This window comes from Capsicum annuum, chromosome 12, assembly GCF_002878395.1.
Source record: "Capsicum annuum cultivar UCD-10X-F1 chromosome 12, UCD10Xv1.1, whole genome shotgun sequence".
Lineage (NCBI taxonomy): Eukaryota > Viridiplantae > Streptophyta > Magnoliopsida > Solanales > Solanaceae > Capsicum > Capsicum annuum.
Window position 1 is genome coordinate 10,413,686 of NC_061122.1, and position 64,924 is coordinate 10,478,609.

The 64,924-nt window shown below is 35.4% G+C and overlaps 4 protein-coding genes across 19 annotated transcripts; 3 read left to right on the forward strand and 1 right to left on the reverse strand.

Annotated features, from left to right (window-relative positions):
- Positions 1 to 11,091: 11,091 nt before the first annotated feature.
- On the forward strand, positions 11,092 to 19,173 carry LOC107850825 (serine carboxypeptidase-like). Its single transcript, XM_016695597.2, has 9 exons — positions 11,092 to 11,588; positions 14,378 to 14,546; positions 15,772 to 15,891; positions 17,131 to 17,274; positions 17,351 to 17,501; positions 17,675 to 17,766; positions 18,163 to 18,421; positions 18,506 to 18,639; positions 18,745 to 19,173. The coding sequence occupies exons 1-9, from the start codon at positions 11,275 to 11,277 to the stop codon at positions 18,871 to 18,873; spliced, it is 1,512 nt and encodes a 503-aa protein (XP_016551083.2). The 5' UTR covers positions 11,092 to 11,274; the 3' UTR covers positions 18,874 to 19,173.
- A 4,091-nt stretch (positions 19,174 to 23,264) lies between these two features.
- Positions 23,265 to 32,474, forward strand: LOC107850360 (U11/U12 small nuclear ribonucleoprotein 31 kDa protein). Of its 8 annotated transcripts, none has more exons than XM_016694832.2 (3): positions 23,265 to 24,920; positions 30,785 to 30,901; positions 31,903 to 32,474. In XM_016694832.2, the coding sequence occupies exon 1, from the start codon at positions 23,363 to 23,365 to the stop codon at positions 24,167 to 24,169; it is 807 nt and encodes a 268-aa protein (XP_016550318.2). In that variant the 5' UTR covers positions 23,265 to 23,362; the 3' UTR covers positions 24,170 to 24,920; positions 30,785 to 30,901; positions 31,903 to 32,474. The 8 variants fall into 8 exon arrangements, with proteins under 8 accessions (XP_016550318.2, XP_047256686.1, XP_016550317.2 ...); XM_047400730.1 differs by having other exon boundaries at positions 31,986 to 32,474; XM_016694831.2 differs by having other exon boundaries at positions 30,802 to 30,901.
- A 1,387-nt stretch (positions 32,475 to 33,861) lies between these two features.
- On the forward strand, positions 33,862 to 40,299 carry LOC107850359. Of its 7 annotated transcripts, none has more exons than XM_047400724.1 (4): positions 34,121 to 34,339; positions 35,803 to 35,933; positions 36,479 to 36,543; positions 39,047 to 40,299. In XM_047400724.1, exons 3-4 carry the CDS (start codon positions 36,536 to 36,538, stop codon positions 39,870 to 39,872), a joined length of 834 nt encoding a protein of 277 aa, XP_047256680.1. In that variant the 5' UTR covers positions 34,121 to 34,339; positions 35,803 to 35,933; positions 36,479 to 36,535; the 3' UTR covers positions 39,873 to 40,299. The 7 variants fall into 7 exon arrangements, with proteins under 7 accessions (XP_016550314.2, XP_047256680.1, XP_047256684.1 ...); XM_047400727.1 differs by lacking the exon at positions 34,121 to 34,339 and adding an exon at positions 34,348 to 34,947; XM_016694828.2 differs by lacking the exon at positions 35,803 to 35,933 and having other exon boundaries at positions 33,862 to 34,339.
- Positions 40,300 to 49,290: 8,991 nt separating this feature from the next.
- LOC107850613 (protein FLOWERING LOCUS D) lies at positions 49,291 to 60,521 on the reverse strand. Of its 3 annotated transcripts, none has more exons than XM_016695260.2 (7): positions 59,985 to 60,123; positions 54,911 to 55,120; positions 52,317 to 53,796; positions 50,521 to 51,282; positions 50,388 to 50,433; positions 49,863 to 50,275; positions 49,291 to 49,640 (listed from the first exon to the last, which is right to left on the reverse strand). In XM_016695260.2, exons 2-7 carry the CDS (start codon positions 55,025 to 55,027, stop codon positions 49,591 to 49,593), a joined length of 2,868 nt encoding a protein of 955 aa, XP_016550746.2. In that variant the 5' UTR covers positions 55,028 to 55,120; positions 59,985 to 60,123; the 3' UTR covers positions 49,291 to 49,590. The 3 variants fall into 3 exon arrangements, with proteins under 3 accessions (XP_016550746.2, XP_047256688.1, XP_016550745.2); XM_047400732.1 differs by lacking the exon at positions 59,985 to 60,123 and adding an exon at positions 55,238 to 59,890; XM_016695259.2 differs by lacking the exon at positions 54,911 to 55,120 and having other exon boundaries at positions 59,985 to 60,521.
- Positions 60,522 to 64,924: the final 4,403 nt, after the last annotated feature.

Genomic DNA, 64,924 nt, shown 5'->3' on the forward strand with positions numbered 1-64,924 from the left:
ACTTTTAAAAAAAAAAAAAATTAAAAAATCTTTACTTACCAAACACAAAAAATAAAAGTAAGAAATCATTCGCTATTTTTTTGAAAAATATTTTCCTCCCTATCGAACACACCCTCTATCTCTCCTTAAATATTGTTCTCATTTGTTCTTTCATTTTGTTATTGATTTTCATAATTGGCATTGCTTTTACTATGTTACTATATAGTGGAGGAGAGATAGAATATGAAGCATTTTAGATATAATGAGAGTATGAAGCTCAAAAAACAAAAGAAGAGAGGAAAAAAAAGAAATTAGTAGTTTATAGACTTGAAAGTCTACTAAAACATAATATTGTCATTTTTATTAATCATAAGTATATTGAATTATAATATCAATCAATTAATGTCTTAAGTCAATTATCATAAACTGAATTTGTACAAATATGACACTGTTTGTTTGGTCTATATTAACGATACTCTCTATGAATTTTATTTTTTCTATAGAGATGAAAATTGTGAAAGCGGCCACTAATGATTGTCAACAGTATAGTCAAACATTTCATGGAAGTTATTTAGGCCAAGAGGACGAATGTGAAAATAAGTGCACCCAGTTGGAGCATGCTCTTCGTGGAGACTGTGATTGAAATTTTTGGGGTTCCGCTTGCTTTTGCTACTTTTGTTGATCATGAAATAAATAAATAAATAAATAAATAAATAAATAAATAAATATATAAATAAATAAATAAATAAATAGCTACTTGTTTAAGACAAGTCGTCTATTATTATCGCTTTACGGGAGATGAAAGCTTGGATGAATAATTTTAGAAGAAAAAAATAAGTGCTACTTTTGGGGAAAAAATAAAGGTTATTGCTTTGTTGAGTTTCAAATTTCAAACTTCTTGATGTAAAATAAAGTGAATATATTGAATATTCAAGTTGTGAAATGACAATGAACAATAATTCTATGTGCTACTGCATTTTATTGTTCAGTTCTTCTTTATTTTATTTTTATATTTATACAGCCAAACCAAAAGCAAAAACAGGAGGGGAATTGGAGAATAACTTATTCAGTTTGTCTAAAATTATCTCCTATGTATTTTAAAAATAGTTATGATCATTTGTCATTCCTAAAATTTGAGATAAAACATCTTTAATGGTAATTGTTTTAAACACCGCAAATACCTTAATTATAAAAATTGACACAAAATATAAAAAATATTTTTTTTGGGTCAGATTTATCTTTGATGTTATATTTTAGGGTTAAATCTAAGGGATCTTTCAGATATAGCGGTACTTTGCTATAAAATTTCCCTTCCATAGCCACATTTTACATAATTATCATTTATAGTCGTTGTATTCACTTTTACTCAATGATCTGTATTCATAAAAACATAAATACATTATATATTTAGTCTCACCAAAAACACTATCATTATTTTTTTTGTTATGAAATATAAAGCAAATAAAGAAGAAGAGTAGAGAAAGAAGGGAGGAGACTTCTTTATTTCTCATGAGGATTCTTGAGGAGTTAATTACAATGAAGGAAACCCCATTATTTAGGAGAAAACTAACCTTGGGGTTTCTAACTTTTCCATAAATAGATATACACTATATATGGTAATATATTTATAACACTCCCCCTAGAATGTCTAATTGATAGATAATGTGCTTCATTAAAACCTTACTAGAAAAAAATCAATGGGAAAAAATCTAGTGAAGGAAAAAGAGTACACATCTCTAACAATATGCGTATAGGCTGCCCCATTAAAAACCTTACAAGGAAAACCCAATGGGACAAAACATCATAAGGGAAAAAGAGTACAACTCGTATTAACTCCCCTTAATGAGAACATACTTGAACCTTTGTATCCCGATCTTGTGAACCATCTTCTTGAAAGTTGAAATTGGAGGAGACTTGGTGAATAAATCAGTCATATTGTGACATGAACAAATTTGTTGCACGTTAATAACTTAATATCACCATTCTTTTGTAGCTCATGTATGTTGAAAAGTTTTGATAAAGTGTGCTTCATTCTATATCCTTTTATGAATCCTCCATTAAGATGTGCAATGCATGCTGCATTTTATCCATATAAAATTGTTATTATATTATCATATTTCAAACCACATTATTCTCGAGTGATATGTATCATAGACCTCAACCATACGCATTCTCCACTTATTTCATGAATAATTATTATCTCAGCATGATTCGATGAAATGGCTACGATAGACTGCTTTGTATATCTTCAAGATATGGCAGTATCACCACATATGAACACATAGCCTTTTTGAGACCAAACTTTATGTAAGTCAGATAAGTACCCAACATCAACATGACCAATAAGATCGGGACTGCAAACTTGCTAACAAATTAACTGAAAAAGGCTTTATCAGGCCTTGTAGTATTTGCAAGATACATTAGTGCATCAATTGCACTAAAATATGGTACTTCAAAATCAAGGAGTTCCTCATTCTTTTCTTGTGGTTAGAATGGAACCTTATTCAATTTTGCATGTTTCTCATTTAAGAAAATATTCTATTGCTTTTGAAAACACTCCAAGAGTTTCAATGATAGTTAAATCATTAAATTATCTCTTATGAGGATAGTAAAAAAAATTTCAGAAACTTTATATGCTTCATGCATTTTGAATCCTTTAGAAATTTTCATATGGATTTTTGTCAAGTGACAATATCCAACATGTCAAGTGCGACATCTTCAAGTGTCTGGACTGCAAATCAAATAAGTATTACGCTTACCAAAATACATCCTTTCAGGTCACTTGATAAATGTTTCTACGTCAGCATGCTTAAATAAACATAGAATTCGGATCCTCGTAATCTTTTACAATATTGCATCAATATTGTAACAAAGATATCATTGATGATATATCATTTCGTATCGGTTTACAGTATGATACAGTATTTTGAGATCTCATCACTTCATTATTTTCAGGTACCTAAACCTCTCATAAGGTTTCATGAAGTGTTATGCCGTAGGCTCTTCAAGAGCACATTGCCTTCTTATTATGATTATTTGTTCACTATCCTTTTTAAGGATTATTTAATTTGAAACCGATTGGTCTACCACGCTTCACGCATGCGTAGATTTTGTCCTTTATGAACACGAAATAGGAGCACTTGCAGCTTAGATATGAGATTAAATTTGAGTCAGTAAATGCTTTTGGCATATGACTTGAATTATCTTTTGAATGAGGATCTGATGATAATTCCTCATATATTTCTTAACTACTTATAATCTCCCTCTCATGTTAGGAAAACTAACATACATCCTCCTTCTTGTTTGAGGAATCCATCTTTGTGCATCATGGTATATTTATTTATTGTATACCGCACAACAAAACTATTAGATAGAACAGTTAGTTCCTGACCTTAAACCAATTGAGAGAGAAGAAATAATCATAATTTATTGGTCTAACGCATAAAAGTGCTATTGTATGCAACATATCATATTTAAGACTAACACATGAAGTTTTGTTCTCATTAGTAATGGTTTAATTATTTATTGAAGGCATTCAATACTAAACCAGCATTATTAAGATGAATTGTCTTGGTTCCACAATCTGAAAATTATGTTCTTAACTCAATTTTATCGAGCAAGCAATTTTATGAATGTCAAACTGTAGGTTGATAAGATACCCACATGTAATCATATTATATCGATGCATCTTAATAGGTCACATAACTGGTGAATGAGCTCATACTCACCGTTTATACTTTTCAGATTTTTAGGGATCAAATCTCAACATTAGTAAGTCCAACCAACTTGTCATGAGAACAAACAACATAAATAATTCTTAAAGAATCTTCTAGTTCTTCAATACATGTCTAATACTCAATATGCACATCTTCGAGATGTTACAATCGTTCATATCAACTTATGAACTCATTTATAGTAGTAAACACAAGCTTACCATGACATGTATTCTTTTTTTCTTTAGTAAATTTCAGATTTACTATTACATGAATAAATTTTAGATTTACTACTTTAGAAGTAGATTTCAAAATAACTCTTCTCAGTTATTCTGCCTCTTTAGAAGGTAAGTTGTGATACCATCTCAATCAAGTGCACGCTTGCATTAATAAGTTTTTCATTCCCCAGGAATGGAATATAATCATGCCTTAAGCCTATCAGATTTTGATAGCTTATAACCTCATTCATGATATTGCTACATCAGGAGCACATCGAGGCATATATATCTTTCAAAGTATATCATATATTGCTACCATATTCACTTCAAGAATAGAGCAAATTGTCATCTTTCAGACTTATCATATATTGCTACCATATTCACTTCATAGAATGGAGCATATTCAATGGACAAGTTTCATGATTTTTTATCAAATACATATTATTTTTGTCTTAGCCATCATAATATCATTAATATTCTGCATTGAGATTCAAATTCAACGTCTTATCCATATAAAAACGTCTTAGGCATAACTCAGTGGGAATTGAACCCAACATCTTATCATCTTGTTGCATTAAAACTATTAACTCAATGTTTTACCCTCTTAATGAGATGATATTTAAATTCATCATCATATCTTTTAACAGCATTGTTCTTCATGAACAAATTGAAAGCATAAGTGGTTCCAAACCAAATATTTTTCCTCAAATCTAACAATAATTATATCATTAGTAGCAAAAGACAAATAAAATAAGGAATCACTAACCTTGAAATTACCTTTAGACTTATAATCTCACCTTATTTGGCAGAGACTCGTGTTGATAACGTGTTATGAAATATAAAGCAAATAAAGAAGAATAGTAGAGAAAGAAGGGAGGAGACTTTTTTATTTCTCATGAGGATTCTTGAGGAGTTAATTACAATGAAGAAAACCCCTTTATTTATAGGAGAAAACTAACCTTGGGATTTCTAACTTTTTCATAAATAGATATACACTATATATGGTAAAGTACACATTCATTATATATGGTAAAGTAGACATTCACTATATATGGTAATATATTTATAACATTTTTTATTTTTTTTATTTTTTTCTTTTTTTCTTTTTCGTGTTTTCCCCCTTTTTTTCTTCTTTTTTCTATTTTTATTTTTTTCATTTTTTTTTCATTTTTTCTTTCTTTAATCTCTAACTTCTATTTCTCTTTCTTCTATGATTTTTTTTCTTTTTTGTACTTATTTTCTTTATCTATTTTTTTGTTCTATTTTATATTTTTTGTATTTTCAAAAAATATGGCTAGTCGAGCACAAGTCACGGATGATAATGTAAATACCATAATTATTTATCGTATTTGTAGTCACACCGTCATTTATATTTTTGTATTCATTGATATAACTGTATTTGTATTTGTATTTTAAAGTTCACACTTGTATTTATATTTTATAGTTCGCATTTGTATTTGTATTTTATAGTTCGCACTTGTATTTGTTTTTGTTAGTTTGCACCATCATTTATATTTTATATAATTCAAACTTGTATTTTAAAGAATTGTTTTGTATTTGTATTTTATTATTAATTGCATATTATATTGTTATGTTATACATCCTGTTTCATGTCTCATTACGACCTTGGTATATTATTCTCTATCTTGAGCCGAGGGTCTATCGGAAACAGCCTCTCTACTTCCTCGAAGGTAGTGGTATGGACTGCATACATTTTACCCTCCCCAGACCTCACTTTGTGGGAATATACTGGGTTTGTTGTTGTTGTTGTTGTTGCATATTATATTGAATTATGTGTTATATTATGATTTTATTGTGTTTATATAATTGGATTGTGTTATATTATGATTTTTGGATGTGTTATATTATGTGTTATATTATGTGTTGTATTATATAATTGGATTATATTTGGATTACACTTGTATTTGTATTCTATTTCATCGATATCTTTTTTTAAAAAAAAATTGTATTTATATTTGTAAGTTAATTGCATATTGTATTTAGCTATGACTATGTACAATTTATCATTTGTATTTGTATAAAAATAAGTAAATGCATTATTTGTATTTTCTTGATTCTAAAATATATAAATATGCAATGTATCATTTGATACAAATGTACCGTCTTGTATTTGTATATCAAAATTATCATTCATATTTTTAAATAAACAAATATCACTTGATGCAAATATAATTACAATTAATAAAACAAATGATTTTACAAACGCAAATATAATATGTATTTGTATATATTGTATTTGTATAAAAAATTAAATTGTATTTATTTGTATCAATAAATACAATTCGTATTAACAAATACAAACAAGTAATCGTAGAAAGAAAATAAATCGTTCCTTTTCAATAATTAAAAAATACAAATGATAGTTCGCACTTGTATTTGTATGTTATAGTTCGCATTTATATTTGTATTTTATAGTTCGCACTTATATTTGTATGTCATAGTTCGCATTTATATTTATATTTTATAGTTCGCATTTGTATTTGTATGTTATAGTTCGTATTTGTATTCATAGTTCACACTTTTATTTGTGTTTGCTAGTTTGCACAAATGAAAAGAAGAAGAAGAAAAAATGATAAGGAAAAAAAAAATTAAAAAAGAAGGAGAGCAATAGAAAATAGAGAAAAAATTTATAAAAAAGAATTAAAAAAAAGGAGAAAAAATAAAAAAGAAAAAAGAAAAATATAAATGAAAACTACGAAAAAAAAAGAAAGAAAGAGAAAACAACAAAAAAAGGAAAAGGAAAAAAGGAAAAAGAAAAAAAAAAGGAGAATAATAGAAAATAAAAAAAGCGTAAAAAATGAGAGAAAGTCTATGAATTGTAATTAGAATAATTAATAGCGAAGAGGTGGCTATGAATTGTAATAATTGAAACTTAATTAATAGCCAAGAGGGGGCTATGAATTGTAATTAATTGAAACTTAGGCTAAATAGCGTAATTAGTAGCCTAAGTTTGTTAAGAAATGTAGTTATTCCTTAAATTTATCGCTATATTTTGAAAAACTGACTAACTATATGCTCTGTCATACTTTTAGGTCAAATTTACCTTGATGTCATACGTTAGAGTCAAATTTACCCCTTTGTTAATTATTTTTTTTTACATGTATCATTCCTTTAGTAGAAAAGCCCCTAAGAGGTGTTTTTGCTCAGAAATTTTATCTACTATTCTAGAATTTAAATGCAAATAGAATATCAATTTTTAAAATTTGAACATAACTGAAACAGATGTACAGAGTTGTAATAGATATTTTCTCTAGTTTTTGTGTTATTTTATTTCATTGTACTTTTTGTTCATTATAAACAATCTAAGAGCGCTGGCCGTTGAAAGAAAAGTATATTTGATCATTGAAAAAATTCGATCAACGAAATTAAGAAAGGAATATATTTATTTGTGTATTTTTATGGGTCAGATCGAGTGGATTATGAGTGTGTTTTATTTTTAAAAATGAGTCATTTAACATTTGACTTTCTATTTAAGGAAAAATACATGTGAAAAGTTTCTTAACAACGCGGTAGGGCTGCATATCGATCAGATCGAACAAATAAATATGCTTAATGGTTTGGCTTATCAGATATCGACTTTTAAATATATTAATCCACTAGTCAACCAATAAGGTATCGATTGGTTCAATTCGGATTAGTAATTATCAAACGGTTAACGAATGGTGTATTGGCTCAACCATTTCATGTTCTCTTCTTTCACTTTCACAATTTCACTCACCAGTATATTGATCTACCACAAACCATTTTTCCTACTCTACTTAAGCTTATAATTCTGTAATTTAAATCATAGTGAAAAATGCATAGAAACTTAAATTTTGAATGTGCATACACATAAATATTTATTTAACAAATATTAACCAAAATATACTTCAAGTATACATATTTATATATTAGAGGTGAAGACTAGTCTAGTATGGTTCAAACTCCAGACTAATGAGCTAGTAGATCAATAAGAAATTCAACTCACAAATCGTATCAAGTCATATAACTATGATGCCTGTGAACTAGCTAATAAAACATGTAGCTCTCTTGTCATAATCAAAAGTTCAAAACAGAGAGTAAAACAACTTGTTTTGGTTTGATTTTTAAAGAGCGACGTTTTGGTTTGATCAATTTTAAGGAGCGGTAGAATATTACTTTAAAGTATATAACTAATGGTAAAAATTAATTATAATAGTTCTTAATGGATTAACGATTTACCCAATAAGAAAATTAAGTAATCACCTCGCGCCGATAAACTGTTAACTATAAAATTTTAATTTATTTTTCAACCATTAATTCGATAACCCAATACCAGTAAATCAATAAGTCAATTTTGCGGTTGACTTATTAGTTATGGTTCGTGTAATGACCTGATTTGCTGAACCAGAACGCTATACGGTGCTCATAACCCCAAAGGACCACAAGCTAACCCATGACTGATATTTGTACCTGTATACTGCATAAGATAACATAATAATGCAGAAACATACACTGAAAGGCCATAAGGTTCGATCATGAACATAACTGAATAACGTAACATCTGTGTAAGGTAATAGAATACCCAAAACAAAACTGAAGTCTAAAATATGATAGTCTGTATCTAGTCTGCATCTAGTCTGCATCTAGTCTGCATCTAGTCTGAAAGACTCTACTGTTTGAAGAATCTGAATAAGAAGTTAATGGTACATGTCCACAACTAACTCCAACTAATAAGCTAATCAATGAGATACTAGAAAATCATTATGATGAGGACTCACTTCTACTCTGACTGCTGAAATTGGAATTTACTGTTGATCTGGAATTCGTGTTCTGAACCTATGGTGTAACATAAAAATAAAGCACCATAGCATGAATGCGTTAGTACATATGTATCGAGTATACATGTGAGGTAGGCTATATGCAAGGGTTTGTATGCATGAATAATGCTAACTGACTGTCTAACATAAACGTGAGAATGCATACATAATTACGTAACTGTAACTGACAGCGTGATATCGTGATTACTGAATCTGAATACTGATAACATGAATGACTATATCTGAGTATAACTGATAATGTGGGTAACTGTAGCTGACAATCCTAAATCTGATGGAACTATCTGAGTTTCGTACTGTATCTAAGTTGACTGTATCTGACAGTCCTGAAATATGAAGAACTACCTGAGTTCTATTACTGAGACTGACTGATTGTATCTGACAGTCCTGATTCTGTAACATGAAACTGTGGAAAGTAGTATCTAACCGACATGCCCCAAATGTGCTATAATAGCTGAGCTGGGGTCCAATCTATTCCCTGATTAGAAGGGTGTCAATATCGCGTCACTAGTAAGGACAACATGTGAGTAACCCTCATATAACAGGTAACTCTAGCAAGAATGGTGGGAACCCTCACATAACAGGTTAAACCACCTTATCTACCCTCATATAGCAGGCTACGATGCCTCAACCTATGCTGGCTACATAGTTCTGGAATGCAAGGATTGCTTCTAGGAATCACACCCTCATATAACAAGTGAGTCCTCATCCTTGGGTTTACTCGGTGCTAATTCCTACTCCCATCTGAATGGACACTGAATATGATTTACTGAACTGAACTGAGCATGGACTGAGTTACTAAATTTTTATGGCTGACGGAATGCTACTGATATCTGACAACTGACTGAGTCATGAGATCATGGAGATTTTTTCTGAGTCATAAGACTATCTGAAGTCTAAGAGTTCATAGCCTGACTGAGAGTATCGTGAAAAACATGACATAACTCTAGGCGCATAGCTAATATTTTGGGTACAAGTACCCCAGGACTCGATAGAAGGAAACTGACATAGCATGATTTACTTGAACACTTGACTAACATCATAATACATACTACATTCATAAGAGCGTTTCATCAAACATGTAATAGGCATAAACTTGTACATACATGGGGATTTCATATATCATGCTAGTTAGACAATTTTCCTTCATCTAGGCATTTAATCAAACATCTTGTAGGCATAGTACATGTAAAGCATATTATACAACAATTAAACATCTTGCTTCAATTTCAATTCCATCATACAGGGTTTTAGTGATGAGATTTCGTAAATCTTTATCTATACTGATCGACCCACATGAAATTTATCATCAAATCATGGAATAGAAATCAATTCCTCATTTATCAACATGAAAGAGAACATACAAAGCATGAAAACATGAAGAAAATTCATAACTTGTAGTTCAAAAGGATTCTTGGACTTCATGGACGAAAGGAGTCCATGAATGAATACTATGCATACCTTAGTTCGTGATTTCGTGAAGATTGATAATGAAACTTTCTTGAAATTGGACCTTTTATGAAAACCCTAGCTTGAGTTCTTGAGAGTATTTGAGAAAAACATCAATATTTTGGATGAATAAGGGCTAAATCCCGTGTTTGGAAGCTTATATGGGGGCAAATTGACCCTTTTAACCCTGGAAACGTCATTAAATTTTCAGTAAAATTTCCCGAGTTGGGCCCTTGGCGCACGCGGCGTTATCGTGCCGCGTCATTGGAAATTGACAAATGGAAAACTGTACGGTGGTGCGACGTGGAGCTATCGCGTTGCCACCTTGTCTACGACCTAAAAGTTTGGCCCGACGGGCCAGTATCACGGAGCAACACTAGAATTTGACAATTTCATTTGAGCTATCTCCGCGACGCGCTGAAGGCTCAGGTCAAACACTGTCTCACTAAAAAGGCTCTAACTCTTCGCCCGGGTGTCAGATTTGAGCGAATTATATATCGATGGAAAACTTATTCAATTTCCCCAGTGATAGGAAGTGAAAATTATAGAAATACCACGTGTATAATAATGAATTCTTATTTCAAAGCAAGTTCTAACATCCTTGAGATAATTTTCAAGCTGAGAAAAAGCACGGGTATTACAGTTCGGTTTTGAAGGACCCTATAATGTGGGTAAATTTGATTTCAAAGTATCACATTGAAGATATATTTAATCTCAAAATATGACGAATAATGTATTTATTCAACTTTTTAAAGTGAAAAGATAAATTTAATCCCAAAATATGATAATAAAAGTAAATTTAACCTTAAATTATGATAAAAAGATATAATTTTTTACAATACAAAAATAAATTTGAATCTTTTTCCTTAATTTTTTTTTTTTAAGTAAAATTGGGGTGAAAATGATTTTCATCCTATTTACAATTATGCGGTTTTTTTTAAGCAATTTCTCGGAAAGTGCAACCCCTGCAACTATTACGTGGACCGTTAGCTCACTCCACGTCTCTTCTCTCGCACGCAAAACATTGTAAGTATATACATATTTCTTCTTCACAAAGCAATAAAAAGCTTTTGTTCTCCTTCCTAACACCCAAACAACATGGCGCAAATAAACCTTTCCCTTTTTTTTCTTCTCCTTCTCCTTCTCGTTCTTCTTTCTCCTTCATGTTCCTTTGCGAAGATTCAAGTACCTTCGGACAGATATAACCAAGCGGAGACGTTAATTCGTGAGCTCAATTTGTTTCCTAAGGAATCTGAGAATATTGTTGATAAGGATCCATTTTTAGCTACCGAAGCTTCTGGAATCTTCGAGAAGCGATTTGTGTTTCCTAATTTGGATAATTCGAGTGTTACTATTGAAGATTTGGGGCACCATGCTGGGTATTATAAGATTAAACATTCTCATGCTGCTAGGTAAGTTTTTGTAACCCTAGGTTAGATGTATTATGTTGTTATTTGATTTAGTGCTAATGTCAAAAACGCAGCTAAAATATTTGATTTTTCAAGTTTCATAGCTGAACTATCATGTGTGCGAGTTTTCTATCTAAACAATCACTAACTATTCACGCAAATTCCTATCTAAACTATAAGTTTTATACATTGTACGGTACAAAATATTATGCACTGTCAGGTACCTGCTATTGCACGTTGCCCAATTTTTTTCTTTTTAAATTTCTATGTAAAATATATAAAGTATTTTGTACACAGATGGTGCACAAAAATTAATCTCTTTATGAAATCACTACTCAACTATTAACTGTTCACTTTTGGTACATGCAAGATTGTGATAGGTGATATTTTAGGTAGGAAAAGTGAATAATTGATAATTAAAGTGTGTTTTTGATAAATAATTGGCGATTGTTCATGGACAGACTATTTATCAGAACATATCATTGTTGAGATATGTTGTTATTTGATTTAGAGCTAATGTAAAAAATGCAGCTAAAATATCTTGATTTTTTGAGTTTCATAGCTGAACTATCATGTGTGCGAGTTTCCTATCTAAATTATCACTAACTATTCACGCAAGTTTCCTATCTAAACTATCTCTAGCTATTTGTAGAAACGCGCCACAACTATTAACTGTTCACTTTTTGTACATGAATGATTGTGATAGGTGATATTTTAGGTGGGAAGAGTGAATAATTGATAGTTAAGGTGTGTTTTGATAAATAATTGGTGATAGTTCATGTACCGACTATTTATCAAAACATATGTCAACTATTAATTGTTGACTTTTCCTACTTGAATGATGGTGATATGTGATATTTCAAGTAGAAAAGGCCAATAATTGATAGTTGAGGTGTGTTTCGATTAATAATTGGTGACTCCACTTCCCCTGCCTAAATGGTGGTGATATTTTAGGTAGAAAAAAGTGAACAATTGATTGGTTGAGGTGTGTTTTGATAAATAATTGGTTGATAGTTTTTGTTGGAAAATTAGAAATTCTCACACCTGATAGTTTAGGTACAAAACTCGAAAAATTAGGTGAGATGTGTTTTTCACCCACACTATTTGATTTAATATGGAGTTTAAGAAGGTAATTTCAGTTTTTTTGTTATATATTATATTAGGAATAAGATAATGGTATAAAAACTAATTTGATACTCCCTCCGTCCCAAATTATGTGTCGCCATTTCCTTTTTGGTCCGTTCCAAAAAGAATGTTGTCTTTCCTTATTTGGTAAGTTTTTAAAAACACAATTACAATTTTACTCTTAGTGGTCCCACTTAACTTTAAATACTATTACTCCTTTTTTTATTTGTTTATTCAATTAAAAGTGGTCCCACTTGATTTTAAATACTATTACTCCTTTTTTTAATAAGGGTAATTTTGTAACTTTGACAAAGTCAATACTTATTTCTTGAATATCGTGTCCGGTCAAATGGCAACACATAATTTGGGACGGAGGGAGTATATAAAAACATCACATCAGCACCCAAGGGTTTGGCCTAGTGGTTCAATGAAGTTGGGTTGAGCACCATGAGGTCTCAGGTTCAATTCTCAACAGAGACTAACATTAGGTGATTTCTTCCCATCTGTTCTAGCTTTGTTGGACAGAGTTATCTGGTATCTGTTGATGGTGGGAGGTGACAGGGGATACCTTGGAATTAGTCGAGGTGCGAGCAAGTTGGCCCGGACACCACGGTTATTAAAAAAACATCATATCAAGACCTAATGATGAATAGATAAATGAATTTGAAAATATTGTTAATTGTGATAGTCACTAGTGAGATGATATCATTCATTTACAAACATACCAGTCGAAAATTGTTATGTAGGTTGGAACTGAGGGAGAACAGTTCCGGTAATTTCTAATATGTTGGTCAAATTTTTCTTGGATTCCAAATGGACTTGGCAAACAAAGGTCTAATTTCAGGGTTTGTTGGGTTTGGGGGTGGGGGGGCTCTCCCTAGTCCCGTATCCAGGGCTGGAGCTTGGGGGTACAAGGGTGTTCATCTTATCCCCTTCGCTGGAAATTGTCAAAATTAAGTTTTATGTATATAATAAATATTGAATCTCCTTAGCTTCTTCGTATATTTACATTCTTTATATTTAGAAAATGCTGGCTCTGCCATTGCTTGCATTGACTTATAGTGGATGCGTACATCTTACCCTCCCCAGACCTCACTATGTGGGAATACACTGGGTTTGTTGTTGTTGTTGTTGGTTTTTGAGCTGTAGGAAGTTATCTGTAGTCATATATCCCACACCATTGCCCGAGCTTCTTTATCTACCTACTCATTCACTTTCCATTTTGGAAACTCGACTGCAATAGTTGAAAATGGATCCAAGTAAATCAGAATGGTATAGCTGATTCATACAGCCAAATTTTATTAGTTTGGGATGGAGATGTAGTAGATTGATTGATTAGTGTAGAAATATTTATGTTCATTTATTTATGTTCAAGTATCAATATTAGTAACTTTTGTGGAGAACTGTGTTTATTGTTAGATTGTTAAATACCTACCACTTATTTTATTGAGTCAATTATCTTTTAAGACATAGTGTGCTTACTGCTAGAGATGTACAGCAGCTTGTTTTGTTGAAATATTTCTCCCTTGTGAGTAATTATTAAAAAAATACATCTCTTGGGAAATCCTGCTTTATATCTTCATGTGCTGATCTAACTTATCAATCAGCTACTTCTTCTTCTTGTGTAGTCTCTTATCTATTGTACCGTGTCACCTTCCATTTTGTAGGTTGTTCTATTTCTTCTTTGAATCACGCAGTAGTAAGGACGACCCTGTTGTCATCTGGTTGAGTGGAGGGCCTGGTTGCAGTAGCGAGTTGGCTCTTTTCTACGAAAATGGGCCTTTCTCTGTTTCAAAAAATTTGTCACTTGTGCCGAATCAATATGGGTGGGACAAGGTATTTTGACTATTTTTGAAATTGCCATTCCAGTCTTAGTAGTTGACAACCATATCTTGTGGTGCATGAAGAAAAAAGCTTGTGCTTAAGCAATAGTAGCAGTTTACGTTCTTGCTCTTTACTAGATGGTTTGACAGACTTGATTGGAGTAATACTTACTCTTGTTTCTACTCTGTGATGTATGAAAGTTGAGAGTATTACATAAATGGCCTATGGACGGATGGCTTTTGCACTCCAATATTTATGCACGTGCTTTATCCAGTTTGTCGTTTCCACAGTTAGTACTTTTGTGGAAGCATGCTACTTTTAGTGGCAGAATACAAGTGAGCTTAATAGCTTATTCATTGTGGAAGTTCCTGTATGATATTATGATTTTAGAAATAAGGAATAATTGAAAAAGGCAATTAAGAAACTGTTTTGGGACAACATATTCTTAATTTCCTTTTTCTCTTTTTTTTTTCTTCCTTGTCAAAACAAGAAATTGGCAATTAAAAATATGTAGTTAAACCAAACAGTTAGTAACATGTCTAAATCTGGTTCAATATTGTCTAAACAGACGAATCATCAATACAAAGACATCAGTTCCTGATTCCTCATACCGAAGCTTCGATATTCCAAGCTTTTGCATATCCTTACCCGAGAGTATACAAATATCCACTTAAAATGAATATAATGTCAATTCACAGACTTAAATTGATACTTACCATCACTATGAAGAAAAAGCTATTACTTTGCTTGCACATAGTACATCTGTTATGAGCAATGGCCTTCTCAGAATTTGAGATGGTTTCAGAGTTTCAGTATTTATGGAGTTATCATCAACCAGACTTTGAAAAACCTTTACTTATTGTCCAAAAGGGTCTGCTTTCCATATGACAAGTTTTGGACATTCTTTCTACACTTCCCTGATAACATACTTCTGTCTGCTTTCTGCCTTCTTCTCATTGAAATTCAATTACCTACATAGCACTTAGCAGTTCAAAGACCATACAGGAAAGTATTTCAGGTTCCTCAGGAACTTCAGTTTTACTGCTGGTGGTTTGATTTTATTGAAACGTGGAATTTGATTGCTGTGTCTTGCAGGATGAAGTCCACATTTGTTTCTGAGATTAAAGTAGTTGGTTCATTTTCAATATTCAAATTTCCTTTGTATCCTTCAAGGACACTATTTACCTTCACTGATTTTCAAATCTGAAGAAATGATGTCTGTCTGTTGATTCTGCAGGTATCAAACCTTATCTATGTGGACCAGCCTACAGGTACTGGATTCAGTTACAGTTCTGACAGACGTGACCTTTGTCACTCTGAAACATGCGTTAGCGACGACTTGTATGACTTTATTCAGGTTTGAAAATAAACCCCTAAAGCAACATGGAACCTTTTTTTAATACACTTACACACACACACACACACACTCCTGCAGAATTGATCCATTCAAATGATAGTCTTATGATGACACTATAGCTTCCGAATGTTTTCTTACCTATCAATTCCTGGTTTCGGTTCTCTTCTGTGTGTTGATCACCATTCTATGTGTGAGCTGCAAAAAGGGGTTACACTGGTATACAAGGGGTCTTCAAAAAAGCTCAAATGGCTTAGTTTCTGAACACTAGTACTCGAGCCTTAAGGAACACATGATCTTTTACATGTGTAGATGATAGGAGGGATGTTATGCACTAGAACTCGAGCCTTATATTGTGCTGATGAGTGAGCCTTATAGGTGTTTGATATATGTGATCTGGTCCCAGCCAAAAAGGAGGCATTATCATAATTTGGGGTTCTTTTATCTTCCAAATGCATTAATGGCAAAAATCTGGTCACATTGCCAGCACATCCTGTTCCTCAACATTTTTGCAGTATTCAGTAACCTTCTGTGGAATGGTTACCTTGTTTTTAACTGGAATTTGCAGCTGATTGCTGAATCTTCTAGATGGCTTATTAGTTACTTCCTCCATCCCATATTATTTGATCACCTTACCATTAATAGTTGTCCCAAATTACTTGTCCATTTACTAAATCAAGATAGAAAAAATATGTATGTTTCCCATTTTACCTGTACAACTAATTCTATTTGAAAGTGTAAACTAGTGTAAAGTTCCAATAAGGTATCTTAGAGGATAAATTTGTAATATTACCCTGCTTATTTATGATGTCTTAGAAGCGTGTAAAGAGGAAGTGATCAACTGATATGGGACGATCCCTCCTGCATGCTTTAGGTAACAGCTTTAACCCGGAAGATTTAGCTGAGCTTGGTCCAACACCTTAATACACACTACATAATTACCTATATGGGCTCTTACCTGTTGTATTCAGATGAATTCCATGTTGGATTTTTTCAAATCATATATTATCATTTATCAGTTGACAACATGGCTATATAGCTGTTTCTTTCTCTACTTGTCTGTTTCTTCGAGATTTGAAGGATGATTGTGGTATTATAAGTTCTCTTGAGCATTTGTGGTAATTAGTTATTTTAGTTTCTTCTTTTTTGGTGGAGGCAGTACATTTTTCTAAATTGACGTGTAAAAGAGACGGTTATCATCCCGACTTTTTTATATCGACATGATCATTAATAATGGTTTAGGCTTTCTTTGAGGAGCATCCAGAGCTTTTAAAGAACGACTTCTACATAACCGGAGAATCATATGCTGGGCACTATATTCCTGCTTTTGCTGCTAGAGTACACAAAGGAAATAAGGGTAAAGAAGGATTACATATAAACTTAAAGGTACCACATTTCACCAGCTGTTGTGTTTTTATTTCCTTAATCGCGTGTCTTTACTTCATTGGATGTATTTGAACAGGGATTTGCCATCGGGAATGGGCTTACAGATCCCAAAATACAATATCCTGCATACACTGACTATGCCTTGGACATGGGATTAATTTCGAAGTCTGACCATGATCTTATCAACAAACTACTTCCAGTTTGTGAAGTTGCAATAAACCTTTGTGGTACATCCTCTTTACTTTCTTTCGTTCCTCCATATCATTTGATTCACCTTGGGGATGGAGGGAAGGCGCGCGCAATCATCCTGACGTAAATGGATATTCTTGAACTCCCAGCAAATCTATTTTTTGTATCCTGTATTGCTTCTGATTTTTTATATCTGTTTTTCTCCTTTTAGGCACTGATGGGAAGATCTCTTGCATGGCGGCTTATTTGGTGTGCAATTCTATATTCACTGCTATCCGTGCACGTGCTGGGGCTGACATAAATGTAAGTTATCTATTTCAGCGTATTTTTTTCATTTTCTACCCATTGTATTACACGTATATTCCATACTTATTAGATTAGTGTCAGCAGTCTCAGAAAAAATAGAAATGATCATAGAAATTTATTTTTTTGATAAATTGTTGAGAGAGATTCTTGTGCCAATAGATAATATAGAGAACTTGTAATGTAATAATGTTGGCCAAATATGTATTCAAATGAAGAAACATGGTCAGTACTCACACAGCCAACCCCAATTCGTTTGGGATATCCGTGTAGTTGTCCTTGTATACTTCAATTTAAACTTTTGAATTACTCAGAGGGTCACATTTTCCTGCCTTCTAAAGTTTTGAACAGCTGACTGGTTAACCATGTTTCTGAAAATTGAGCTTTCACCTGCAGCACTATGACATCAGAAAGAAGTGTGTGGGACGACTCTGCTACGACTTCTCAGACATGGAGAAAATGCTGAATATGCGATCTGTTAAGCAGGCTCTTGGCGTTGAGGATATCGAGTTTGTCTCGTGTAGTACTACTGTGTACCAGGGCATGCTTGTTGACTGGATGAGGAACTCCGAAGTAGGAATTCCAGCCTTGCTCGAGGATGGAATAAAGCTGCTTGTTTATGCTGGAGAATATGATCTTATTTGCAACTGGCTGGGTAGGCTTCGTGTTATCTTTAAGCTCGATAATGGAAGTTTATCACATAAATGCCCTGATTTCACACAACCGTGTATCTTACCAGGTAACTCAAGGTGGGTTCAGGCCATGGAATGGAGTGGTCAGAAAGAGTTTGTAGCATCTCCCGAAATCCCCTTTGAAGTTAATGGTTCTGAAGCAGGATTGTTGAGAAGCCATGGGTCTTTGAGTTTCCTCAAGGTGCCTTTCTTTTATTGACCCTGGATCCATCTATTAACGATCTTATTGTTCATTTTATAACGATAAGTGCTCGAGCTAATTGTCTTGTGGTCTAATGCGTAATAGGTTCGTGATGCTGGACACATGGTTCCAATGGATCAGCCTAAAGCTGCCTTAGAGATGCTGAAGAGGTGGATTGGAGGCACCCTTTCTCAGCAGACAACTGAGACGGAAAACTTGGTCGCTTCAATATGATTTCTGATTACTCTTTTCATGATTTTCAGATATCTGTAGATGTTCAACTCTATCCTGATGTTAGGTGGCCTCTTTGACAACGACTTAGAATGGGTGACCTTTGTCAAAACTTTCTTTACCCACTGTGTTTGAACGAAGCAAAGACATCTTTCTGGATCGCATTGAGACATGATAAAACATTTGAAGTCAAAAAGGCATTTAGAAAATATCTGTATCTTATTGCTAAGGGTCAGTGGGAACCCACCTCTCTACTTTCCAAGGTAGGGGTATCTAAGGTTTGCGTACACTTTACTCTCTTCAGATCTTACTTGTGGAACTGGTTTGTTATTGTTGTTGTTGGATGCTAAGAAAATCAGACTGTGATGCTAGAAGTGGGATTGGTATCACTTTAGGCACGTTACATCTCGTATGTCTGTTGAGCTAGTGCTGTGAATCAATCAATCAGTTACGCTAGAATCGCAAATTAAGTTGGATTCAACTATATGAATCTATGTTCATTCTCTGCGATTCAAGTTTATTGCGTCTTAAGCTGACTTGGCTAGACATTCTTAAATATGTTTCTTCGTTCAATGTAGGGTTAAGTTTTTCTTGCTCAGTGGTTTTCCTTTGTCAATGTAAGAGACAAGTTTTTCTTGTTGAGCGTGAAACTCGTTAAAATTAAAATGAGAACATTTAATTTCCTATGATTTTAATATCAGTTAACTAAACCAATTTAGTAAGTTTTTTGACTAGTAGCAACATATCAAGTGAGGTGTGGAGAAGGTAGTATGAGAGTGGAACTTATCACTACTTCATAAGAAGCTGTTTGGAATGACAATCGGCTCAAGTTCAATAAATTCACGTAAAAAATGAAAAAAAAAAACAGTGAAGAAAGCATAATAATTACTAATAAAGAAAAAGGACAATAATACTAGGGCCAGTTTGGGTCGCTAGTATAGGGAGCCAGTTTGGGTCGCTAGTATAGGGAATTACTTGGTGGGGGTTTTATTCCTGTTATGATTTCGTGTTCCGTGTTTCATGTTTTATTACGAATCTGTGTGCTTCCTCTGCTTTTCTCTGTTTTATATTACTTATGGGTGCCGTATTTATGTTATATAATCTGCTTCTGTGCTTTACTATGTGTTTGTGTGGTATCTCGTGCCTTGAGTCGGGGGTCTATCGGAAATAATCTTTCTACTTCTTTAGAGGTAGAGGTATGGATTGCGTACATCTTACCCCCCAGACCCCACTAGGTGGGAATACACTGGGTTTGTTGTTGTTGTTGTAAATAATGTGATAAACAATAAATAACATATGGTGATAGATATAAAAAAAAAAAAAAAAAAAAATGACTACAAGAATACAATTACTCAATAATTGTTTTCTGTCTAACCACATTTTTTCAATGTTTTCTCGGCCGGGTTCTAACTCTCGTCCTACCCAATAGTAACTCTGTCTCAATTTATATGATTCACTTATTTTGTAGACAATACCAAAAAGAATAACAAATTTTTACATTTAGTAGTATTTTAATTTTAGAATATTTATTTTTATCCTTTATGAAGAGATTTATAGTCACACAAATACCTATGACTTATCCCACAAGTTTCGAAAGTTTTTTTTTTGTTAAAGTTTGTTTCGAGTTGAACTACCTCACATAAATTAAAACAGGAGGATTGTTTTTTAACTTGTAAAATGGAAGGGTGTGCAGAAATTGAATCGATCAATAAATTAAAACAATAAAATATTATTGATTTGTTAATATTGGGTTATTGAGCTAACGATTTTTAATGATTTTATAATTTTTTATTGAGTTATTGGTTCACTTTTGATTTTTTCAATTTTCTCTCTATGAACCGACAACGAGTGTTTGCAAGGATAACAACTACATAGTTTGTGGATAGGATGATGAACTTCTTATCTTGTGAAATTTGGAACTGCAAGACATATGGCACGTTAGCTGTTGTCGTTTTTATTTTGTGAACATTCTTATTGATGTAATGTTTGTTGCTATTGATTGAAGATTATTGCACCAAAGACGAAAGAGTAGTCTTTTAGGATTGGTTGTTGTGTGTCACCATCTCCCATCTATCCCACACATTCGATTAAGGTTGTCATTGCGAAGCTATAGTTAAGGTGACATACTACGATCACGTACAAAAGTGTTGTCTTTCATCTCGGTAATATGAAACCTCTCCATAACTCTCATTCTTTTATGGGGTCCTATCGAGATAGGTAGGCCTAAGTCTTTTTCCTCCCCTTCCATGATAGTACGAAGTGGGAGTAGAATCGTATCTGGAAGTAATTCTTCGGATTGATCACAGATTTTCGACTTCGTCTTTTGGCTTTCACTCCAGTTGATTTCACTTGTTTCTATTACATGTTCTTTTTTCACTCCAAGGATTAGGGGATAGGGTTGATCGAGAATTTTATTACCTAAGTATGCCACTATAACTACTACAAGAGTCATATCTTGTTGAAGAAGAAGTGAAAGGAACAAGACCTTGCGGAGTAGGTACGGAAGGGGTGGCCTCTTCAGAGATAGTTAAAATCTTTTATTTTAGGGAGGCTAGATATGATCTTTCTTTTAGGATAGGACTACATACCCTAATTGAGATCCGAAGGAAAGCTGGATCTACTTTAAAGTAGAGTAGCTTTACTTGTCTTTTTCTCAGAGTAGATTGACGAAGAGGACTGAGATGAGAACGCAGTCTTGCTGCATTTTCTTGATATTTATTTTAGGGTCCCTTGCATTTTACACCCCTAAGTGTCTTCCTTTCTTTAACTTACACCCTATCCTATTTATTTTTATAATTTACACCCTAACCTCTTGGGTCCCTTGCATTTTACACTACAAGGTGTCTTCCTTTTTTTAACTTACATCCTATTTTATTTTTTTTTACAATTTACACCCTAACCTCTTTATTTCCTTACAAAATAGTAAAATTATTTTTTAATTATTTTTTAATGAGGGCAAAATAAGAATAACAATATACTCCCTTCGTTCTATTTTACTCGTTCCAATTTGACATTGCATATTGATTAAGAAAAAACAATTAATAACATGACTATTTTACCATAGTACTTTCATTAAATAATGTTTACATTTTAATTTGGAGATAAAACAATTAATACTAAGGGTAAAAAAGGAAAAAAAAATTATCTTGTCTTGATTAATGAAAAATAACAGGTAAAATAAAAATCGAATTAGAAAATTTGGAACGAGTAAAATGGAACGGAGGAAGTACTATTTTTTAAAATAAATTTATTTAATTTTTAATGTAACGAACTTTCAAGATATGTTCTTGCATTTACATTTATCATCTAACTATTGTCATGTGATAAGTATTCTCATTTTAATTTGTAACTGCTAAAATTTCATAGTGGCGTTGCTTCTGAATGGTGAAAGTACGGTACAGTGAAATTTCTGGAGCCATATCTATATTAATGCAATCATAGTCACCTATACTACCTGTCAGAAAGAATAATAACGTAAAGAAAGGATCAAAATATTGAGGAAAAATAAATAGATTAGCACTAGTTAAGGATAAAGCAAAAAATATAACACATGAATTGATGGAATTTTATCTTTAACAATGTCTTCATATATCACTAGTTCTGCAATATCAATCTTCTCTTAACTCAGATGACATTTTTGAAATTTTCTAAAAATTTGAGTTTGCAAATTTTTCATCTAACTTCCTACACTAAAAATTAAATAAATTTATTTTAAAAAATAATACTTCCTCCGTTTCATTTTACTCGTCCCAAATTTTTTAATTTGATTTTTGATTTTACTTGTTATTTTTCATTAACCAAGACAAGACAATTTTTTTTTCTTTTTTACCCTTAGTATTAATTGTTTTATCTCCAAATTAAAATGTAAACATAATTTAATAAAGGTACTATGGTAAAATAATCATATTATTAATTGTTTTTCTTAATCAATGTGCAATGTCAAATTGAAATGAGTAAAATAAAACGGAGGGGGTATATTGTTATTCCTATTTTGCCCTCATGAAAAAATCATTAAAAAAATAATTTTACTGTTTTGTAAGGAAATACAAAGGTTAGGGTGTAAATTGTATAAAAAAATAGAATAGGATGTAAATTAAAAAAAGGAAAACACCTTGGGGTGTAAAATGCAAAGGGCCCAAGCAGCTAGGGTGTAAATTATAAAAATAAATAAGATAGGGTGCAAGTTAAAAAAAGAAAAATATTTTGAAGTGTAAAATGCAAGGAGTATTTTCTTATCGATTATATTGAAATCAAAATCTTTAAAAATCTAAAATTGATTAAAAACATCTTATTAATTAATTTTTGATTTAAATATTTAAAATTAAGAACAAATAAACTTAACTGATCATATAAACGAATTTAACCGATCGAGAAACTCAGGGTTAATCTTTTTTTTTTTTCTTTTTTTGGACATCCGACCCCTTTAAAATAAATAAACTGAAAAGCTCTTCAGTAACTGTTACTCATTTGTGCGAAAAGAAAAAATCCTAAAATGTCGAAGAAGGAAAAGTACAGCAAATCCGACGACGAAGATGACACTTTCTACTACCGTTACTCCTCCGCACCACCACCGGCGCCGCCGTCGTCCTCCGTCACTTCTAAATCCTCTCACGTCGGAAGCAGCGGCGGCGGAAGCGGCGGATTAGCACCATCAAAATCAACAGTCTACGTGAGTAATCTCGATTATACCCTTACAAATTCCGACCTCCATACGATCTTCTCTACGTTCGGTAAGGTCGCTAAAGTAACTGTAGTTAAGGATCGGGACACTCGTAAGAGTCGTGGTATAGGGTTTATACTTTTTGTTAATAGAGAAGATGCGGTTAAGGCTGTTAAAGGAATTGATGGGAAAGTGCTTAATGGAAGGACGTTAAAGGCGTCGATTGCATCAGATAATGGAAGGGCGGCGGAGTTTATTAGGAAGAAGGTTTATAAGGATAAGAGTAGGTGTTATGAGTGTGGGGCGGAAGGGCATTTGTCGTATGAGTGTCCGAGGAATTTGCTTGGGCCGAGGGAAAGACCTGAGCCATCGAAGAAAGGGAGGAGGGGTGGTGGAGGTGGGGGTGGAAAGGGGGTAGGTGGGGGTACGGGTAGGGGTAGGGGTGGGAATTGGGATGAGGAAGAGGGGGATGATGAAGAGGCTGCAGGAGCGCGGTTTGATGACGATAATTGGGCGTCTGTGGTGGATAGAGGCGTGGAGGAGAGGTTATTAAAGGGAGAAAATGAGGAATTCAAGAAGGAGAAAACAAGGGAGAAGAGAAAAGGTTATTTTAGTGATGAGAGTGATGAAGAGGATTGAAGCGCCGAAGAAAGGGAGGAGGGGTGGGGAGTGGGCGGAGGAGGGTGATGATGAAGGGGGAGGAGGAGCGTGGTTTGTTGACGATAATTGGGCGTCTGTGGTGGATAGAGGAGCGGAGGAGAGGTTATTGAAGGGAGATGATGAGGAATTCCAGAAGGAGAAAACAAGGGAGAGTAGGAAAGGTTATTTTAGTGATGAGAGTGATGAAGAGGATTGATATGCCGAAGAAAGGGCGAAGGGGTGGGGAGTGGAGGAGGAGGACGAGGAGTGCAGTTTGGTGATGATAATTGGGTGTCTGTGGTGGATAGAGGAGCAGAGGAGATGTATTGGAGGGAGATAATGAGGAATTCAAAAAGGAGAAAACGAGGGAGGAGATGTATGCTATTGGAGGGAGATAATGAGGAATTCAAAAAGGAGAAGAGGAAAGGTTATTTTAGTGATGAGGAGGATTGAATCGCCAAAGAAAGGGCAGAGAGGTGGGGGTGGGTTAGGGTTGGGGAACGACAAGAGGATGATGAAGGGGGAGAAGGAGCACGTTTTGATGACGATAATTGGGTGTTTATGGTGGATAGAGGAGCAGAGGAGAGGTTATTGAAGGGAGAAAATGAGGGAAAATAGGAAAGGTTATTTTAGTGACGAGAGCGATGAGGAAGATTGATTGTTTCATTTGGTGGAATTAGATGAGGAAAAAATGGGAGCTTTTAGCTTGTTTTTGAAGTTGAGGAATGATTTTCAATGGTGTTAAATGAAGGTATTTAAAAGTTCTCATTCCGTTCTTTTCTAGTTTTTGGTAATTGTTGAGTGTTATTTGATTTCATTGGGAAATATCAACATGATGTTGGATATCCGTGTATATGTAGGTTTAACTGAACTTATTTAGTATGGAAAATGTAGTTCTTTTGTTTCTCTTCCTTTTGGAGTTTGAATTGCTCTCAAATGCTAAGATTCATGCTCCAACTAGTTGACATTATTTTATTTGTAGGTTTAACTAAAGTATGGTAGCATTATAGGACGTATATGCGTTCTTGCAAAGTAGAGATTACAAGTTAAGTTTTGTTTTGTTTATTTGTTGTATTAGACTAAAATCTATTGTTTTTGGCTGTCAAGTTTTGACCAAGATTCCTTGGATATGTTGCTAAGTTTTAAACTGGATTTGTTTGGGAGGTCTTCGCAGTCCAAACACCCCTGAAACTGAATTGCGACAATGCTTCTTTTTGCCATAATGCAGGACTCCGTTGATGTCTTATTGAATCCATCTAGTTGTCATCTCCAGAGACTCCAATGAAAATTGAAACAATTTAGAATTTCTAAGTCCAATAGGCATGGTAGTGTATTTGAATTCTCCATTATTTTTTATATGTATTTCCCTTGGAAACCGTCATTGACAACAGAATGTCGGGGGTGTGCCAATATTGGCGAGGTTAGGAACTTGTAGTATGTCACCATAGACGAAAAGGAGATCGCATTTCCAAGGATACCTCACTCACTTCTTAAGAGGAAAGACTCTCTTAAGAAAAAACAAATAAAACTCAAAGCTTTATATAAAAAGCTTAGGGCCTGTTCGGATTGGCTTATTTTAAGTGCTTTAAGCTAAAATAGATTTTAAGAACTTTTGAAGTGTTTGGGTAAAATAAAATAAGTGCTAAAAAGGGAAAAATAAGCTAAAAGCTATAAGTTAGAATTTCTAACTTATGACTTTTGACATTATAAGTCAAAAGTTATAAGGTTATCCAAACACCCACTTATAACTTAAATTCAAGATGTTGTACATTAAGAGTTAAAAGGATTTTATACGGGCTTTACAAAACCAAAGAAGCAAGGTCACCAATTGATGTGAGACTTAAACCCTAATAGAAGATAAGGATGACAACTCAAAAGATTAGGATGATGGCTAATCTTATCAAGAGTAGGATGATAACTAATCTTATCAAGGTAAGGATGACAAAAACATATAACATGACAAAGTTATTGAATCATCTTATGACGAGTTATTGCATCATCTATGACAAGTTGATGCATCAGCAAGTAGTGAACTCTTTTATCACTAAAGCACAATGTAGTTTTGAAGAATTGAAAACTAGGATCTCTAAAGCACCTATATTCCTTACCTAAGTTTGTCAAGTGTCTGAAGTTGATTGTGATGCTTCCAATGTTGGTATTGATGATCTTATTCCTCAAAAAGGTCAACCAATTGTTTCTTTAGTGAAAAAGTCAACAATTCAAAGTTGAAATATTCAACTTCTAATAGAGTTTTATGCAATTATTCAAGCTTTGACCTATTGAAACCATTACTTGTTACCAAAAAGAGCTAATTGTGTATTTTAAGCATGAAGCGCTTAAGCATCTCTAGTCTCAACATAAGCTTGATCATCGTCATATTGTTTGGAGTGAGTTTCTCAAGCCTTCCTTTTTGGTCTCAGCATAAATTTGGTGTAAAAATTCAAGGTAGTTGATCTTAAGTTTTCGTTCTTCCCTGCTTTTCACCTTACACACAAAGTTTGTTGAATTTGAAGTTGTGAAAGCTAGTAGGGAGAAAATGTTAGAATTTGGTGAAATGTGGAAGTCTAGCTCTAGCATCCCTGCCAACACTTTCTTCCGCAAGAAGGATATCTTTTTGGAGGTAATTTGTCATGTTCCCTAAAATTCTTTACACCAGTTTTTTTTGGGGGGATTTTTGGGAAGCTCGTAAAGGAGGATTGACTGGGAATATTAGAAGCGATTAAGGTTTGGTTCTTAAAAATAAAACTTTTATTTGGCTAGGACTTATTACGACTTTATTTACTGTCTTTTGTCTTGAGCCGGGGTTCTATCGAAAACAACCTCTCTACTTCTTCAGAAGTAGTGGTATGGATTGTGTACATTTTACCCTCCCAGACTCCACTATGTGGGAATACGCCGGGTATGTTGTTGTTGTTGTTGTATTTGGCCAGGATGAGATGTCGTTCGACATATTCAAAAATGTTGCATTTGCCATTTAGCAAAGTCTGGAAATCAAAACAAAGGTAGTATATAAGCCATTGTTAATTCTTGTAGCTCACCGGGAAGATGTTCATGGATTTTCTATTAGGATGGTCGAAGACTCCATGAAGGCATGGCTCCATAGTGGTGATTCTTGATAGATTCGCGAAAATCATTTTGTACCATGTCACAAGTCTGATGATGCTTCTCATATTGCTAATTTATACTTCAATTAAAACGTGCACCTTCATGAAATTCCAAAAATTGTCACTTATCGAGATGTGAAGTTCCATGAGTCATTTCTGGCAGACTTTGTGGAACAAAATGGGAACTTATTTGTTGTTTAACTTAACAAGTTATCGCAAAGACAAATGGTCAAATGGAAGTTGTCAACAAAACTTTGGGAAATTTATTACATAGTTTTGTTGGAAAGTACTCCTCCGTTTTAATTTTTTTGTCTTACTTTTATTTTAATATTTAAAAAATGTTTCTTTTTCTTATTGGACAACTTTTTAATTCTAATTTTCCACATGACATATTTAAGACCACAAGATTAAAGGGCATTTTGGTACATTCTACATATTTTTAGTTTAAGATCACAAGATTCAAAGCCTTCTCTAAACTTTGTTCCTAGTCAAAGCTAAACAAACAAATTAAAACGGAGGGAATATATTCGTCAATGGGATCTTGTGTTGCTATAACAACAACAACAAACCCAGTATATTCCCACATCGTGGGGTCTAGGGAGGGTAGAGTGTACACAGTCCATACCACTACCTCTAAAGAAGTAGAGAGGCTGTTTCCGATAAACCCCCGGCTCAAGACTAAGGACAGTATATATAGAGAAAAAAAATGCATGGAAACATGATAAAATAACATAGGTATGACATCCATAAAAAATATTGAACACTGCCAAACAAGGACACCAAAGCCCTCCTACCTACTGCCTACGACTCAACCACACACCTTAGCCCTCTGTCCTAATGTTTTTCCTCCATACCTTCCCATCCTGGGTCATGTCCTCAGTCAGCTGTAACTGCTCCATGTCACGTTTAATCACTTTCCTCCTGTATTTTTTCGGTCTACCCCTACCCTGCTTGAAACCGTCCAAGGCCAACCTCTCACACCTACGAACCGGGGCATCCGTGCCTCTCCTTATCACATGGCCAAACCATCTCAACCTAACTTCCCGCAATTTATCCTCCACCAATACCACTCGCACTTTTTCCCGAATACTTTCATTCCTAACCCTATCATCCCTTGTAAAACCACACATCCAACGAAATATCCTCATTTCCGCCACCTTCAACTTTTGGATATGAGAATTCTTAATCGGCCAACACTCCGCTCCATATAACATAGCCGGTCGGACTGCAACTCTATAGAATTTGCCTTTTAGCTTGGGGCGCCTTCTTATCGCATAAAATTCCCGAAGCGATCCTCCATTTCATCCAACCTGCCCCAATACAGTGAGAGACATCCTCATCTATCTCTCCATTCCCCTGAATCGTAGACCTAAGATACTTAAAACTATCCCTCTTACAAACTGTCTGGGAATCCAACTTCACTACCACCTCCTCCTCTTGCCTCGAGTCACTAAACTTGCACTCCAAGTACTCCGACTTAGTCCTACTCAATCGAAAACCTTTAGACTCCAAGGTTTGTCGCCAAACCTCTAGCTTATCATTAACACCTTGTCGCGATTCATCAATCAAAACTACATCATCCGCAAAAAGCATACACCAAGGCACCTCGCCTTGTATGCTCCTCGTCAACACATCCATCACCACGGCAAAAAGAAACGGACTAAGAGTCGATCCCTAGTGCAACCCAGTCTAGACCGGGAAATGCTCGAAATCTCCTCCCACTGTCCTTACCCGAGTCTTCGCCCCCTCGTACATGTCCTTTATCGCTCTGATGTACGCCACAGGGACCCTCTCGCCTCCAAGCATCTCCACAGAACCTCCCTAGGGACCTTGTCATACGCTTTTTCCAAGTCAATAAACACCAAGTGAAGATTCCTCTTCCTCTCTCTATACTGCTCTACCAGTCTTTGCACTAGGTGAATTGCCTCAGTCGTGGAGCGACCAGGCATAAAATCAAATTGATTCTTCGAAATAGACACAATCTTCCTTAACCTCCGTTCCACCACCCTCTCCCAAATTTTCATGGTGTGACTCAACAATTTAATACCCCGATAATTGTTGCAACTCTGGATGTCACCCTTGTTCTTATATAAAGGGATCATCGTGCTCCATCTCCACGCCTCAGGCATCTTAACGGACTTGAAAATGATGTTAAACAAGTTGGTCAGCCACCTCAACCCTGCCCCACAAGAAAACTTCCAAAAATCTACCGAAATGTCGTTGGGCCCCATCGCCCTGCCCCTTTGCATCTTGCGAATAGCCTCAGTAACCTCCTCTACCTTAAAACACCGACAAAAGCCGAAATCGCGGCACTCCCTGGAGTGCTCCAACTCCCCCAACAGAACACCTCTGTCCCCCTCATTATTCAGGAGCCTATGAAAATACGACTGCCATCTTTTCTTAATGAGGGTGTCTTCTACCAAAACTCTGTCATCCTCTCCCTTAATGCACTTCACTTGGTTCAGATCCCGACCCTTCCGCTTCCTAACCTTGGCAAGCCTAAACAACCTCTTTTCCCCGCCTTTCTACTCTAACCCTTTATACAGACTCACAAAACCTGTTGTCTTAGCAGCTGTAACAGCTAACTTAGCCTCCTTCTTAGCTAACTTGTACTCCTCCCTGCTCACCCGCTTCTCCTCTTCATCCTTACTCTCAACCAACTTAACGTACGCGGCCTGTTTTATCCACCTTTTTCTTAACTTCTTCATTCCACCACCAGTCCCCCCGATGCCGGCCAGACCATCCCTTCGAAACACCCAAAACCTCTCTAGCAGTAGAGTTCTTTTATAGTAACAAGATTCCATTGACGAATATACTCTGTAATTCATGAATAACGAAAGAGACATCATTGTAAATAGACTAACCAATGATTTTCTCTCTCATACACTGTGGAAACATTAACCATCCTCTTTAGATTTTCTTCATCAATCTCATCGGGTAATGGATCAAACTCTGTAGTCCTTGAACAACTAAACTAATTAATTAACCCCCACACACATAAAAAAAAAATCTTGAAAGAGTAGAATCACTCAAACACGATGCTTGAAATGAACTTATACATGATTTTTAAGGGTGAAATCTTTGTCATACCATAGAAATTTCATCATGTTTAGCTGTATTTTCATCATCAGGTAACTCCGCGAAATCTCCAAAAAATTTAACAATCGCATCATCCTAGTGAATTCTTCAAAAACTCGATCAATTGTAACTTCAAATTCGAAGACGTAATGAGATAGCATTTTGAGCTCAACAACAAATACACCTCGTAAAACATGAGCAGGTCTTCGTTTTTGGAGTTACAATTGATCAAGTTTTTGAAGAATCTATGGTTGAGGCGATGGTAGTATTTCATTAGGATGGTGCAATTGTTGGATTTTCTAGGGCGACCTAAATATGATGAAATTCTGAGGTAGCACAAAAATTCCATCCTAAATCATGTATAAGTTCATTTCGAGTATCGTGTTTGATTGATTTTACTCTTTAATATTTTTTTTGTGTGTTAATTGATCAGTTGTTCGTGGACTACAGAGTTTGATCCCAGAGGTTGATGAAGAAAATTTGAGAGGATGGTTGAAGTTTCCTGTGTGTGCGCGCTTGTCTGTGAAAATCATTGGTTCGCCTATTTACGGTAATGTCTATGTCGTTATTCATAGACTACAAATTATATTCGTCAATGGAAACTTGTTACTATAAGTGAACTCTACCTGTAGCAACATAAGATTCCATTGTTGAATATACTCCTTCCATTTCATTTTGTTTTGATTTGATATGGAGTTTAAGAAAGTAAAAAAAACTTTGGAATCTCGTGTCTTAAACTTACCCTTTATGTACAACATCTTGAATTTGAGTTATAAAGCTTAGTGCTTATTTGCATCTTTTAAGAGAGTGTATTTGGATTTCTTTTCGCAAGCTAAGGGTCTATTGGAAACACTCTACCCCTGAGTTAGTTAGTGAACCAAGGTGGCCTCCTTATGATTATCCTTGTCATAGTGGCGTTCTTGCCCTCGCTACTATTGGCATACCTTCGATGTTTAGTCGTCCTCATTATTTCTTTGTTAGATAGTGAGAGAGTGAAAGATAGAAAAGGAACCGTCATCACCAATAATCCCCAAGTAGTTGCGTTTGGCTATATGAATCCTCTACATCCATTCGAACCTAACATTCGGAGTGTTCACATGAGTATCTTGATACCTTTGCAGAACAGTTGTTTTCTGCAGTTTGGTAATGTACACCCACTCATGCTCTGAAGTGATGTACTCAAATCAACTTACATTTTTAATATTTTCACATAATTGCAATATAACAAGCCGAGTCGTTAGAAAGTAACCACGAAGTAAGACTGTTTTATTCAGCTTGCACTTTCGAGCATTCAGAATGTGCCCGTAACACCAATCTTACAAGAAATAAGTTTTGCTGAATACAGTTGCCTCTCTTGCATTTATAACCAGGTGTAACTCTAATCTAACAGCTCCAATTCCACAGCAATGTGCTTAGTATCTTGATATCTTGTTTTAATGTTTTTTCCAGAGTTTGCCTCTCCTCCTTTCTTTGCAAATACATGAGCTTAACATGCTTCATTTTGTATTCACTCTTGGTGCATATTACGCCTAATTCCTTTGCCATTTTCAGCTGATTAAAATAATGGAGATCAGCTTCTATATCTGGAGGCTAGTGGCTTTTCTTATCAAGTTGATTGTTCCTCTTTTTGCTAGTGAAGGGGAATGTCACATGGAAAATTTTAGCTTTAGCGAGTGGTATGAGTAGCTAGAATATCGGGGGTTGGTGGTGAAGAATTTGGAGCAGTGCAGATATTTTTATTCACTTGGTTGCAACATGTTGTCGTTCTTATCTCCCTTGTTCTTCATCATTTTGGGTCAGAAAATAGGAGCTGGTTCGATGTTTTTGCGGTCGGTGTTAAGTTTCAGAATTGATTCAAAGTTATCTTTATTGGAATATAGAACATCTGTCACTCAAGCCTCAACACCATATTCAGGTACTCCAAGCATGCCAATGCAAGCCATTGTATGACACTCCTGTTTCTTGGTGGATCAACAGCTTGACAAGCTAGTTAGGTAGCCCTTTATTTGAGGATTTCTATACAGAATGTTGCTTGTAATATCAGAAAACGAATCAAAACTGTATTAGCACTGAAGCTTTTGCCAACTTTTTAATGTATTATTACCTCGTCCGGCTTGATTTTCTTTTGAAAGGAGTACAGTACAGATAATGTTATGCAGAGGCAAAATAGATAATATTGACTTATTCAATTGAAAGAAGAAGATTGATGCAAGTTGCATTCATGGATAAGGGCTTTTTTATTTCCGTTCCGTGTCCAGTACCCTCTTCAGCGTCCACATTGGGGGTAAAGCACTTGCTATCAAAGGCGATTTCATTTTCAGAGCAAGAATATAATGTAGCATACTGTTGACGTTTTCATTTTCTGCAGCAGTGTGCATAAGAATCAAACTAGCATCAAATTTGAAAACAAACCTTTATTACAAAGGATACAAACAATGAAGGTTAAAACTGTATTTTGGCCACTTAGTGTCTACGTGACAAATACGTGTACCTACATGGACCTTCAATGTCTAGATTCATCCAGTGTGCCACGTATGTGTTACGTAGGCACTAAGGTTGCCAAAAATACGATTTTGCTTAGTCCAGGGTTAATAAGATCCTTTTTAAGTTGGAGTGTGTCTCAGCAATTTCGTTTTCAAGGTGGAAGCAGTACATTTTCTCTATAACTAATAAAACAAACTTATGTCAGAGATATATTAAAACAAAAAGAAATTGATGTTGAGAGTTCACAACGAAATTTATTCACGTTTAAAACAAACAGAAAAGTTATGTACGTTTTGAAGATTTTTGCATGCAATGTGGTACTGTTTTTGGAACATTGCACAATAACGCTAGATATCACTGCAAAAGTGCAATCATGATGACTTCATTCAATTTAACCATTTTACTCTTTTATTTCTTTTTCCTTCTCCCTTTTTCTACCTAAAACATTAGGTTGAAATAGAAAAGGCTAAATAATCTTTACTGATTCAAAGCTCACAACAACAACATGCTCAGTGTATTTAAAGACAGTTATAGAATTTCTAGAGCATGAGAGACCGTTGCTTAAAAAAGAGAAGAAAAAATGTGTTGGATGGAAATGGTCCTTGTTCCTCTTGATAAATAATCAAGCTTTTAATCAAGTACAACGTCAAGTCTTTTAGTAGTATGTGTGTCGATAGGTAATATTAAATCAATTCTAAAAAATATTTACATCAAATGTTTAGTTTTATCGAGCATGCATTTTCGTGCCCCAAAATTTACACTTAAAAATGCTCCTTATTTGCACAGAACGTTTGGGGAGGACAGAGTGTTTGTGCCACCTCAGAGTAAGGTAAAGGAATTGTTTCTGATAGGTTAAGCGTAAACTCTAGACATTAGACTTTTTGAGTTATACCTACTTCTAACTCCTATTTCAATAAAATGAAGGGTCATTTGGTTGATCGAATGGGATAACATACGAATATTCGTAAAATTATTTGTCTCATCTTTCATATAAGATTAACTTATAAAGAAAAACACTTTCATAAAATATTCAATTGATATTCTAATCTCATCAACTAAATGACCAAATGACTTAATGAACGGTGTAGATTGTAGAGCACTAGAAAATAGAGATTAGCATTTGATAATCCCATTCGGTTTCGATTTATTTATTTTGATTTGTTTGATTTTTGATTATAGAAATGTGTGTATCAAAAATCAAATTAATTTTTTAAAATTCATCCAGTTCAGTATTTTATTTTTTAGATATTTAGGCCACCCTACTTAAAAAGCAGTTGAATCGAAATCCTAGATATCAAAACAAAGACCAAAAAGGGGAAAAACCAAAAGTAGCTTGTATTATTTCTATGTTTGTATGTTAATTAAGTTTCAATAGTAAAGACAAAATACCTAATTCTCTTACCTGTAAAGTACTACATTATATCAAGGGACATCCTTATACTACAATTGTTGTACAAATCCATCAACGGTCAGAAGAAAGCTCCAAATTTATCTAGTTTCATCTGTAAGTTCATATGATTTTGCACTTTCTTTTTTGTTTTGTTTTTAAAGAATATTTTACCTTTTATTGGTGTTTAGAGGAAGAGAGGGAGGATTTTCTTGTGGGGTGTTTTTTAATTGGCTAATTGATGAAGAATTTGAGCTAAAAATTGAATTTTGAGTAGTGGGTATTTGTTGATTGTTAGAGAATTTGAGGTCAAAATTGATTTTGGAGAAGTGGGTATTTGTTGATTTTTAGAGAGTTTGAGGTCAAAATTGATTTTTGAGAAGTGGGGTTTTGTTATATATTGGTTGATTGTTAGATAATTGATAGGGAATTTGAGGTCAAAATTGGTTTTTGAGTAGTGGGTTTTTGTTATATGTAGCTGTAGTGGGTATTTGTTGATTGTTAGAGAATTTGAGGTCAAAATTGATTTTTGTGAAGTGGGTTTCTTTTATGGATATGTGGGTATTAGTTGATTGTTAGATAATTCATTGAGAATCTGAGGTTAAAATTGCTTTTTGGGAAGTGGATTTGTGTTATATCTAGGTGGGTATTGGTGGATTGTTAGCTAATTGATAGAGAATTTGAGCTAAAAAATGGTTTCTGAGATGAGTTTTTGTTATATTTAGGTGGGTATTGTTGCTTCTTAGATAATTGATGTTATATTTGATAGAGAATTTGAGTTAAAGATTGGTTTTTGAGAAGTGGATTTGTGTTACATCTAGTTGAGCATTAGTTGATTGTTAGATAATTGATTGAGAATTTGAGGTCAAAATTGATATTTGAGAAGTATTTTTTTTTTTGGTTATATCTAGGCGGGGGGGTATTGGTCGATTGTTAGATAATTGATATATGATAGAGAATTTGAGCTAAAGATTGGTTTTTGAGATGTGGATTTGTGTTATATCTAGGTGGGCATTAGTTGATTGTTAGATAATTGATTGAGAATTTGAGGTCAAAATTGATATTTGAGAAGTGTTTTTTTTGGTTATATTTAGGCGGGTATTGGTCGATTGTTAGATAATTTATGGAGATTTGAGCTAAAAATTGGTTATTGGGAAGTGGGTTTTATTATATAAAGGTGGGTATTTGTTGGTTGCTCGATAATTGATAGAGAATTTGAGCTAAAAATTGATTTTTGATATGGGCTTTCGCTATATCTAGGTGGTATTGGCTGATTGTTAGATAATTGATGGAGAATTTGAGCTCAAAATTGGTTTTTGAGAAGTGCGTTTATGTTATATTTTAGTGGGTAATTATTGATTGATTGAACATTGAATTTTTGGGGTAATTTAAGTTTTCTCGAGTCAAATAGAATCTTGGTTTTCTTGTTCCTCTTCAGTTTTATACTACAGAATTTGCATTGATAGTAAAAAGAATTTCAATAATATAATGTAAAAAGATAGTACTTATTTAGAATCAGTAGTGGTTTTTTGAAGAGGGAGGCGTAGCTGGTAAAAGTTGCCTTTCATGTGACCACACAGGTTCGAGCTGCGGAAACAGCCTCTTGCAGAAATAAAGGGTAAGGCTGGGTACAATAGATCCTTGTGGTCTGGATCTTCTCAGGATCCTACGCATAGCGGGAGCTTAGTGCACCGGGATGCCCTTTTAGCAGGTTTTTTGTACTCGGAATGTCTTTGTTGTTTAATTCGGTAATGTATATTATTGGTAATTAGGTAATGTATATTATTGGGAGAAGGGAAAACCTTGTATTTAAGGTGTAAACAAAGTAGAAACCTCTTTTTAGGTTACTTTACCCTCAACAAGTTCTCTAAATTGAGGAAAATTCGTACTGTACTCTTGTTTTTTCCGCATTATAGTAGCTTATAGCCAAAGGTGGATGCAGAGTGCGGATACCAGGGTCATATGAATCAAGTACTTCTTCACTTGAAGTATCCCCTAAAATTGCAACAACTAGTGGATATGAACCCATAACTTCAAAATATATAATGAGTGTTCAATTCCAAGAACATTAAATTTTGAACTCATAAAGTTTAAATCTTGCCCACCTTTGTTTATAGGTGAATCAAATCAACAATAGAATTAGCATTGATGAATCAATAACTTAATTATGTGACACTTGCAGTATCTTTTCTCTGGATAATATCTGCGGATTTACCAAATGGATACTAATTGATGATTACCTACTTCATTCTTCAGGTTACGCAAATCGTAGTGTCTGTCAACTTCAAATTGGCTGATCGGTGGACATGATCTATGTTCAAGTAAGATAATTATGGAAAAGAAAAATTAAGAACAATATTTCTTTTTCTCTTAGGAAAGTATTTAATTATGTTGAAATTTCTAACTCTGACCAAAAGTTGCATCTTATTGTCTATCCGTTTTATTGCTACTTCTTGTGCTAAAAAATGATATGTTCTTACAAGATAATAAAATAAAAAGAAGCTGCAAATCAAGTTAATGAAATGCTAAAGAAAAATGTAACGATAACAAATGGAATCATGTCAATTGCTACTCTAGTTTAGTTTCTTACTGGTGATGTCTTGAAACCGATTCACGCTCAAATGGAATAAACAATACCTGATTACTATTTCTCAAACTTTGAACCGGCTAAACAGTTTTCATTTGCACTTACCCTTTTTGGCGACTCACCGGTATTGCTGATATGACAGTTCACTTGAAAAGGGTGTGGGCAGGTACTTATTGTTTCTGAATTTGCTGTGTCCAGTTTGATTTTCCAAAGTATACAGTAAAATATTCCTCTCGAGCTAGATAAGGCAACTGCTTGGTTCTCGTTTGTGGTCATACTCAATTAGGCCTTTTAAAGAACCTAATGCTTTGATCAATTGGAACCTGAAATGCTTTGTATGTTGTGGTAGACTGATGATTTCAATTATATGTTTTTCTTCTATATGATGGGATTGAAGTCCTTTTCCAATCTGCTTTGAACTGTTTTCCCTCGAACCGAGGGTCTAATGCAAACGACCTCTCTACCCCCAAGGTAAGGGTAAGGTCTGCGTACACCCTACCCTCTCCAGACTCCATTTTGTGGGATTACACTGGGCATACATTGTTGTTTTTGTAGTAGTTGTTGTTGTATTGTGGGGTTGGAGGTTGTGGAGAGGCTAATGTTGGGTCTCACTGTAGTTTCTGTTTTCTTTTGTATCTTTGGTAAGTTGATTTTAGCTCATTGCAGCTTCTGGTTCGGACATCAACTTGTTGAGTATGTGACAATCACAATCTGTTTTCACGTCTTATTATCAGTTTCCTCTTGGAAGTGCCTTTCGAGAATGTAAAGTGTAATATTACTTGTCTGCTAAAGTGTAAATCTCAGGGTACTTATCTGATATAACCCAAACCATGTCTATCGAAGGAGGCATAAATGCAGCAATTAAAAATTTGTAAAAACCATGCCTGAGTTAGCATGAATTTTTTGTGAAATATGAAAAATTATGAGCTTTCTTTGGGGATCTATTACATTGTGTGTCTATGCAAGCAGTTCATATCTTACTTTTAGATTTCTGTCACTACCGTCTTGAGCCCAGGGTCCATCAGAAACAATATCTCTACCTCACCTCAGAAGACGCTATCCCTATCTTGTTCTAGATTTATGTCACTACCATTTGTTTCGCCTCAGTATCTTATTATCTTGTTGTTGCCTTGTTGGTTTTGTTGCTTGCGATTGCCTCTTCTTCACTGTTTGTTCAGCCGAGGGTCTTTTGGAAATAGCCTCTCTACCTCATCAATCCTCCCCAGACCCCACCTGTGTGATTACACTGGAGGTGTTGTCGTTATAGCTGCAAGCAGTTCATTTTTATTGCTTCTCTCTGAAAATGTGTGCCTTGTAAATTTCCTGTTTAGTTTGAGGATTTCTTCCGTAAGGAAGTACTTATGGCACTTGACAGCTTGTGATTAAACCTACCAACACCTTCCATACGGTTGCTTGAAAGGGTGAGTAATGGTTACGTGCCCTTATCATATAAGGGAAACCTTGTCATTAAGATTCACATCAGTTTGATAAAAATTTAGGTAACCAAACAGAGACCTTTTTGAAAAATTAACAATTAGATCTGGAGATAAATGCACCCTTTTGGTTATTTCTTAGTATTGTATCGGAATTTCCTCAGCATGTGCTGCTAAGAAGTTTCCAGCTTAGGAATATATTACTTGTAATTGGTTTACTATGCAACAGTCTATGTCTAATCCTCCTTAACATCAAATTCAAGGCTCACTGATGCTTTTGGTATCCCCAAACACGCTTAACAAGAGCCTAGATTTATAGCTATGTTGCTCGACTCTTCAAAAATGTCAGTGGGTACGTGTCGGATTCTCCAAAAGTAGTGTATTTTTGGAGAATCCAACGTGACTGCAGCATTGAAAGTGAAGAGACCGCCCAACTTAGATTTGTAGATATGGAGCAATTCCTTTACTGTAATGGAATTGCAAATCTAATCACATAACCGAGAATCGATGTCTGAATATTAGTTGTGACAGCTGTTTTTGACTATGATATTGACCTTTTCTGGCTCAAGCTTAGATAGAGAAGTATTTCCTGGCTTTTTGGTTTTTACCCTTCAAATATCGTCCCTCGCATGGTATGTGATTATTAAACCACTAATACTCATAGAAGTAGGATGAACCTTGCCAAGAAATCTGGCCAACTTACTGAACATATAGTATACACGCAAAATGCTAAGAGAATTCCCATTTCTGACTCTTGAATTATTTATCTGAACAAGCTTTCTCATTGTTTTGTTGCTCAACCAGTGATGATGAACCGTTGGCCTTCAAGAAAATGCATGAATTTTCCACAGCGGACGGCTTTGTAGAGATAACTGAATCCTTGGCAGACATGATAAAGTTCATTGCAAATGAGCCCTCTGTGGGGCTTTTCTACATTCAACAGCATTCCCAGAATGCAGCGCCCAACCTTGTAAATCTCAAGAACAACATTGAGGAGAAATCCCGTGAAATGGCTCTCCACACGGAAGATTCAGAGGATTCAATCACTGTGATCAGGTCGATGAAAGAGTGTGGCCTTCCAATTGCTAATGAGATGATTAAAGATCTCAGACATACTCTAGCTGTTATTTCAAAGAAACAACCAAAAAAAGGATTAATTAGTGGACCTAGTACAAGTTTCCCAGTTGGTATAACTACCTCTTGGAGTCCTTCTACCTGGGCTCGCAGTACAGGTTCAGAAGAGGGCGATGTGAGGACAGCAGGCTATCTTTCGAATGTTTTAAAATCTGCAAAAGAAAAGGCTAGCAACTTCAAGTGGCCTCAGTTAGAAACTGGAGAATCTCAACCAGTCAAGAGTGAACCATCTTTATCGGACAAGGATGAGCCATCTATGACCTGTACTAATGATGTGCTATTAGCTGCAGCTGCAAGCTCTTCTTCCTCGCTTGGTCGGTCCAATAGTGAAGACTTAACATCATCAAGTCGAATTGTGGATGAGCTACAACAAGAACAGGTAAACAAAAGCATGTCCCATGATCAACTGCTGTCTTTAGCCGAAAACTTTGATGAATTTAAAGCAGATAAAGAAGCGAAACTAGAAGAGTGGTTGGGAGGGACATTGACATTGTAATGCCGATCCAGAGAATGAGAAACGCTGAAGTCCTTTAGCTTGATTGAACTTTGAACCTCGGCGATGATTTTCTTATGAAGGACTCTCCTCCTGTATCATGATTCATATATATCATTATACTAGATGAAAAATGTTAGAAGTGAGAGTTCATTGTAGTCAGGAAATGTAAGGTCATGTAGAAGTGGATTATTGCTCGACTTGGAGCAACAGTAAAGTTGTTTCCGTGTGAACTATAGGTCACGGATTCAATGCTCAAGGTAGGCTTCTTATATCACTCTTTAGGGGTTTGGTCCTCTGCACCCTGCATGAATATGGAATGCTCATTGCACCGGGCTGCGCTTTTTCCCTTGGGCCCTAGTTGTGTTTGTACATTGAGGAATGTATTCTCTGTAAACTTCTTTAGCTGATCCCTATGTTGTGTTCTGAATACTCATTGTCATGGTTCAATTGGGAAAACAATACGCTAAGGGGTCGTTTGTTGTGAAGTATAAGGATAAATAGTCCCGAGATAAAATGAGGGACTATTTTATCCCATGTTTGGTGTGAGGTATTAGTTATTATCGGGATTATTTATCCCATCATTTACACCATAGTGATGGAATAAGTTATTTCATACACATGGTGGGATAATTAGTTTCATGATAACTCTTTCCGAACCAAACGACCCTAGGAGATTGGTTGATTCATATACTAATTATCCGGAGATATCACAACTAGACTCGTGCAATAAACTCAGTAACTTATTAACAAAACGAACAAGATAAACTTGTAGGACAGCCATTATTTTTGCTGATTCATTAGCTAACTACTCTCTGCACTTGAACTTTAGTACAACGCGTAGGCGTTTGGCCATTGATTTTAAATATTTTTCACACTATTTGAAATTTACGAAATTTAAGTTAAAAAAAGAAACTGTATTTGGTCTTACTTTTGCAAAGGAGAGGAGAGGACTATTTGGAATTCATGAAAACTGAGTTTTGAAGCACATATTTGAAAATTTTAAGACCAAACACAATTTTGAAACAACATAATACCCCGTATATTCCCACAAAGTGGGATTCGAAGAGTATACACAGTCCATACCACCACCTCAGCAGTGAGATAGATTCAATAGACCTCCAGCTCAAGACAAAAGCAGTCTAGAAAAATACGAATTTGAAACAAAGGGAGAAATCATTCTGGAAAAAGAAATAATTCGCGAAAAGGGACCCATTCTTTCCTTCAGTAAATCTTTGCTTCATACAACTACAACAACATTGTAATGACCCGAGACTACCACCTAGTCATCACACGGTGCTTACGATCCCGAAGGACCACAAGCTAACCCATGAATGATATATGCTCTGAGCACTGAATAATAATACTAAAATTAATGCGGAAAAATGGGCTAAAATGCCATAAGGTTCAAAACATCTAAAATACTGATAATAAATAATAACATCTGAATTTGAAATACTGTCTGAAAATCTAGTCTGAAAAGTCTCTAACTGAATCTGTTTGAAAGTGGAGTTGATGGGACAATCCCCCAACTAACTCCATCTACTAAAATACTGCTAAGCTAAAGTATTGAAATAAAAGCACATCCTTGATAGATGAGGACTCACTACTGGATCTGCTACTGCTGGCTGAATTTGGCTAAACGCGGTCAGGAACCTGTGCGTCTGAACCTATGATATGAAACATCATAGCGCATAAAAGTATGCGTCAGTATATGGGAATGTACTGGTATGCTAGATGAGGTAAGACTGAATGCATGGGTTTATATGCATGATCAATAACTAATTGAATGACATGCAAGAGCTAGATTAGCATACATGGAGTATCTGTAACTAATGAGCATACTGTAACTGAGTATATTGGAACTGAATCTGTTAACTGATAACTGAATATACTGATAATCTAAGATCACTGATAATCTGATTTACTGATAACTGAGTGACTGTATCTGACAGTCCTAATTCTGTAGAACTGAACTGATTTCTATTCTGAAGACTGAGACTGAAACTGTGGGAGGTAATCATCTAACCGACATGCCCCAATCTGAACTAATAGATAATTGAGTTGTGGTCCAATCTGTAACCCCAATTGAAAGAGTGTCTGTACCGTGCCACGGGTAAAGACAACTACTGTAGAGTCAGTCCTAACTAACGGGTGACCCCTGAGATCAGTCCTAAACTAGCGGGTGATCCTTGAGTATGTCAGTCCTACCTAACAGGTGACATCTCATAACCTACGCTGGCTACATAGTTCTGGAACGTAGAGATTGCTTCTAGGGACCCAGTCCTATCTAACGGGTGTGCCTCCATCCCTAGGCTCGCTCGGTGCTGAATCTTACTCCCAACTGAAAGACACTGAACTGAGTATACTGAACTGAACTAGACTGATACTGAGATTACTGAGTTTTCCTAAGTTCTGTAATTGACTGAGTTCTACTGAGTTTTGTAACGGACGGAGAGTACTACTGATCGTGACATGATTGATACTATTCTGTAACTGACACTGGCTCTAAGTAACTAGCTAAATTGTCAGGTATTAAATACCCCCAGGACTCGATAGCATGAAAAGTAAAGCAAAGCATAATCTTGAATAACATAACAATGTTCACTTAGTCATAATTCAATCATAGAGATATTTCATCAAACACTTGTAATGCATTAACTTATATATGTACTAGCATGTCATGATTACATCATTTTATTTACATGGACATTCTATCAAACACTTGAGGAGCACAACTTAATGCACATAATCATGAATAACATATAAACATGGCAACTACAATGCCCAAACTTGCAATTTCATGGATTCAACATACAATTCATATAATTTCCCCCTAAATACTACTTCTATTTTCATGAATCTTATCACAATCATGGATTGAAAACCAAATCAACATCATAGATGCATTAATCACTTTATAAATTCAAGAGTTTATCAAGATAATCACATATTGCTATTTAATTTCATGAAACTTGCACTTAAGTCATGGATCTTAACCCAACTAATATCAAGAATATGAATTCAATCTAATTCAAACATGAAAATCATAAATACTCAATCTTTGTACTTTGAAAAAGAATTCTTAGACTTCATGGGTGAAAGGGACTCATGAATAGACATCTAACATACCTTAATTTGTGAGTTTCTTGGAGTTTTTAGAGAATCTTGAGATTTGTTCTTGATCCCTTGAGGGCTAGGGTTTTGCTAGTTTCAGAGAGAATGGTTTTTAATTTGGGAAAAAGTGAATAATGAGTAGCTAAGGACGTTTTTAGGGATTAAATCCCTTATCCGGCCATAATAAAATTATGGGAAAAGACTGTTTTAACCTTGGGCGTCCTTCAAATTTTTCGTAAAATTTTTTCGAACTGGGCACCTGGTACGACACGGCACTATCGTGTCGTGTCACTGAAAAATGACAGCTGGGAAATTGCATGGTGGCACGACGCAGTGGTATCGCATTGCCACTTTGTTTGCAAACTGAAAGTGCACCGTGACACGGTGTAATCGCGTTGGTACAGTGAAAATTGATATTGTGAACTAGGTCTATGGCGCGATGCGCCAATATTGCGGAACAACACTGGAAACTAACAATTGTTATTTTGGCTGGTTCCGCGACGCACTGATGGCTCAGGTGGTACACTGTCTTACTAAAATGGCCATAACTCTTCGCCCGAGTGTCGGATTTGGGCGAATTTTATATTGATGGAAAGCTTATTCAATTTCCTAAACAATGGAAAGTCGAAATCTTGAAAATTACATAGGAATTAAATGTTATTCATTTTTAAGCTAGTTCTTGACATTCTAGGAGCGAATTTAAGCTAGGAAAAAGTACGAGGTGTTACAATATCTCCCCCTTGGGAATATTCGTCCTCGAATAAGACTGGCTAGGCTGAGAAATGCTGATAGACTAAGTTGACACACTGAACATGCACACTGAACATGACTACATGGTTGAACTACTGACAAACTGAGTTTCCATACTGGACATGCATATCTGATGCATGGAATACATGACTGAACTGATTAATGAAGGCATGATTGAATATGCAATGATAACTGATACTAAGACTTATGGCTGTAACTGAACATGGGACTAAGTAGATTTAAGGAAGACTGTTACCTTAAGCTAAGAACACTGATAAGCCTAAGATCATTTATTGAACATGTATGAATGGGAACATGAGAACATGAATGAGTTTGAAACGTGATACACGAACTGAATATCATGAACTGAACTGAGCCTTTGAGTACATAGCTTACAGCTGAAATTAAAAGGTTTAGATCATGATAGCTCAGGGGTTATAGAGCATCCCCTCCTTGGGACGCTATGTCTCTCGAGAATGCTGACTCGATTGAGGTACTGAGGAACTGAATATCTGGGATCTGAAACTGAGGCATGTTACATAAACTAGGCTGAACTCGTAGCTTGGCTAAAATTTTATAACATGAGATGAAGCCTTCGAAACGCCCTAAAAAATAGAGTGACTAAGCCCTATCCACTGTAACTACAAATTTTCAAACTTAGATATATTCCTCGAATACTCTCTCAACAATACATCTCATTTCGGTATGACACTTCTCTTGCGACTACTGAAAATATTTATATGGGCATTGAGCACGAATGCTTACCCATACTAACTTGTCTAATTAACTGAATAACTAATAGTTGAATACTGGGCATGTAAGACTGAACTGTACTAAGTCTGAATAACCGAACTGAAACTGTAGGGTACTATGAATATGAGGAAGAGACGAACTGAGTAACATGAGATAAATGAGCATAAATTTGTGAGAGCGATATTATTTAAGAACGCAAGACCAAACGTATAACATAATTATGAAATAGTCTGTAAACGGAGGTACTGATCTGATTACTAGGCTAAGACTGTGACTGAGACTGTACTGGAACTAACTGAATATTGAGTGAAATGAAAATCCTTATACTTGGAACTATAAGCATGTATTATTTTCGATGATGTTCACGAATATAATCTGTGATTATAGAACTGACATGTAAGGCATGAGTACTGACATCACTACTAAAATATGAAAGTCTGACTTGGTTACTTGTTCTACCATCTCCCCCTTAGCTTAGAACTATTATTCTAAACCTGCGAATCACTTAATAAACTCCAAACTAAACTGTCACCACTTTACTTCTAAAGTCTGAGGTAGGCGCTGAGGAAGGCTCTGCTAATATTTTGGGTCTGACACTAAAATTGATGGCTATATAAGGATTACAAAGAAAGTAAAGCCTCGGGATCTAATAAGGCATAAACATAAAGACAAAAGACTTATAACGTACTCGTAACTGTATCAGGAGAACTTCCCTGGTCATGGTGAGACTAGAGTGCATAAAATTTGTTCTGGCCCTGACCACTAGTTGTACTGGAAGTGGCGCCATGTTGACGCAAATATTTTCCCCTCTGAGCTATTAATCTACATTTCTGCATCCTGTGGCTTGGCTTACCACATATAAAACACACTTTGTTGCCTGCTCTACACGTACCTAGGTGATTTTTACAATACTCTTTACAAAGTGGATAGGTACGACCACTGCTCACACTACCCTGGGTTTTGAATACTGGTGCCCCATCATGATTGTCATTCCTGAACATAGGGACTGGAGCACTGGCTGAGGATGGAGCTGGAACTGAAGACGTTGGATGAAACTGGGAACGGTTACCGCCCTCTGACTTAGGCTGACTGAAATTAAAGCTACCCGTTCTAGCTCTCTTATTCTCTCTCTCCTTCTTCTTAAGTTTCTGCTCCTCAATCTGTTGAGCATGGACCATAATCCTAGATATGTCCATCTCTTTAATCAACATCTTTTTTTCTACACTCCTTAACCACACTATCTGACACCCAGATACGAACTTGCTCATTCTGGACCTATTGTCTGCTATTACATGGGGAGCATATCTGTCTAACTGAGTAAACTTGAGGGAATACTCTTTTATGTTCTTACTACCTTGCTTGAGATTAATGAACTCTAACACTTTGGCTTCTCTCAGCTCTAAGGAAAAGAATTTGTCTAGGAAGACAGTAGAAAACTCTTCCTACTCTATAGGCTTTATATGTATACCCCTGTCTACCTTCCACTGCTTAAACCACATATGGGTTACATCTTGTAGCTGATAGGCGGCTAACTCTACACTCTCACTGGAAGTCACTCCCATGATGTTTGTGACTTTTTATGACTTTCTGAACCTGATCGAGGAACTCCTGTGGATCCTCTTCAGACTTAGATCCCGTAAAGAAAAGAGGATTCATCCGGGTGAAGTCTCAAATTCTGGTTGCAGCAATATTAGCCACTGGGTTGGCCAGAACAGCAGCTGGCCGTTCATTTTGAGCTACGACTGAATTGGCTAGAGTAGTGAATGCAACTCTGAATTCTGCGTGAGAGACATTTTCGTCCAGGGGATCTGCCTAAACGGGTTGAGGAGCTGACTAATTTCCGGTCCTTCTTTTGTTAGTCTTTCTGGGAGGCATGTTCTGTAAACAAAAGAAAAAAGTGGATTAGACTGAGAGATTAACTTAAGCTCACGCTCACTCGCACGACATGAATACTGAAAGAAGGAAAACTTTTCCTAAAACATCTCATAGCCTCTTGTCCATAAGTGTGGCGCGCTACACACCCATGCGCATGACTCTACTAGATGCGACTTTTTAGACTCCCTAGGACACTGTTGAACCTTAGGCTCTGATACCAAGTTTATAACGAACCGAGACTACCCCCCAGTCGTCACACGATGCTTACGACCCCGAAGGACCACAAGTTAACCCATGAATGATATCTACTGTGAGCACTGAATAATAATACTAAAACTAATACGGAAAAATGGGTTGAAATGCCATAACGCTCAAAACATCTAAAATACGGATAATGAATAATAACATCAGAATCTGAAATACTGTCAGAAAATCTAGCCTAAAAAGCCTCTAACTGAATCTGTATGAAAGTAAAGTTGATGTGACAATCCCTAAACTAACTTCATCTACTAAAATACTACTAATCTGAAGTACTGAAATAAAAGCACATCCTCGATAAATGAGGACTCACTACTGGATCTGCTATTGCTGGCTAAATCTGGCTAAACGCGATCAGGAACCTAAGCGTCTGAACCTATGATATGAAACATCATAGCGCATAAAAGTATGTGTCAATATGTGGGAATGTACTGGTATTCTAAATGAGGTAAGGCTGAATGCATGAGTTTATATGCATGAACAATAACTAACTGAATGACATGCAAGAGCTGGATTAGCATACATGGAGGATCTGTAACTATTGAGCATACTATAACTGAGTATACTGGAACTGAATCTGATAACTGACAACTGAATATAATGATAATCTGAGATCACTGATAATCTGATTTACTGATAACTGAGTGACTGTATCTGACAGTCCTAATTCTGTAGAACTGAACTGATTTCTATTCTGAAGACTGAGACTGAAACTGTGGGAGGTAATCATCTAACCGACATGCCCCAATCTGAACTAATAGATAATTGAGCTGTGGTCCAATCTGTAACCCCAATTGAAAGAGTGTCTGTACCGTGCCACGGGTAAAGACAACTACTGTAGAGTCAGTCCTAACTAACGGGTGACCCCTGAGATCAGTCCTAAACTAGTGGGTGATCCCTGAGTATGTCAATCCTACTTAATGGGTGACATCTCATAACCTACGCTGGCTACATAGTTCTGGAACGTAGAGATTGCTTCTAGGGACCCAGACCTATCTAACGGGTGTGCCTCCATCCCTAGGCTCGCTCGATGCTGAATCCTACTCCCAACTGAAAGACACTGAACTGAACTAGACTGATACTGAGATTACTGAGTTTTCCTAAGTTCTGTAATTGACTGAGTTCTACTGAGTTTTGTAACGAACTGAGAGTACTACTGATCGTGACATGATTGATACTATTCTGTAACTGACACTGGCTCTAAGTAAACAGCTAAATTGTCGGGTATTAAATACCCCCAGAACTCGATAGCATAAAAAGTAAAGCAAAACATAATCTTGAATAACATAACAATATTCACTTGGTCATAATTCAATCATAGAGATATTTCATCAAACACTTGTAATGCATTAACTTGTACATATACTAGCATGTCATGATTACATCATTTAATTCACATGGACATTCTATCAAACACTTGAGGAGAACAACTTAATGCACATAATCATGAATAACATATAAACATGGCAACTACAATGCCCAAACTTGCAATTTCATGGATTCAACATACAATTCATATAACTTTCCCCTAAAGACTATTCTATTTTCATGAATCTTATCACAATCATAGATTGAAAACCAAATCAACATCATAGATGCGTTAATCACTTTATAAATTCAAGAGTTTATCAAGATAATCACATATTTGTTATACATGCTATTTAATTTCATGAAACTTGCACTTAAGTTATTGATCTTAACCCAACTAATATGAAGAATATGAATTCAATCTAATTCAAATACGAAAATCATAAATACTCAATCTTTGTACTTTGAAAAAAAATTCTTGGACTTCATGGGTGAAAGGGACCCATGAATAGACATCTAACATACCTTAATTTGTGAGTTTCTTGGAGTTCTTAGAGAATCCTTGAGCTTTGTTCTTGATCCCTTAAGGGCGAGGATTTTGGTAGTTTGAGAGCGAATGGTTTTTAATTTGAGGAAAAGTGAATAATGAGCAGCTAAGGACGTTTTTAGGGATTAAATCCCGTATCTGACTATAATAAAATTGTGGAAAAAGACTGTTTTAACCTTGGGCGTCCTTCAAATTTTTCGTAAAATTTTTTTGAACTGGGCACCTGGCACAACACGGCACTATTGCGCCGTGTCACTGAAAAATGATAGTTGGGAAATTGTATGGTGGCGCGACACGATGGTATTGCGTTGCCACTTTGTTTGCGAACTGGAAGTGCACCACGACACGGTGTAATCGCGTTGGTACACAAAAAATTGATAATTGTGAACTAGGTCTATGGCGCGGTGCGCCAATATCGCGGAGCAACATTGGAAACTGACAATTGCTATTTGGGCTGGCTCCGCAATGCATTGATGGCTCAAGTGGTACACTATCTTACTAAAATGGCCACCCCAGGCGTCAAATTTGGGCGAATTTTATATCGATGGAAAGTTTATTCAATTTTCTACGCAATGGAAAGGCAAAATCTTGAAAATTACATAGGAATAAAATGGTATTCATTTTTGAAGCTAGTTCTTGATATTCTAGGAGCGAATTTAAGCTAGAAAAAAGTACGGGGTGTTACAAACATACCCAGTGCATTTTCCACAAAATAGGGTCTGGGGAGGAGGGTAAGGAATACACAGTCCATACCACTACCTTAGACGAAGTAGAGAGGTTGTTTCTGATAGACCCCCGGTTTAGTAAAGTGGCTCAGGAAAAATCTTTACTGCATCTATATATCAAAAAAAAGGTTCCCCTCCTAGGGATAATGTACAACTGTACTGAGAAATTGGCAACTAAAACTGCAAAGGTTGGTGAGCTCCTAAAAGTTGCAATATACACAATGGGCTAGAAATCCCAAATGGATGCCTTCTAAGTTACGCAGCAGTATAACAAAAACACTAGACAGAACAACTGCAGACTGCAGTATCATAAGATGGGAGTCGGTTGTAAAATATGTGTAACTCTTGAAAGCGACGAGTAAGCAAGCGATAGGTGTCAAGCTGACAATCACATCCTCGATTCCCCGTCAAGCATCATAGTTTCCAACTCCCCATCACCTGCAAGCCATAGTATAAAGGTCAGCAACCAGTGAATACATGTTAAATTGCAGTTTTCGCCATCATGGTAGCTACTTTCATGAGAACCATAAAGAAATTTACGTAGGTTCTTGTTAGTCCAGTAGTACATTCTATGTATGCTAGTTTGCCATAATAAGGAGAAGACAACACTATAAACGGCATAAGATAAATTACTGATAAAAGTGTGTTACCATAATATACCTGATGTATGCTGAATAGCGGAATTTCCACTAGAAGGCGGAGCACATGTATCTGTGCTATCATCATATGTACTCCTGGGATAAACAGGCCCATCGCTATTGCTTCCTGTCTTTCCTCCAACATCCAAAATTGGAACTGTATAACTATCAATATTACCGTCAAACTTATCACCAATGCTTGCATTGGGAAGCAGGTGTACAGAACCACTGCCCACTGAATTTGACCCAACGTTGTCACTTACACCAATATTCAAACTTGGAGAAGCTACAGATCCAATGCCGCCAACTGGTTTAGGTTCCAAGTCAACATTTGTCAGAGGAATCATGGTAGTGCTGCTACCAACTGCTTTAATCCTGCTGCTAACAGCAGGGAATGAAGTGATTCTATTGCCTCCGCTTACAACTTTAGCCTTTCTGAAATAATTAAGAAACAAGATCCAGAAAAAGCTGAGATTCACTCCCAACAAGAAAAGGAAAGAACAAACTAGAGATAAAGAGAGAGGATAAAGAGGGTGGGTGCACATACCTAACTGTTTTCCCCTTGATATTGGTGGCTTTTGACTTCATGACACCTATTTAAGAAACAGATTCTTTAGGCTTAAATTGATAGTGCTACGGTTACTAAAAGGGAACAAATGAAGAGAAAAGGGATGGTATACCAGATTTAGGTGTAAGAGATCTGGAACCATGTTTGCGCGTTCCCCTCTCAGCCTTAATTGAAGCAATTATAGAATCAATATTTGGACCCAAACCTTTTCTACCAACCAGTTTCACCCCAAGTTTCTCAGAAAGGAAATTCAGTCTCATCGGGTCACCACCTCTGACCTCTCTAAGGTCAAGCGCTTGTTGCTTGGATAACAAGGTATAAACATGAAGGTCGTGCTGGTTATTAAATTGGGACTGAAGCTGCTGAAAAAGTAATTTATTAGAAAGATGTCTATCAGGCCTTGTCCCACCATGATTCCGCGATTGGGGCACATTGAAATTCACCCTCAAAATTGCTGGTGACTCAGGATCCGAACTCTTACTAGCAAAAATTATAGAAAAACTACCAAATTCCACGTCTGGCTCCCTAAATAAGTCATCCAAAACAGTAGCATAATAATGAGCACTCTTTGATGGTTTTTTCTCAACCTTCAAACCCATGGCTCTAACCTCAGCATGGTGGGCTATGTTCGCAGCTTCTCTGAGCCCACTAAGGAAAGCTCCGTGCATAGTGGCAGGATAGCGCCTATTTGTGGCCTCACCAGCAAAGAAAAGTCTGCCATCACCCACACTTTCAGCTAAAATATCATAGTCATCTCCTGATGCCCCCACTGCAACATTAGAGTAAGAACCCAGGCTGAAAGGATCATTTCCCCATCTCGTACATACAGTTTGGATTGGCTCTGGAACTTCAATCCCTTGTGGTTCATATATACCTGAAAGCAATGTCCGGAATTCTCATTACTACATCAGAAACAAGAACCTTAACGGCAAGTTCTATGTAACAAGAACGCTTGTTGGAAAGGGCACAATATTTTATCTTTACTGAAATACAGAGATAAGTAACCACATATTTCAATCAAATGCGAATACTGAAAAAGATTGTTTAACTCAAGCATATAGTCTAAGAAGAAAAGGTATAGATTCATTCTTTCAAGAAGGTGAAAAGTAAGTTTTTCTCTCTCCTCTCCCTCACATTTTCCTTATTTTTAAAATCAGAAAACTCCTTTTGGGAAAGAGGGATGTGGCCCAATCTTTTGGGGTCATAAACATTATTATAGGGCATGCCTACTAATAATAAAGCAAATTACAAACATTAGCTTTCTTCTGGGCTTGTTGAATGAATATGAGCTATAGTTCATATGTACTCGAGAAACCCTGATTTCCAACGTTCTCTTCAAGTACGTCTCCCTCAAAGAGAGACATCTTCCCTACCATGTATTTATATAACTAGTTTTAGTGTGTTTTGCGTCAATTAAAAGTGTTAAAATTATTAAAGAACAGATGGAATCAATTACGTGAAATAGCAATCAACATCGAGATAGATGCAACATTCATTTAAATGGAAAAATAAACATAACATTGAAGCAATAGTTGAATTAATTGTTCTTTTCCATATGAATTACTTTTGTTTTCCATGTTTTCTTTTAATTTAAGCCATTGAGCCTCAAATGATAGGATTATTCAGCACTTCTTCATAGTCCACCTTTTCTAAACTATCAACCTAATGGGATAAATGATTCAAAATTGAAAATTTGAACATAAAACAGTCACATCACTGTTAGTCAATCTCTTCTTAACCAAAACAACCAAGAGAAAATGGCATTATCTCCATAAAAAATTTAATTTTCTGCGCGCCAAATCATTGTTCTCTCCTTCTTGTTACTAAGCTGAATGGCATCTTATACAACAGAATGAGAAATAAAGTTCAAGATTGAGGAAATCAGTCGCAACAAAAACTGCATTTTACCTTTTAGAATTTGAAGAACTTTTGTCACTGCATCAGTCGGGGGCATCGTCTCAAACTTGTGTGCAGCTTCTCCAGCAACTAGAGCTAACAATAAGGGACCACCAGCAACAGTTGCATAGCTATAGAACAGAAAGAATTCACCCCTGCTACCAGAATTATCAGTAAGATGCCCAAAGGTATCAAGATCAGTGCCCCAGAACACATATGGGAAAAGCATTGCAACCTTATTTAACAATCCGAATCCCAATCTTTTTATTCCGTCAAGCTTCCGCTGAGGCAACTCTGGAATGAACTTAATAGAACCACCTTTCAGAACTCCAAGAGGAACAGTGCACAGTGCCATATCTCCCTCAAATACTTGCCCCCCAGCTACAACCTGTACTCCATCACTACCATAACGAATGGTATGCACAATTTTTTCATAAAGAATAGGTATATTTTCAGCTAATGCCTGAACTAGTTTTGCGTTTCCTCCAGGCAGGAAGCAATGATCCCCTCCCATGTCAAAGGGGTCATCTTGGTCCCAAAATGCTAAGGAAAGCTTGGAAATCAGACCTGCATTTGCATATTCTAGATTTGCTAGATGCCAATTAAACAAACCCATCTCCTCTTCATTCACAGCATTTTCATAGTCCTGACGGAAAGTCTCCAGTGCTGCTCCAAGAGATACATCCTGAGAAACTGCTCCCATTAACTGCCTGAGCGTGCTTGCCTTCTCCAAAAGTAGGTTATAAGCAGTCTCCACCTTGTGATCTAAATCTTGATCAACTGGCTTCCCATCCACGCGATAAAGAGGGCATTTGTCTCTGACCTTGTGAAGTGTGTAAGAGAGCTGCCGCGCCAAAAGACCAAGTGGGTTCCCTAGTGTACCTGTCAACACACTTCCTCCCAAATCAGCAGCAGCCACCTTATTCCCACCTTCCATTTTTTTCGTGTACACTCTTCCGCCCGGACGTTTTCTTCCCTCCAAAATTGTAACCTTAAAGCCAAACATCATCAGATGCCTCGCTGCAGCTAACCCCGCAAGTCCTGCCCCAATAATGATAACACTAGGCTTACTCGGCTCAGCTGGAATCCTATCCTTAATAGCCGGTGCAACTCCAAAATTAATATATCCACGTGATACCAAATAATTATGAGCAGAATCCAGCAAAGCACAACAATGCTTAGGTATAACGTCAACGAACATCTCTTTCGTTATCCAAGTGGATACATTTACTCGCCATTTGGTAAGTATATGGTTTCTAATAAGAATGTAATTAACCTGTTCGATACCACCCACTACAGAAACAACTTTAGCCTCGATTTCCTCATCAGTCAAGGAGTCAGCTGGAAACCCCGCAGTTAAAGCAATTAATGCCTCAGTTGTAGCCTCTTTGTTAATTACAATAATCTCATCCGAAGCATCAGAAGAAGTAGCATTTGTTCTAGCAGTCAAATTACGCACACGATTCGAATTCTCCACAAGGGTTTTGTTAAACTGAAAAGAAAAAGACAACAAGGATGAAAATGGACACTGTAAATTACCATTAGTCTTACAACTGTAAGGATGTGTTTGGTACGTTCTCATGTACTGTTGGTTAAAAACTTTGAAAAGAATTTTCTTTCGAAAATCAAGCTCTTTCAAATAAGAAAACTGATAAAATGATTTACTTAACAAAAATAGGAAAACAATTGGCATTGTGTCCTCCCACTCTCACACCCACGCACCCTTCCACCATCCCACCCCCAAATCACACCCCACCCACCGGCACCACCACCCCACCCTTAGTCCCCACAACCGCCTACCAAACAGAGCTTTCTTGAAGATGCAGGGAACCATTTGGCATCCGCCCTTAAGGAGAAGAGGAAGTACGACGAAAAGGGTAGGTCCGCCTGAAAAGCTGAGTTTTTCAGTTTGTTATGGAGGGATGTAAGTGCACAAGCTTAACCAAACCACCCCACCCCAACAACCACCACTAACCCCACCCACCCAACATCACCCCTGCCTTCCACCACCACCTCCCCCCTCCCCCTCCCCCAAACACACACACAAAACCCCCTATCCTCCCCCTCCCCAACACAATGGACATCACTGTACCCCACCCATCCTCCTAATTTTGTCTTACAGCAATAACAATATACCGAGTAGAATCCCACAAGTGAGGTCTAGGGAGAGTAAAGTGTACACAGACCTTCCCACTACCTCGGGGGGAGTAGAGTTGATGTTTCCGAAAGACCCTTGGCTCAATGATAGGACACCTGATTATCGAGTGGAAAAGTGTGATGAAAACGAGATAGCCTAAAGAGCAAAAATGGTGGAATTGCCCTTGAACAGCTCTCTCAAGAGCTCAAGAACTCTACATTTCTGAGAAAGAGAGAGAGAAGTTTATTGATCCTTTCTGAGATTGAAAAACTGATTACAATCAAGTCCTTAACTGCTACTTATACCGGCCAAGTTCCAAAAGTTAGTTATAATTAACTTTCCCTCTAACAGTTTAACGGACCTCCACGCGTGTGCTAGTTGCGCGACTGTCTTAACTACTAACCAACTATAACTAAAATCCAGAAAGAATCAGGAAAGCTGGTAAATTGAGGAATTTGGGGTAAATTACAGTAGAATGATAAAAATACTCCCCCATCATAGCATCCTTGTCCTCAAGGATGGAAATGAGGAAATTGTTGACAGAAAGTGTGGTGATCTTCCCAGGTGCTATCTTCCTCAGGAGCATTAAACCACTTGATAAGCCATTGAGAAACAGCTCGACCTTTCTTCTGAATTAATCCCATATCTAGGACCGCCTCAGGCACCAGTAGAACACACCCTGAAATAGAGTGCACCACAGGTAATGTAGAGAGACAGGTTGAAATCCACTCTTTAGTTTCAGCTGGGAAATATGAAAGGTAAAATGTATCTTGGAATTATTTATAAGCAAACTTACCAAGGTTAGCAATAATCTGATAGGGTCCAAAAAAAGTTTAGCTGCCAACTTTTGAAAGGAATGGGACTTGAGTGAAAGTTGTCTATAAGGTTGTAATTTGATGTAAACCCAATCAACAAACATTGTAACACCTGTTAGTTCTACCTTTATCAGCTTGATCCTTCATTCTGCACTGAGCCTGGCCAGACAAGCTTTGAGAAACCTTAAAGTAGTTCCCTAGCCATCAAACTTCTGTCAATAACATCTATCTGAGAGTGCAGAGCCAGGTAAGGTAGTAGTGGAGGTGATGGTTGACCATACACAATCTCATATGGGGTCTGGTCTTCTTGGTTGAGGAATGGAAAGTGGTATTGTACCACCACTCAGCCAAAGGCAACCACATAGGCCACTTCTTAGGTTTCTCAAATGTCATGCATCTTAGATAGCCCTCCAAATACCTGTTAACCACTTCAGTCTGAGGATAATATGCAGTAGAGGTCAAGAGTGAAACCTTTTGAAGAGTAAAGAGCTCCATCCAAAATCTACTTGTGAAGACAGCATCTCTGTCTCTGTCTGATAATGGATTTAGGCATGCCATGCAGCCTAAAAATCACATTCATGAACAGCTAAGCCACATCCAAAGCTGAGTATGGATGTTTAAGGGGTAAGAAAAAAGTAGCTTTGCTTAATCTTCCACTACTACAAAGATCACCTTCTTTCCAGCCACAGGTGGTAGTCCTTCAATAAAATCCATTTAAATGTCCTGCCAAACTCCAGCGGGACGGGTAGGGGCTGCAATAAACCAGGTAGGAAATACTCACCCCTTTGCATTGCTGGCATACATCACACTGCCTTACAAACGTGTAAACTTCCTGTTTCATCCTTTTCAAGTAAAAATCCCGTCTCAACCTCAGCAGAGTTGCTTTGATCCCTGAATGTCCTCCCAGGGCACTTCCATGTTAAACTCAAGAATTTCTTCCTTAAATGCTCATCCGACTCCCACCATTAATTTGCCCTTTCTAGTCAAAATACCAGCATGGAACTTGAAATAAGGTTTTTGTGGAAGATCAGCTTGAATAATCTACTGGGTATGTTGTCGTTGTTGTATCAACTTGAATAATCTGCATCAACTTCTTCAATGTAGGACCTGATATCCAAGACTGATTAACCTCTTCCAGAAGATCAAATTGAATCCCTAGAGATGCTATTAAGTGGGATAGAACTGTCTAGTCTTGAAAGAGCAACAGCCACAGTGTTATCCTTCCTTTCATGTAATCAATGTTGTAGTCATAGCCTAACAGTTTGATCAACTATTTAAGTTGGCTAATTTTCTGCTCCAACAAGTACTTGAGGCTGTGATGATCAGTTTTGATCACAAAATTCCTACCAAGTAGGTATTGTCTCCATCTCTGAACTGCTGATACTAGAGCAAGAAGTTCTCTCTAATAGACTGATAGGGCCTTATTCTCGTCACATATACCCTGACTGAAAATGGCAATTGGTTTCTTTCCTTGTGTTAACACAGCTCCTATGCCTCCACCAGACGCATCAGTCGCAATTACATATTCCAAAGAGAAATCTGGGAGAGTAAGCATTGGTGCTGAAGTTATAGTTGTTTTGAGTGCCTCAAATGTTGTAGTTGCTTCCCCATTTACCTAAATTTTCCTTGCTTCAACAAACCATGTAGAGGTCTGGCAATAAGGCCATAGTCTTTTATAAATCTTCTATAATATCCAACCAATCCTAGAAAACCCCCAAGCTGTTTAAGGGTTACTAGCAGGGCCAGTTCACTACTGCTTCCACCTTGTGTGGATCCATAACCACCCCTTGCCCAGAAATAACATGGCCTACATAGTGCATCTGTGAGACTCCAAAAGTAAATTTACTTTGCATGACAAATAAGGTTTGATCTCTCAAAATGTGAAAAGTAGTTCTCAGATGGATCAAGTGATCAGACATTGTGGGGCTATACACTAGATGTTAATAAAAAATACCAAGATGAAGTTCCTGAGATGCTTGTAAAAAATCCGATTCATAAGACTTTGGAAAGTGGAAGGTGCATTTGTTAGGCCAAATGGCATGACCAAAAACTCAGCGTCCATAGTGAGTTCTAAAAGCAGTTTTTGGATTATCAGCTCAAACATTTTGATCTGATGGTAACCAGACCTTAAATCCAACTTATTAAAGATTTTAGCGCCGCGTAATTCATTAAGTAATTCTTCAATGATAGGAATTGGAAACTTATTTTTAACTGTGCAGTCATTCAATTGTCTGTAATCTTGCAGCAATTCTTGTACTTCTTCCTGCATCTCACAAGCTAACATCTGGTTGTGAGGGTACCTTTTTGAATATCCCCTACAAAAATCATACAAAGCTCAAGAGGTTCGGCCAACAGTTTGGTCATTCCATCCTACTGAAGCACCTTGTTGTCAGGAGGTTGCATGCCCCTCAAAGATACCTTATGACCTTTCACACTAAACGCCATCTTTAGCTTCTTGAAGCTCCGCAGAACATCACTTAAAGAGATCAACCACTGGATTCCCAATAACATGTTACAACCTCCTAAAGGCCAGGTCAACATATCTGATTCAAAAGTGAACCCTGCATCTTCCATGTCAAATTCTTGCCGACATAATTGCTCTGGAAATTCTTCCCATTAGCTATAGATACATCAAAAGGAGAAATAGTAGTCAACAAACATCCTAATTTTTTAGTTGTCTCTAGGTTGAGGAAGTTGTGTGTACTTCCCGTATCTATCAAAACCTGAATTGCCTTTCTTTACCGTCACTCTCATGGTTCTAAAGTCATGAATTCCATTCATGGCACGGACTGAAATATGAGGTAAAATAGCTCCCTCCTGATCTGTCTCAAAATTCTGCCCCATCATAGATAAGAGTTCAGCAGTATCCACCATAGCCTCTTCTTCCATGACTTCTGCAGGCTCTTCCCCCTTTTCCACCTCCATGAAAAAGAGTTGTCTCTTCCCTTTACAAACATGGACAAAGGAGTATTTCATGACAGTTAAAACACAATCCTTTACTCCTCTCATCCATTTCTTTAGGTATCAACAGTTTAGCATTACTGTAGTTATTTTGGGGGCCAGTATTTGATTGAGATTTGGTGAGAGGTTGGGCATTTCTAACTGGAGTATTGGGATTTTGGAATGAAGAAGTATTTGTGGTAAGAAATTTGGAGTTGTTATTTGGATTAGGTAGTATTTCAGAAGTGGTAAACACTTGTTTTTGCACTATCAACGTCTGTTCATGAATTTTTGCCGAACTCATAGCGTTAGATAGGATTCTACGAGCCAACATCTTCCCAGGTAGCAAATTTCTGGCTTCAAACCCCTGATAAAACAACTCACCACATAGTCTTCTGGCAATTCTACCCTAGTCAACAATTCATCAAACAGATCTATGTATTCCTGGACAGTACCCACCTATTTCAAGTCTTTGAAATCTCCCATTGGGTCATCGAAAAGCTCAGCCCCAAATCTAGAATATAGGCACCTCAAATACTAACCTCACCGGGGCCACTCTCAGGTTAACCTGCTCTTCATGTAGGCTTGATCCACTGTAAAGCTTTATCCTCTAGATTGCAGGATGCTAACTTCACCCTTGATTCATCGGGGTATCGTCTATATTGAAAAATTGGTCACACTTATACAACCAATCCCTTAACCCTTCCCCATCGAATTTTGGAAATTCTACCTAAAAATATCTAGTGTACATCTATTAGTTCCTCTGTCTGCCATTGTCACGACCTTCCTGCATTCCCTCTCTCCCTCCCCTTGCTGAGGAATTGGACCTCCATTTCGAATCTCCACAAACATCCTTCTAATCTCATTCATGGCCTGCTCAACTCGCTCATTGACAGCCTGTCGAGTTCCGGCAACTAAACTGTCTGCTCCCTCAATTGAGCTTTGAGATTATCAACCTCCCTACGAATTTCTTTCATTCTTGTGTTATGATCTCCCGTGGAGATAGTCAGAGAATAGAAAGCACTAATACCGCTGATAGGACCCTTGATTATTCAGTGAAAAAGTGTAATGAAAACGAGATAGCCCAAAGAGCAAAAATGGTATAATTGCCCTTGCACAGCTCTCCCAAGAGCTTAAGAACTCTAGATTTCTAAGAAAGAGAAAAAGAAGTTTATTGATCTTTTCTGAGATTGAAAAACCGATTACAATCGAATCCTTAATTGCAACTTATACAGGTCAAGTTTCAAAATTTAGTTGTAACTAACTTTTCCTCTAACTGTTTAACTGACCTCCCTGTCTTAACTACTGACCAACTGTAACTAAAATCCGGAAAGAATCAGGAAAGCCGGTAAATTGGGGAATTTGGGGAAAATTACAATAGAATCATAACGGTCAAGTGTAGCAAATCCGGGTACAAAGGAGAGGAATAATATGGCAACACGGGACAGTGCAGAATCTACCTTTTACCATAATATTTTTTACTTACATACCCAACACAAAAAAATACTCAATAATATTCCTTTTGTTCGATTTTACTTGTCACTGTTTCGCTTTTTAAATTCAAGGTGTATAATTTCATATTTTAAGTTCAAAATTTAGATGGTCGAAAAGTATACGAAAAATGCTACAAGTTGCAATCCTTCTCATATTAAGTTGAACCCAAAAAGTGAAATAGTTACAAGTAAAATCGAACGAAGGAAGTAATAATAATAACTCCTTTTCCTAAAAAAAAATGTATCGAACACATCCTAAGCATTAATTAAACAAAGTAAAGTTCACCATGATTACCCTGTCCAAAGACGACGTCGTACTTCTCGGCCTACCTCTTCTCCTTTTTGTAGGAATAGCGAGTGAAAGCAGCTGATCCGATAAGGAATTCGAATCCGAATTCAAATTCGTGTTCGGGTTCGAGTCAGAAGTGGAAGATGAATTTGGGTTTAAATTGGGCAAATGTATGGTGAATTGAAGAGGATTATTACTAGTTATATAAGGCAAAGATTGAGAATATGGAGCAGGAGAATTGTTATCAGAACAATCCATGCCTGCTTTTTCACTGTTTCTGCCACTGAAAAAATAGCACAATTCAATATACTAAAACTCTCGCTGTGCGCAGCTCTTGAAGGTTTTCTTCAACTGAAGAAAAAAGCACAGTTTGATACACTTAAGTTCTCGCGCTATAGGCAAGTTTCGGAGGGTTTTTTTGCAACTGCAAAAAAGAGAAGTGGATATACTACTATTCTGGATTTTTCTGTAAATGCTTACAGTAATGGGGAAGTGGAGATAAGTGAAGAGAAAGTGCTCCTCAATATTAAAAGAGTCAAAAATAATATAAATTGATTAAGTTTATCCTTCATTATATTTTGGGTTAATCATTAGCAAAATTCATAAAAATATTTTTTTTAACACTTTTTCACCCTAATAAGATGAGAACCACATGACATGACAAAAATATATTTTTCATATATTTTTCTATCATAATAAGATGAGAGTCACATGACATGACAGTTGAAAGAAGTGGATGGCACATGACATGCCACCTCAGCACCATTTTTTTATTTTTAATTTTTTTACTTAAATTTTTATTAATAATTTATTTTGTAAAAAAAAACTTATGATATTAAAAAAAAAAATCAAAAAAGTTTTACCGGCATCCCGTCACACTACCAACTGAGGTATTTTACTACCTCAGTGGCCAAAATTAATCAAATCCTTTAGAGCCTTTGACAAAAATTTGGTTCGTTCGTAGAAAATCAAATTCTCGACAATGTGAAGTGTTGTTTGACTGTCACAATATATATGGCTTACTCATGATCCACGTACAAACTCTTCAAGACACCTTTTAACCAGTGCAATTCACAAACGGTCATCGTCATCAACTGGTATTTTGTTTCTGCTGGAAAGCAAGAACAACACGTTGGTCTTTGATCTTCCAAGACCAAGAGATAGCGTAAAAAATCATCTAGTAAGAGATCTCTGAATCAGTGGGCATCCTGCCCAGTTCGAGTCACATAATATGTAAAATTGAAGGTCAAAATCCCTCTGCATCATATTTTCTTCCAGAGTTCTACTAGTGCACGACCCATAGAGTTGCAACCTCATTCACCACTTTACGTTGATATAAGTAAGACAACATTTATAAGCTGAGGTGTTTTATTACCTCAGTGTCTACGGTGGCCGGAAAAAACTATTTTTGATTAATTTTTTTAATATTATAAGTTTCTTTTTTTATAAAATAAATTATTAATAAAAGTTAAAGTAAAAAATTAAAAGTAGAGGTGTACATAGGTCGGATTGTTTGATTTTTTATTAAAATATAACCAAACCAATAATGTCGATTTTCTAAATCTATAAACCAAATCAAACCAATATACAATCGGTTTTTTTATTTTGATTTTAGTCAGATTTTTTCAATTTTTCGATTTTCTCGATTTTTTTACAATTATAATATGATTGAAAAAAAATTAAATATTTTCACTAAAAATATATATATATAAAAAAAATACAATGATCATTGAATAGTTTCAATAAAAATTAAGTTGGCAAATTACTAAGACGTCTAAATTACTATCTCTCAAAGTAATATTATGTGGATACCTAAGTAGTTCATTTTCTAAGTCACTAGTCACAGTAAAATGTGAGCACACAAAAGAATGAAGAATTGGAGACAACTTATTTAAAACTTAACTCCATAAAGTAATTAATTATAGCATAATTCCATTAAAAAAAAAACTTAAATCACAACTTGACGAATGAGAAAAGTAAGATGAGAAAATAATGAGAACTCTCTGAAAACTTGAAAAGTAAAATATAAAAAGTGAAGAAATTAAAGAGTTTTAGATTTTTATATTAACTAGTTAAACCCTACGTGTCTCGCACGTATAACATTTGATTATTTAAAATTAGATGATTTTGTCTATTACAAATTTTTTTAATGAAGAGCAAAAAATTTAAATCACTTCTCAAAGATCCTTCACACTTTAATAAAATAGCACAAACATTACATATATTTTATTAAAATATTTAATAAATTTTCAATTCTTGAATATTGAAGAAATAATTTTGTCTAAAGCAGACACTTTTAACGAAGGACAAAAAGTTCAAATATTTCTGAACATCGAATCAAATAAAAATGAACCAAACTGAAATAGTTCGATTCGGTGTTCGATGTCTACTTTTTAAAATTGTAAATCAAAGAATTGAATTGAAATTTGATAAAATCAAATCAAAGAGCAAAACGTGCACTTCTAATCAACATCTTAACAACATAAATTGTACTAATATGAATGAGAAATAATTCTTTTAAAAAAAAAATCTTTTAAAAAAAATACCTTTAAATCCTCTCGTAATCGGCATGAAATCTCAACCACACACTCACATAATTTTTCTTTACCTGCACATCATATGAAAGCCAATAATTGAAATTACAATAAATCATATGATAAAAAAACATTAATAAAAGATGCATAATACTTAATATTATTGACCTACAAATTAAAAACTAATATTAAAGAACATAAAACTAATCTTCTCTTGAACATACTCTTTTACAATTAAATTGTGAATGTTATTCTATTATTTACTGAAAAAAAGGAATACTCAATATATAGATGTACAATTTTTTTCCTTTTTAAGAAAGAGTTGATGAAACATGGAAGAAATCTAATCTAATTTGAGAAACTTTTTTCATAAAAAATTAATTATTATAGAAAATCAAGACAAACGAAACTTAAATGAAAAGAAAATTAAGGACTCCTAATTAAATCAAAAACCATACTTAAAAGAAAGAAATTAGGTCTAACTACAATCTGACACTACTTTTTTTTTCTTTTTGAGGTAGGACGTGTTTTTTTAGTAAAAATAGTTAAATAATAATTTGATAAAATAATAAAAAAAATGTTTCTTATTACGTATTTAAAACTTTTTAAAATTTAATACTTATTAAAGTTTTCTTATTCTAAGGCTTTTATATTTGTTTCTAGATTTTTCAAATCTTATTAAAATCAAATTTAGTTGTTTTATAATTCTTGAACTAATGAAAAAAGTATTAGTTGTTATTAATTCTGACGACTTCTAATAAGAAAATGTTTTACCATAAATATAGATTAATTAATTATTAACTTTTAAAAATTAGGAAAAAAATAGTGAAAAGACGATTTTGTCTAAAGCGAAAACTTTTAATGAAGGGCAAAAAGTTCAAATAACATTTTTAAGGCCCTTCACACTTTTAATATATTATAGATATAGATTATAGATTATAGATTATAGATATAAATATTGAGCTTTGTATTAATTTGTTATTAATGGAAAAATACTAAAATTAAAGGCCCAAGAATATATATTTATTTTCTAAATATAAAAAAATAATAAAAGTAATTAGAAAGTAGATTATAAGTAATATTTTTTTAAGTATAAAAAATTAAAATTATATATGTATTACGTCGGTTCGGTTTGGGTTTGGTTTGATTTTATTTTTTCAAATACCAAATCAAGAATGATCGGGTTTTTTTTTGCCAACACCAAATCATAAGTCGGTTTTTTCCTCGGTTTGGTTTGATTCATCGGTTCGGTTTGATTTAACGGTTCGGTTTGTACACCCCTAATTAAAAGTTAAAAAAAAGATGTTGAGGTGGCATGCCACGTGGCATCCACCTCATCCAACTGTCATGCCACGTGACTTTCACCTTTTCATGGTGGAAAAGTGTTAAAAAGAGAGATATTTTTGTTAACTTTGCTGACGGCAGGGGTATATTTAACTCAAATTATAACGAAGGGCAAACTTAACCAATTTATCAAAGTAGAGGGATATTGTGACCCTTTTCCCATGTTAAAATGGTTCTTGAATAGTAATATAGTTGTAATGGAAAAAATTTGGCTATTATTCCTATTCAACTTTTCAAATAGCAATATGACCTATTTTTATTTTCTTATTTAAAATAAAATAAAAAATAATTATAATAAAGAATTAAATTATGTTAATCTATAATCTATCCATAATCTATATCTATATCTATATCTATATATATAATCTATATCTATTATTTATAATCTATAATATATTAAAAGTGTGAAGGCCATTAAAAAAGCAATTTGAACTTTTTGTCCTTCATTAAAAACTATCTTTTAAACAAAATTATTTTTTTACTATTTTTTAAAATTTATTATTTAATTATTTTTGTTATATTAACTAAACTTCTAAAATATATGGGACTCCTAAAATACATGAAAGGAGAATCAATTAATATTTTCCTTTGTAATGATCAATTAGAAAAATACTTCTAAAATAGGATAAAAAAAATACTCTTAAAATAGGACTCTATTAAGGGCCTGTTTGGATTGACTTTTAATTAGTAGCTTATAAGCCAAAAGTCATAAGTTGGTACCATCAAAATTAAAAAAGTACTTAAAAGCTAAAGTCAACTAAAATTAAGTCAATCTAAACACCCTAGCAAGAAAATACTTCTATAAATATTGAGATGCACGTTAAACTAGAGAAGAAACTGATTTACTTATTGGAAAAATGTGATTGATATCCATTTAACTTGCTTCGATTGCATGTCTAGGTTGATAAATGTTTAATTTTCTAACCCTTAACTTCTTTACAATTTTTGTCAACATAATAGAATTCAACGTGTGTGTGTATCTCTCTCTCTATATATATATATTTGATTTATACCTCATTCATCTCTCTCTTTTTTTTTTAACAAACTTTGGAAAACTAAAACTTTATG

What these genes read in the sequence shown, in the direction of transcription:
- LOC107850360 (XM_016694832.2), top strand. Translation starts at nt 23,363, where the DNA reads ATGTCGAAGAAGGAAAAGTACAGCAAATCCGACGACGAAGATGACACT.
- LOC107850613 (XM_016695259.2), bottom strand. Translation starts at nt 60,236, where the DNA reads ATGGATTGTTCTGATAACAATTCTCCTGCTCCATATTCTCAATCTTTG. An exon ending in ATCAAGGGGAAAACAGTTAG is followed by an intron (nt 50,276 to 50,387) that starts GTATGTGCACCC and finishes TAATTATTTCAG; the next exon opens with AAAGGCTAAAGTTGTAAGCG. An exon ending in CGCTATTCAGCATACATCAG is followed by an intron (nt 49,641 to 49,862) that starts GTATATTATGGT and finishes TATGGCTTGCAG; the next exon opens with GTGATGGGGAGTTGGAAACT.
- LOC107850825 (XM_016695597.2), top strand. Translation starts at nt 11,275, where the DNA reads ATGGCGCAAATAAACCTTTCCCTTTTTTTTCTTCTCCTTCTCCTTCTC. An exon ending in ATCAATATGGGTGGGACAAG is followed by an intron (nt 14,547 to 15,771) that starts GTATTTTGACTA and finishes TTGATTCTGCAG; the next exon opens with GTATCAAACCTTATCTATGT. An exon ending in GTGCTGGGGCTGACATAAAT is followed by an intron (nt 17,767 to 18,162) that starts GTAAGTTATCTA and finishes TTTCACCTGCAG; the next exon opens with CACTATGACATCAGAAAGAA.